This window comes from Larus michahellis, chromosome 9 (genome assembly GCF_964199755.1).
Source record: "Larus michahellis chromosome 9, bLarMic1.1, whole genome shotgun sequence".
In the NCBI taxonomy this organism is placed as follows: domain Eukaryota; kingdom Metazoa; phylum Chordata; class Aves; order Charadriiformes; family Laridae; genus Larus; species Larus michahellis.
The window spans coordinates 21,678,897-21,745,950 of NC_133904.1; the positions used below are offsets into that span (position 1 = coordinate 21,678,897).

Below are 67,054 nucleotides of genomic sequence, written 5' to 3' on the forward strand. Positions count from 1 at the left end.
AAGGCTCCCGTGGGTGACAGATCCTAATATTCTTAACGTACTAAGAAAGCTAGAGCTCCTAGCGCACAGAGCCGGTGCTAGAAGCCCTCGTCTGGGGAGCCTTGCAGCAGACATTGTGTTGGTGGAGTTTGTGACTTAACAGGCCACGTCTGCGCGGTCGGCCCTTGTGCTTCAGGCCCAACGCGTCAGCGAAGCGGCTGCCGTAAGGGAAGCAGCTGCAGTGCCCCGTGCCGGCCGGTGCCGTGCGCTGGGGGATGCTATGGCAGGGAGAGCACCCAGCCTGCCAGGAGAAGACACGTGATTCTATTTGCTACACAAAACCAAAGGCCCCATGGCATGGTAGGCAGGAGGAACCTCTCCACGGACAGGATCCACGCAGCATGCCGTGGCAAGATCCCCCCGGGGTCCGTCCCATGCTGCATGGCAGCAGGGTGCCCAGCATCTGAAGGGACGCAAGATTTACTTGCTATCTATATTCCTCTTCTTACCCGATCTTATTAAAACTGCTTTCTATTGGCCGGCTAACTCCCTTGGGCAAGGAGTCATAAGGCTCTTCTTTGAACATCTTTGAACACAGACTTGTTTTTCAGTAAACAGTAAACCCTCCGAGCTGAACTCATCTGCCCGGAGGGAAGAAGAAAAGCAGAGGTGAGGTGCTCTAGGAAGCACACCATCCACACCCAGGAGAGAAACAGCTGGACCTTCCTGATGAGAGTGTCCAGCTCAGCTCTTTGGCCTCCCCTTTGATGTAGGGCTGACGTCTGGATGACTTGGACAGAGGGTGAGCCACAAGGACTGCTGAACAGTGTCATCCCACAGGCTTCACTGAATGCATGTGTCCATAGGTGCACGTTCGTGCTGCACGCCCGGGGGGACACACAGAGCCCATTGTCTTTCTTGGAATCCAAGCCCAACCTAACCAAACCTGACCCAACTCAGCTGCCTCCAACACAGCTCAGTGCAACCCAACCCAGCGTTCCCCAACACAAACTCAAACACCGCCATTCCAAATTAAACGAGATGAAATCAAGACATTAAGACAAACTGCATCTCCCCTTCGTAACTCTTCGCTGGCAGGAGGTATTCTGCATTTTGATGTAAAACTGCCAGGGTTTGAGTCCTGGGCGAGCCTCTGCCTTCCCCTGGGCTGTACGTATCATGCCCCAGTAGAATTCTCAGTCTCGATGGTTTCAGGACACATGTAAAGGAGAGTCCAGACCCTCTACCTCAGAAAGGCAACTTTTGGCTGCTTATGGTGCTGGGTGTCTGGTCCTCTTCCAGACAGAGCAGTTGTGTGGGGTGAAACCTGGGTGTCTAGCCGGCTGTTGCCCGAATGTCTAACCATTGCTGCTAAGCGTGTGAGTCTCTGCTGTTCAGGCCAAGGCTCTGAGCTGGAACCAATGGCGAGGTGACTCCAGGTGCTGCATTCCTCAGTGCCTGAAGGGCAGTGTGCGGTGCGGAGGGGCGGTGGTAGCGGCTGCGCGCCAGGAATGTGCGTGGCCAGCAAGCCACTGAAGCATCTCTGTGAGCAGCTGAGAGGAGACGGAAAACAGCGTCCTGTGGCCTTAGGGAGCAGCGTAATGACTGCTGCGCCTCAAAGGGCCCATTTCAGTCTTGGGCACGTGTTGGATGGGAGCAAAACCTCTGAGATGAAAGGGGAAAAGGTGTAACCATCCAGGAGCGCGTTGCCAGCAAATAGTGGCAGTTAGCAAAGCGCTTCATGCGTAAAGAACGCTTCGGGTTCCCCGAGGCTTGGGGACAGGGTATAAAAGTCCGTGCATCCCCAGGCCTGCCATGCGCTGCCCTCGCTGCCGTCTCCTCAGTCAGCTGGGTAAGTCTGAACCCAGCCGGGTTCACTCTTTCTGCAGGCGCGCTTGTGGTTCTCACGCGTCCTCTCCCTGGGCGTCCGCCTCGTGCTCATGCCCTGCTCTGTGTTTCAGCCCTGTCTCCCTCGCCACAAGATGTCTTGCTCCAGACCCTGCCTGCCTTTCTCCTGCGGACCAGCCCCCCTTGCAAACAGCTGCAACGAGCCTTGTGTTCTGCGCTGCGCTGACTCCACCACCGTCATCGAGCCCTCCCCGGTGGTGGTGACCCTGCCGGGCCCCATCCTCACCTCTTTCCCCCAGAGCACAGCCGTGGGATCCTCTCTGTCGGCTGCTGTGGGGAGCTCCCTCAGCGCCGGGGGGGTCCCCGTCTCCTCTGGGGGCTCCCTTGGCCTTGGGAGGTTCACAGGCCTCGGGAGCGGTCTGTGCGGGCCCCTGCGTTCATGCAACGTGTGCTTGTAGGGCCAGGGCATGGCTCACGTTGGAGAGGACCACCAGGAACGGAGAAAGGACGTCTGGATCCAGGACCGGGGAGACGCCAGTGGTTTCCCAGTGCGTGGGACGCCTGCCTCTCCCCCTGAATGGAAGGGAACCGTGTGTCACCCCTTGACAGCGTGCCGCCTTGCTCTTATTCTTCCTGTGCTTTCCTTGCTACCGCCAGGTAGCCCCCTCATCCTCCCTCCCGTGCTTCGTAGCTTTTGCTGCTGACCGAGGCAACACACTTCACTCGCCCGTGCTGCAGATGGGAGAGGACTCTCACCGGCTGCAGCTGCAACGGGGAGAAAGGAGTGCCTTGCAGGCGCTTGGTATCCCACTGCGAGGGGCGACGTCCTCGTGCCCTGTGGAGCCCTCGACCTCTCACGCTCAGTGCTCTTCCCCCTCCTGTTCTCACTGAAGAAATGCGCACTTGCTCTTCTCATTAAAGAAATGCTGCATCCCAGCCCGAGTGCCCTCGTCTTCCTTTCTCCTGACACTGCAGCTGCCCCTGGGCCACGCGTGCTGTGGGGCTGCTGATTTTCTCTACGGGTCGATGCACAGACTCCTGCCCAGCCGTTCCACGCTGCCCTTGCCCAGTCCCTGGCCACGTGCAGGGCAGTCGCTTTGAGACGGGATTTCACTTGGTCTCCCGCCAAGCGTCCCTGGTGAGCGGAGCATGGAAGCGGCGAGGCCACTGGGGAAAGGCAGAGCGGGTTGTTTGGAGGCATGCTGATGGAGAGGGTGGCACCTCTGTCTCCGTCCACCCGCCCTGTGCCCAGCTCTGTGTTCACCGGGCACAGAACCCGTGCAGGCAGTTTTGATTGAGCCAGCAAAGGGACAGCCGGGCCCGGGAAACAGCCCATGTCAGCGATGCCGCCGTGACCGTCTGAGGAAGGTGATGCCCACTCACAAGTGTCTCTGTCACTGATCTGTCCCGAGAGCATCACGCAGGCTGCAGGCACACGGTGAGCTGAATGGCAGCTCATGCAATGCCCAGCAGGCTGCTCTGGGTCCTCCTGCCAGCTCGTACCTCTGCTGGACCTCGTTCCCTGTCCCCTCTCCTGTGGGAGGTCAGGGCTGAGCAAGGACTCGGCGTGTGTTTAATCCTAAGCAAGCGTGCACTGTTTCCTTCTGTCCACTTGAAATACGATTGTGCCGTTCTGCACCAGGCGGATGGGGGAGGGATGTGACAGAGAAAGAAATGGCGCAGGCTTCTTTTCTGGGCCTCAGGAAGAAAGGCCCAACAAGAAGCCGGCCAATAGAAAGCAGTTTTAATAAGATCGGGTAAGAAGAGGAATATAGATAGCAAGTAAATCTTGCGTCCCTTCAGATGCTGGGCACCCTGCTGCCATGCAGCATGGGACGGACCCCGGGGGGATCTTGCCACGGCATGCTGCGTGGATCCTGTCCGTGGAGAGGTTCCTCCTGCCTACCATGCCATGGGGCCTTTGGTTTTGTGTAGCAAATAGAATCACGTGTCTTCTCCTGGCAGGCTGGGTGCTCTCCCTGCCATAGCATCCCCCAGCGCACGGCACCGGCCGGCACGGGGCACTGCAGCTGCTTCCCTTACGGCAGCCGCTTCGCTGACGCGTTGGGCCTGAAGCACAAGGGCCGACCGCGCAGACGTGGCCTGTTAAGTCACAAACTCCACCAACACAATGTCTGCTGCAAGGCTCCCCAGACGAGGGCTTCTAGCACCGGCTCTGTGCGCTAGGAGCTCTAGCTTTCTTAGTACGTTAAGAATATTAGGATCTGTCACCCACGGGAGCCTTGAAAGCGAAGTCCGCATTCCAGGCGCGATTGCTATCAGCAACTGATAGCATACTGAAGTTGTACTGTAACGAAGGCTCCGCAGGAGCGCAAGTGAATGCAGAGCTGGTGAACGTCCCCACAGGCGGCACCTGCGCAGCATGCCCTGCCCTGACCCATGGCTGCACCGTCCTGGGCTTCCCAGCATCAGATGGGATGAAGGATTCTACGACTGGCTCTCACCGCTTCTGTGCTAGTCAGAAGAAAATTATCTCCCTTGAAAGCATTCAAGCCTTTCTCACCGGGCTCCCAAAAGAGCCAGCACTTTGTGTACGCGGAAGGCTGCTGGGTCAAACACCTCAGGGATTGTGTCCTCTTGCCAGTGGGGCTGGGAGGAGGTGAAGCGCTCTGCAGCTGTGTCTCATCCTCTCCAACAGAGAACTCGTTCGCGAAGGCCCAGTCCTCATTTCCGTCCCGAGTCTGGACACTGGCCCTGCTGCTTCTTCCTTCCTGCTTCCGTTGGCAGAAACACTTTCACCCCTGACAAAATGGGCCCGCGTTTCTGTCACTTGAAAGGTGTTCACGCACGGTGTGCCACTGATGAGGCTGCACAAGAACGTGAGAAAACGCGTGACTACCTGCGCTATCCCTTTCTCCTTCTTGTGCTATCCCCCATAACCGGTACTTTAACCAGGATCTTGCAGAGCCTGAGCGCCCTGGTTTCAGCTGGCATAGAGTTAATTTCCTTCCTGGTCGCTGGTATAGTGCTGTGTTTTGGATTTAGGGTGAGAATAATGCTGATAACAACTGATGTTTTAGTTGTTGCTAGCGGTGTTTACACTAAGTCAAGGACTCTTCAGCTTCTCGTGCTGCCTTGGCAGTGAGGAGGCGGGGGGTGCACGAGAAGCTGGGAGGAGACACAGACAGGCCAGCTGACCCAAACTGGCCCAAAAGATACTCCATACCATATGGCATCGCACACCAATAGAACTGGAGGGAGTTGTCTGGGGGGGTGCAGCGGCCGCTGCTTGGGAATTGGCTGGGCATTGGTCGGCGGATGGTGAGCAATTGCACTGTGCATCACTTGTTTTGTATGTTCTTTAATCATTATTATTATTGTTGTTGTTGTTATTATTGTTGTTGTTATTGTTATTATTGTTGCTGTTATTGTTTTTCCTTCCTTTTCTGTCCTACTAAGCTGTCGTTATCTCCGCCTACAACTTTTTACCTTTTTTTTCCAAGTCTTTCCCCCGTCCCGATGCGGGGCAGCGAGCGAACAGCTGTGTGGTGTTTAGCTGCCTGCCAGGTTAAACCACGACACCGAGAGCCTCTCTTAACCACATCCACAATGACCCCGCGCACTGATGCGTTACAAGGCTCTCACCACCCCTACTGTGAGGACATCCTGTATTAGCCATACACCGTCACACCCCCCAACCCTGCCCTGTGTCCTCAGAGGAAAGTCTCAAGGCCCACCACACAGGAGGCTCCAACAGCACTGGCTTTGGAGAGGCAGTAGCCAGCACGTCTTGGTGGGATGGCAGTGTTGGCTGCTCTCACATGCCTGAGAGGAAAACTGAGTTCCCCTCCAGAAGAGGGGCTCCCTTTGCCTGTAATTGTGATGCTGCCCTGGCAAGAGGTACTTCTTGGGCCTAGGCATTGGGGCCCTGACCCGGACATCAGGGCCTTCAAGGTGCCCTTGGTGGTGGGTGGTGTTTCAGTCTGTTGTGCTGAAGATCCTTCTTTAAGGCGCCTCAGACCTGTGCCCTCATTGTGGGTCCAGCCAGAGCAACCCTCAGCACGCTCTGCGCAGGGAGAAAGCTCTCAGGATTTGGGTCTCTCAGTTCTCAGCCTGAGTTCATTTTCCAGCAAGAGGAAAGGTCAGTTTCTGGGCAGGCAGGCAGGCTGGCCAGCCCTTTGGCTCCAAGGCAGGTGTGACTTGGATCCTGAGGCACCCGCGGCTTTCAAATCCCTTCTGTCAGCATTTAGTCCCAGTGCAGTGTGTGCAAGCAAAGCCCTGGGGCTCACGCATCTGCTGCACCAGCCCGGTCAGGTCCTGAGAGCTCGTGTTCTAGGGGGTTTGAGGTTCTTGTTCACAAAATGCTTGCAAAGCTTTGTGCTGCCACATCAGTCCCACTTCACTGCTTGCCCTGGAGAAGCTATCGAGTCCAGCAAAGGGCCAGCACACGTGCCTGTGCTCCTGGCTTCCTCTGAAAGGTGGTGCAGATGGCAAGATGTGCCCTGATCTTCCAGACTACGCACTATGTTTTTCATTCGGAGCTCAGCTGCTTACCGTTTGTGCTGACAACTGCCAATGTCTTGGCTGGGCCGCTGTGGAGCAGGGGATGCCTGCTTTCTCCTTTCCTTCAGCATGTGCGCAAAAGGTGTGCATGTGGGTTCAGGGAGTAGTACCTGACTTGTTACCACGTGTGTGTTTTGCTTCCATCTGGGTTTTGAAAAGTCCCTTCTGGGCAGTAAATGGAGTATCTGTCTCCCATTGAGTTTCCTTTAAGTATACTGAAGGCCAAATTCGTTCCTTATCCTGGTACATAACCTCCAGCTGTACGTGTTCCCCTAAGGGCCTGCAGTGCTGCAGTCTTTACGGCTGTCTTCTGCACGTGGTTCGGATGCGCATCGTGGTGCCCGAGCCACTCAGCTGGGAGAGTGTCAGCTCCTAAATGTGAACATTCAGGAGGCAGCTGGGCAGGGTGTAGGTGGCAGGAACCTTCTAAACCTCCCCCAACTCCACCCGCTGATGGGGGTCCCCGGGGAGCCGGCCGCTCTTCAGGGCTGCTGGTGCACAGACATTGCGTCACGCACACAGACAGGGCTGAGGGCGGGGGGAGATTCAGTGCTAGCGGACACAGGCTTCTGGGCAAGATGTATGCCTGGCCTGAGGCATAATGACAATGCCGAGCTCAGTCTGTGTAGAACAGGCAACTGGATAGAGAGATGTGCAGTCTGACATATTACCCCAGTGGCTTCCAAGAAGGGAACATGGAACCGCCACCCCAGGCGGTCAAGTCCAGCCATTTCATCTGACAAGGGGAAAACTCCATGTGCCCACACGTTCTGAGGGCACCTCCTTCCCCAGATGATCAAGTGGAATAAAGCAAGGAAATAAAGATACATGTTCTCATTTGCCTCTTCCACCAGACAAAGGCTCTATGCCTTTCCCCAGGGGCCTCGCCGCTTCCATGCTCCGCTCACCAGGGACGCTTGGCGGGAGACCAAGTGAAATCCCATCTCAAAGCGACTGCCCTGCACGTGGCCAGGGACGAGGCAAGGGCAGCGTGGAACGGCTGGGCAGGAGTCTGTGCATCGACCCGTAGAGAAAATCAGCAGCCCCACAGCGCGCGTGGCCCAGGGGCAGCTGCAGTGTCAGGAGAAAGGAAGACGAGGGCACTCGGGCTGGGATGCAGCATTTCTTTAATGAGAAGAGCAAGTGCGCATTTCTTCAGTGAGAACAGGAGGGGGAAGAGCACTGAGCGTGAGAGGTCGAGGGCTCCACAGGGCACGAGGACGTCGCCCCTCGCAGTGGGATACCAAGCGCCTGCAAGGCACTCCTTTCTCCCCGTTGCAGCTGCAGCCGGTGAGAGTCCTCTCCCATCTGCAGCACGGGCGAGTGAAGTGTGTTGCCTCGGTCAGCAGCAAAAGCTACGAAGCACGGGAGGGAGGATGAGGGGGCTACCTGGCGGTAGCAAGGAAAGCACAGGAAGAATAAGAGCAAGGCGGCACGCTGTCAAGGGGTGACACACGGTTCCCTTCCATTCAGGGGGAGAGGCAGGCGTCCCACGCACTGGGAAACCACTGGCGTCTCCCCGGTCCTGGATCCAGACATCCTTTCTCCGTTCCTGGTGGTCCTCTCCAACGTGAGCCATGCCCTGGCCCTACAAGCACACGTTGCATGAACGCAGGGGCCCGCACAGACCGCTCCCGAGGCCTGTGAACCTCCCAAGGCCAAGGGAGCCCCCAGAGGAGACGGGGACCCCCCCGGCGCTGAGGGAGCTCCCCACAGCAGCCGACAGAGAGGATCCCACGGCTGTGCTCTGGGGGAAAGAGGTGAGGATGGGGCCCGGCAGGGTCACCACCACCGGGGAGGGCTCGATGACGGTGGTGGAGTCAGCGCAGCGCAGAACACAAGGCTCGTTGCAGCTGTTTGCAAGGGGGGCTGGTCCGCAGGAGAAAGGCAGGCAGGGTCTGGAGCAAGACATCTTGTGGCGAGGGAGGCAGAGCTGAAACACAGAGCAGGGCATGAGCACGAGGCGGACGCCCAGGGAGAGGACGCGTGAGAACCACAAGCGCGCCTGCAGAAAGAGTGAACCCGGCTGGGTTCAGACTTACCCAGCTGACTGAGGAGACGGCAGCGAGGGCAGCGCATGGCAGGCCTGGGGATGCACGGACTTTTATACCCTGTCCCCAAGCCTCGGGGAACCCGAAGCGTTCTTTACGCATGAAGCGCTTTGCTAACTGCCACTATTTGCTGGCAACGCGCTCCTGGATGGTTACACCTTTTCCCCTTTCATCTCAGAGGTTTTGCTCCCATCCAACACGTGCCCAAGACTGAAATGGGCCCTTTGAGGCGCAGCAGTCATTACGCTGCTCCCTAAGGCCACAGGACGCTGTTTTCCGTCTCCTCTCAGCTGCTCACAGAGATGCTTCAGTGGCTTGCTGGCCACGCACATTCCTGGCGCGCAGCCGCTACCACCGCCCCTCCGCACCGCACACTGCCCTTCAGGCACTGAGGAATGCAGCACCTGGAGTCACCTCGCCATTGGTTCCAGCTCAGAGCCTTGGCCTGAACAGCAGAGACTCACACGCTTAGCAGCAATGGTTAGACATTCGGGCAACAGCCGGCTAGACACCCAGGTTTCACCCCACACAACTGCTCTGTCTGGAAGAGGACCAGACACCCAGCACCATAAGCAGCCAAAAGTTGCCTTTCTGAGGTAGAGGGTCTGGACTCTCCTTTACATGTGTCCTGAAACCATCGAGACTGAGAATTCTACTGGGGCATGATACGTACAGCCCAGGGGAAGGCAGAGGCTCGCCCAGGACTCAAACCCTGGCAGTTTTACATCAAAATGCAGAATACCTCCTGCCAGCGAAGAGTTACGAAGGGGAGATGCAGTTTGTCTTAATGTCTTGATTTCATCTCGTTTAATTTGGAATGGCGGTGTTTGAGTTTGTGTTGGGGAACGCTGGGTTGGGTTGCACTGAGCTGTGTTGGAGGCAGCTGAGTTGGGTCAGGTTTGGTTAGGTTGGGCTTGGATTCCAAGAAAGACAATGGGCTCTGTGTGTCCCCCCGGGCGTGCAGCACGAACGTGCACCTATGGACACATGCATTCAGTGAAGCCTGTGGGATGACACTGTTCAGCAGTCCTTGTGGCTCACCCTCTGTCCAAGTCATCCAGACGTCAGCCCTACATCAAAGGGGAGGCCAAAGAGCTGAGCTGGACACTCTCATCAGGAAGGTCCAGCTGTTTCTCTCCTGGGTGTGGATGGTGTGCTTCCTAGAGCACCTCACCTCTGCTTTTCTTCTTCCCTCCGGGCAGATGAGTTCAGCTCGGAGGGTTTACTGTTTACTGAAAAACAAGTCTGTGTTCAAAGATGTTCAAAGAAGAGCCTTATGACTCCTTGCCCAAGGGTGATCCAAGACAAAATGCATTTGTTTTTCTCCTCCTGCTCATCCTGGAGCCCAACAGCCTCTGTGGGACGTGGTAAAGGCAGGGAAGGAGAGCTCCCAGGTGCTTTGGTGGGATCAGGGTCAGAGTGAATTAGTTCCCTTCCTGGGTCCAGGAAAGTGGAGGACTGCAAGAGCTGGGCAGAGGAGGAGCCCAAAAGAGGTTTGCCAGCTGTTGCCCAAATGTCTAACCATTGCTGCTAAGCGTGTGAGTCTCTGCTGTTCAGGCCAAGGCTCTGAGCTGGAACCAATGGCGAGGTGACTCCAGGTGCTGCATTCCTCAGTGCCTGAAGGGCAGTGTGCGGTGCGGAGGGGCGGTGGTAGCGGCTGCGCGCCAGGAATGTGCGTGGCCAGCAAGCCACTGAAGCATCTCTGTGAGCAGCTGAGAGGAGACGGAAAACAGCGTCCTGTGGCCTTAGGGAGCAGCGTAATGACTGCTGCGCCTCAAAGGGCCCATTTCAGTCTTGGGCACGTGTTGGATGGGAGCAAAACCTCTGAGATGAAAGGGGAAAAGGTGTAACCATCCAGGAGCGCGTTGCCAGCAAATAGTGGCAGTTAGCAAAGCGCTTCATGCGTAAAGAACGCTTCGGGTTCCCCGAGGCTTGGGGACAGGGTATAAAAGTCCGTGCATCCCCAGGCCTGCCATGCGCTGCCCTCGCTGCCGTCTCCTCAGTCAGCTGGGTAAGTCTGAACCCAGCCGGGTTCACTCTTTCTGCAGGCGCGCTTGTGGTTCTCACGCGTCCTCTCCCTGGGCGTCCGCCTCGTGCTCATGCCCTGCTCTGTGTTTCAGCTCTGCCTCCCTCGGCACAAGATGTCTTGCTCCAGACCCTGCCTGCCTTTCTCCTGCGGACCAGCCCCCCTTGCAAACAGCTGCAACGAGCCTTGTGTTCTGCGCTGCGCTGACTCCACCACCGTCATCGAGCCCTCCCCGGTGGTGGTGACCCTGCCGGGCCCCATCCTCACCTCTTTCCCCCAGAGCACAGCCGTGGGATCCTCTCTGTCGGCTGCTGTGGGGAGCTCCCTCAGCGCCGGGGGGGTCCCCGTCTCCTCTGGGGGCTCCCTTGGCCTTGGGAGGTTCACAGGCCTCGGGAGCGGTCTGTGCGGGCCCCTGCGTTCATGCAACGTGTGCTTGTAGGGCCAGGGCATGGCTCACGTTGGAGAGGACCACCAGGAACGGAGAAAGGACGTCTGGATCCAGGACCGGGGAGACGCCAGTGGTTTCCCAGTGCGTGGGACGCCTGCCTCTCCCCCTGAATGGAAGGGAACCGTGTGTCACCCCTTGACAGCGTGCCGCCTTGCTCTTATTCTTCCTGTGCTTTCCTTGCTACCGCCAGGTAGCCCCCTCATCCTCCCTCCCGTGCTTCGTAGCTTTTGCTGCTGACCGAGGCAACACACTTCACTCGCCCGTGCTGCAGATGGGAGAGGACTCTCACCGGCTGCAGCTGCAACGGGGAGAAAGGAGTGCCTTGCAGGCGCTTGGTATCTCACTGCGAGGGGCGACGTCCTCGTGCCCTGTGGAGCCCTCGACCTCTCACGCTCAGTGCTCTTCCCCCTCCTGTTCTCACTGAAGAAATGCGCACTTGCTCTTCTCATTAAAGAAATGTTGCATCCCAGCCCGAGTGCCCTCGTCTTCCTTTCTCCTGACACTGCAGCTGCCCCTGGGCCACGCGCGCTGTGGGGCTGCTGATTTTCTCTACGGGTCGATGCACAGACTCCTGCCCAGCCGTTCCACGCTGCCCTTGCCTCGTCCCTGGCCACGTGCAGGGCAGTCGCTTTGAGACGGGATTTCACTTGGTCTCCCGCCAAGCGTCCCTGGTGAGCGGAGCATGGAAGCGGTGAGGCCCCTGGGGAAAGGCATAGAGCCTTTGTCTGGTGGAAGAGGCAAATGAGAACATGTATCTTTATTTCCTTGCTTTATTCCATTTGATCATCTGGGGAAGGAGGTGCCCTCAGAACGTGTGGGCACATGGAGTTTTCCCCTTGTCAGGTAAAACGGGTGGACTTGACCGTCTGGGGTGAGGCATGTTCCCTTCTTGGAAGCCACTGGGTAATGTGTCAGACCGCACATATGCAGTTGCCTGTTCTACACATACTGACCTCAGCATTGGTTGGGTTGCATTGTACAGCGCTGGGTTGGATGCAGTTGAGTTGGATTGTGTTGCGTTAAGTTTAACTTGGTGGGTTTGGGTTTTTTTCTGGGGGTGACAATTGCTCTCAGTGCTTTTCACAACATGGAGCTGGGTGGCATTGCCAGGAGCAACTGTGGCCAGCCCCCGCACCCAGCAAAGGCAGCCCTCAGGGAGTGCCAGCAAGCAGGAGAGCTTCAAACAGGGAGGCAAACAGGGCACAGTGCTTCCCGCAGAATGTGGCTCAGCAGTTTGTGTGGCAGACGGTGCAGCAGGACACACAGGGAGGGCCACCTTTGGAAAGCGGTCTGTCTTCTCCTAGGGGCTGAACGGAGACAGGTTCCTGCTGAAACAAAATGGTGTCCACCTGCCACAACTGCAAAGCTATGGCTGAAGCCGAGATGGAAGTGACAAAACCTCTCTATGTGGGCACCTACACCCAGAGTAACCTCCCTAGAACTGAGATAGCTGCTGAGACCCAAAGTCGCACAGAACTCCAGAACCTGGAAGTTCCACTAGGGTCTGAAGGCAGAGGTGGATGTCACGGGTGCAAGTGTGCCCAGCTGGATGAACTCTTCAAGCCAGTAGCCATGTTTCAAGAGGCACCTAACAGGCAGCACAGTATCAGCAACCTAAGTGAGAGACTGATGCGTCGTATTGTGCACTGCCACAAGCTGAGAGACAGCCCTGCCTTAAGACTTTGCAAAGGGAAGGTGAGCTTGCTTCCAACTCCAAGCTGACAGACTCAACAAACTCACAAGTCAAAGGAGACTGGACTCTGGTCTCTGCTTCGGGCAGGAGGAGGAATCTTCTCCTTCCCACTGAAGTGCATGGGGATCTTCTTCCTCAATACAGGACTATGTATTTCTCTTTAGTGAGTATCATGAGATTCCTGTCAGCTTATTTCTCCAGTCTGTCAAGGTCCTCTTGAATGGCATCACGACTGCCTGCTGTATAATAAAATCATAGAATCGTAGAATGGTTTGGGTTAGAAGGGACTGTCGAAGCTCATCTAGTTCGCCCCCCCTGCCATGACCAGGGGCATCTTTCACTAGGTCAGGTTACTCAAAGCCCCATCCATCATGGGGCATCCACAACTTCTCCGGATGACCTGTTCCGGTGTCTCACAACCCTCATCATAAAGCATTTCTTCCTTGTGTCCAATATAAACCCACACTCTTTCACTTTAAAACCATTGCCCCTTGTCCTGTCACTGCAGACCTTGGTAAAAAGTCTGTCTCCATCTTCCTTATAAGCCTCCTTTAAGTATTGGAGGGCCACAAGAAGGTCTCCCTGGAGACTTCTCTTCTCAAGGCTGAAAATCTTCCTGCTGGAAGTTATGATCTGAACGGGCACTGAGGTGAGACTGACTTGTTGGTAATTCCCAGGGTCCTCCTTATTACCCTTTTAAAAATTGGTGCAATATTCCCTTTTCTCCAGTCACTGGGAGCTTTGTTTGTCTGCTGTGGCTTTTCAAACATGATGGAGAGTGGCTTAGCAACTGCATCTGCCAGTTCCCTCAGGACCCTAATTCTTTTGAAAGGTGTGTTGTCTTTCTAATTCTAATGGAGATCTCAAGCTTCTGGGTAGGCTTGCACAGTCACCAGTTAGTTGGGGGGACCATCGAGGCTGCAGCCTAAGCCTGTGGGTGAGCTGAGCAGGCAGCAGCCCAGTACCCAGCACCCTTCCGCCTAAGTGTGGGCACTGCTCCCAACTGATGCGCTCCCTGTGTGCACACCCTGGTCACTGGTGCTCCCTAGGGGCCAGTTACATACGCCTTTGTGGGGCTCGAACTGGTCAGGAGGACAGCCAGCATTGCCCAGCTCTCTCCCCCTCCTCTCCTTCCAGGAGACCCCTTGTTTCCGACCTGTCCCTCCTGCACACACAACCCAAGGGTGTCAGGGGCCCAGAAACGCTCTCAGATACCCCCCCAGCTACCTCACAAGCCTCGTGTTCCTCTCAGTTAGCATCGTCTGTCTGCATTTTGAACTGTGTCACCCACTCCTCTAAGATTTGTATCATCTGTAAACTTGTTACGGATTCACTCTGCCCCATTGTCCAGGCCATTAATGGAAAATGTTAAACAGTATAGAATACAGTATCAGTCACCATTAGTGTACAGCTTGAGTGCCTGACCTCCAACTGGAGTTTGTGCCACTAATCAGAACCCTCTGGGCCTAGGACTTCAGCCAGTTTTCAGTCATAGCTCTGTCCACTTATCTGGTCCACACTTCATTAAAATTTTTCTGTGAGGCTATCATAGGGGTAAGCTGTGAAAGTCTTGTTCAAGTCCAGAAAATCAATATCATTTGATCTCCACTTGTCCCCAAGGTAGTCGTCTCTTCATTGAAGGTTTAGATATACACATCAGAGATGAATTCCCCATCATAAATCCATATCGACTACTCCAAATCACCTTTCTATGCTTCATGTGATTGGAAATGGTTTGTGGTATTATATGTTCGATCAGCTTTCCAGGGACTGAGGTGAGGTTACTTCAAGTTCCCTGAGTCCTCCTTCTAGCCCTTCTGGAAGACAGGAGTAGTGCTTGCTTTCCTCCAGCGCTCAGGAACCTCACCTGATTCCTACCACTGTTCAAAGACCATTGAGAGTGGCCTGGCACTGACACTGGTGAGCTCCCTCAGCATTCATGGATGCACCCCATGAGGTTCAAGAGACTTGGATATACCCACTATTTTAAAATGTTCCCCAATGTGATCTTCCTCTACCGAGGGTATGTCTTCATTGCTCCACACTTTCCCATTGTGCTTAGGAGCCTGTGTTTCCCTAAAGCAAAACTTAACAGTGAAGACTGAAGTGAAGAAGGCATTGAGTTCCCTGGTTTTTCTTATGTCCTCTGTTACCAGCCCCCGCCTCCCCCTCCCTTTGCGTTCAGCAATGGGCCCAAACCTTCTTTAGTCTTCCTTTTGCAGCAGGTGTTCTTGTAGAAACCTTTCTTATTGCCCCTCATCGCCAGTGCCAGATTCAGCTCAAGGGAGGAGCTCAGGTCAAGAAATTCTCCCTGAAGTTGAAGGCCACTGGTGATACGCATGGGGAGCATGAACCTTGCAGTGAGCAATGACAGAAATGAGGTAGTTTCTGATTGCCACATGAACAGCTCTTTCATGTGTCTTTCAGCATGGTGAGAGTTCAGGGGTTTCGGGATCCCTGGATCTATCAGCCCCTAGAGACTCCAGGCATTCCTGCTTCTGCCCTGATTGCTCCAGCCTGTCCCAGAACCACTGTGTCCGCCCAGGGGAGGGGATCACCACATGTCCTATCTGTCACAAGTGCTTCAGCCTTACCTCCCACAGGGAAATGAATGCCAGGTCCACCAGCCCCTTCACATACTACCTCCCCCGGCCACAATCCACCGGGCAGGGTTGCAGAGCCCAAAGGCTCAGCTAGGGCTCATTCTGGGACACTGATGCCTTGATCATAGATTTCCATTGGCACTGAAGAAGGAGAGAGCAGCAGCCAAAATTTCACCTGTCCCCAGGGAAGGTAAAACTTACCCTGTGCGTGCAGTAGTCACCAGAAAGCAGACGGAAAGTGTCAGGGGTGCAGGAACATTGAATGAGGAGAGCTAGGGTGTGAGAAGTCTCTACCAGAAGAAAGAAGACACCAGGGAAGGGAGTGATGAGCACAGGCCTCCGGCATCATCCTGTTCAGGGAGCAGTAGGCGATTCCCTGGGTGGGAGCCATGGGCAGCTCAGGTTCTTGCACCTTTCTTGCTGCCTGTCAGGACTCTGAGACTGCTTCTATGGGCACAGGTGGCAAACAGACCTGGGCCCACTCCCCAGGGACGTTTGTTTGCATTGGGGTTTCCTGGCATGGCACAAAGCCCCTCCAAGACTCCAGCAGGAGCATGGAGGACAGCACTGGACCTGCACACTCACACAGGACTGAAGGTGGGAGCTTCAGAACGGCCAGTGGGAAAAGAGACAAGCATGTCATTAATCTGGCATGCTCTGGAAATGCACTTCAGCCACTTCTTCCCCTAGCCATTCTCCTCCTCCTTCCCTTCCCTGCAATCACTGCAGTGCCGTCCTTTACTGAACAATGAAATGGTGCTTTGTGAGAGACGACAGAGGCATTCCCTGAAACCTCCCGGGACGTGGCGCAGCAAGGAGCCAGCAGAATTACTTTGGCTTGGGGCTTTCCTGGTCAGTGGTTGCAGGCTGAAACGGGAGTACCCCACAAGTCCGTGGGATGGCAGCAAAAGCACACCCGCGTGTTTCCTTTCGGTTCAGTCTCGCTCAGCTGTTCTCTCTCCAGCTGCTCTTCCACCGGCGGCTCAGCCTGAGAAGTGGTAACTTCCCCCCCCCAACCAAAGGAAACCTTAATCTCTGCCTTACGAGGCTTGCTAAACCTGCACAGCAAAAGGGGGAAATGGCAGGAGAAATAACAGGTGTGGGTGGTTGGGACGGGAAAAGAATTGGTAAGGGTGGAACTAGGTTGTACGAGGCATTTTCTCATCACCTGCAAAGGAGCTGTAATTGCACAGTGCATAGAAAAAAGAAAAAAAAACCCCACAGAACATGATTTCTGGTGCTGTATGAAAGTCCCCTCAATTCCCTTTTGAGTATGAAGTAACTAAAAGTGAAACAGCTTCATTTCTCTCTCAGCTTATGGCCTGTGGGCCGAGGGAAACACAAGGAGCCTCCCTCAACAGGACTCTCTACTGGAAGGTGGTGAAGCTTCCTAAGTTTCTGATTCCAGGGTTGCTTAAAGAAAAAAGTAGAGTTCTTTTCTGTGCTGACAGTCAAAAGCCAATCTGGATGGTTTGCTGTATGTGGGATTTGTGTTGGCACAGTATTTAAAGACTCCTACTCTGTCACAAGCAGTTGCACAAGTAGACGGAGTTAGGAAGACTGGGATCATGATTGTGTGTGCTCAGTTCCCTACTGGAATGCCACCCTAATCCCATCTTGCAGTCACACTGCCTACGTCCAGGCCCAAAAGCCAGCGCCTTCCTCCTTTCCATTCCATACCCATTCCCTGGAATTCATTCCCACAACACAATGAAAGAAAGAAGTCCCATGACTTGTTTGCATATGAAGTTTGTGACTAACGTTTAAGAGAGAAGTTAATTCAAAAGGTCTAAGTTAACATTGACATGTGAACAGATGTTGTCATCCACAATTCCTGTAGCCTCGTCCACCACTTGTGAAGGCCAAAGGACCCATGGCTCCACGTTTAACCACAGAACACCCTCTTTTGAATGGTGTCATGCAACAGTATGGGGATAGGCAGCCTCTTCAGGGATGCTTGGCAGAACGTTGTTAGGATCAAACGTGTGTCATCCTGAGTCTCCTGGGTGCCCAGGACCCCTTCAGAGGAGAACGGGGTACATGAACCACGGCTAAAGGCTGCCTGCCCAAAAAGGTGGCATACCAGGGGTTAGGAGTAGGAGGCTTCAGTCACAAAGGCAGGTGAGAACTGAAATTATTTTTACACTACGTATAAGAAACTTGTATAACTTTTTGTGTCTCCCACTATGCTCTTTTCCAACAAAGATGGGATGAGAAAATGAAGACTGGAGACTGAGGCAGCTTGTCCTGGGGCTTCATTGCCAGCTTTACCAGAGGTCTGATTTTAAGACAAGCCTCTGCCTGGGGATACTGGTGGCTTTGTCCTGGAGAGGCGGCCGCTGTCAGACCTGTACTTGGATCCCAAGCACAGCATCTGGCCTGGTCATAGCCCAGCGCCTTTTTATGACCCATATCTCAGGTCAACTGGGCTCCTGGTAGCCTGCAAGGCCAGAGGCACGTGACCGAGTCCTGAGGGAGCCAGAAGGCTGAGGTCCCACTGAGATTTGAACTCAGATTGCTGGATTCAGAGTCCAGAGCACACAGTATTACACCATGGGACCCCCTGGGTGAATATTAATTTTCCACTTTGCCCATCCTCGCTCGGCCATATCCTTCTGGCTGAGCCCGACAGTCTCTCCATCTCCCTGGCCATCACCACGTGCAGCCTTTCTCCAGGGCCACTGAGCACTCGCTAGTCACAGGGCCTTTCAAGGGAGTAGCAAAACTCTTTGCGCAAGCCTGGCATGCTTTCTCTTACAAGACCCAGGCTGGTAAACTAAGAATCTTGCTTTCACCTAATTAGACCTGATTATGAAGTTTCCAGTGGAGACTGGGTCTACGTTAAGATTTATCAGAGAAACACACACATCAGCTGTGTTTGAAGGGACCTTAACAGCTACTGGTAATTACCAATATGGTGGTAAACTGCAAGGCCCTGCTCAACTGGATCTGTGTTTCCTTGTTTAAAACGGTCACACCAGCTTCAGACACAAAATCACCTGTCACAGCAGAACTGAATGACCTAGATGAACTTCCTTTGCTCAAGTGTCAACAGTACAGTAACCTACAACCCCGCAAATAGACTTTGATGCTATTGAAGTGATTGATATCACCTCAGCCTGTCAATCGTTTTTGGCAATTGCAGCTTTGCTCTGGGATTTTGCATTTGGATTTATATTGTTACTGGCCATATACTAACTTGTAAGAATTATTCTATGGTATGGCCTTAGGTAATGAAGGCTTATGAGGAATATGTGGCTCTAAGACCCACAAGATACTCCTGTTAATTGGACTGGCATTGGTACATAAGGATGGGGTTTTTTCCTTTTTTTTTTTCCTTCTCTCCTATTTCAGCCTTACAGCTAGAGGTCGAACAAGAATCTTAGGTAGCCCTGCAAAACAGCGTGGTTTTAGACGATGTGCTTGTCGCTCAAGGAAGTGTATGTGTATTAGTTAACACCGCTTGTTGTACATGTGCAGACCAGGAGCAGAGAATATAGAAACGGACATATGTAAAACTCGAGGTAAACTGCAGATATGATATACTTGGAGAAAAAAAAACCTTTTGACTGGTGGGAATGATTCCCAAACACAGAAGGATGTTGAGGAAAAACTGCTTAAGATAGCATTGAAATATATTTTGTGGAGATTATTAATTCTGGTGGTTTTGTACATAATTGGTTCAGCTGATCTTATGTAGTAGCAAATTAGTGTGCAAAAGGCTAGAACAAGGCATGGCTCAAGCAGAGGCCAGAAAAATGATGCTGAATATATTAGAAGATAAGGAAGAAGAAAAGGAAGAAGTGCTTGGACTATAAATTATTACAAAATCTAAAGGCAAGAACGAATGATGGGACAGCACAGCTCACATGGTGAGATTGATCCTGGGCTCCCAGGAATCTGCAGCCCTTCTACCTATCTTTAAGAGAAAGATGGTATGAGACTACAAGTCTCAAAAAGTCTCATAGGCCCTTGCAGGCCTCAATAGCTAAAAAAAAAAAACCAAACATTTGCAGCTAATGGTCTGGTCAGTCAGCACAATTTACTTTAAAAAGTAGTGGATTATTTGTAAGAGGATGCACTGTCTGGAGCATCCTCTTCTGAAGGTACCTGAAAATGAGCTGTAAACAAAAGAAGGGAGCAAAGAGAAGTGAGGTGAAACAATTTTTTTTGGAAATGGAAATAAATAGGAAGCAAAAGGAGAAATTTTAATCACTTGCAATGATTTCTGTGAGTAATTACTACTCACTGGTAATTACTACTCACAAAATGGGGGGATGGTGGGTAAATTCAAATTGCAACTGCTCAGCAATGGTAAATTATGACCAATGAATGATCTGGCATGGAGGGCAAGAGGGCCTAACCGCAGAACTGGCTGGGTGCAGGAATGCCAGAGGCAGAAGGACTCCCTGTAAAGGGAGTGAAGGTTCCCTTGCTGATGAGATAAGAATTATGGCAATGTTGTCTTGTAGGAATCCTGTAATGCGAGCACTCGGGGGCCACCTTTGGTCAGCCAGGGGATGCACCCAACGCGAGGTTGAAGTGCCTGGTACCAACACTCCTATGATCTGTGCTGGTGCAACTGTATGTGAGGAAATGGCTTGTACTGCAGCTTTTGCAGATGTCATATAGAAACTCTTACCAAGGTAGGACACTGTCCAAAGCACTGCTCATTAAAGCTTTATATTTAAGTGCAAACATATATTTAATTCACCTCAAGGGGTGCAATAAAAATTCCCCTTCAACAGACAATGCCAGATGCACCACATCCACAGCGACTCCTTAATGCCATTTTCCACATACTCCTGCTACAGAGACAAAAGGGAATAGGGGCTACTGTCATCAAATGATGGAAATGATCATGTATGCAGATCATTTGTCTTTCTGGTTCCTGCTCAGGCATTGGACATCCCTTGCCACTGCTGGAAAAAGCTCAGAACATACCTATTCCACCAAGAGAAGCTCTCTCCTGTCTCCCTCTAGGTCACCTACACCTCCCATTTTTTCTCACTTTGCCTCTCCACTTTTCTCCTCAGCCAGGCTCGACCTTGCCCTTCCCACAGATCTCTCCCACTCTCCCAAACCGTTTTGCCTACACACGTACATCCTGCACGGCAGTTGTGGTCTCTGTTCAAGGGCTGACACCACCCTACGACCCCATGAGGCTGGAGGTGCTGCCAGGAGGTCACCACATGCCCTGCCATAGTGTCCTCCCTGTAGAGCTCCCAGCAGGCTTGGAGTGCCCCTCCGATACATTTGAGAGGCAAAGCAGGGTCTAATATCCCACCTCACCCTGTCTGTGTCCACTCAGCTGCCCTCCCTTCTTCCCTGGAAGCACATGAGATGCCATGTGGGGAGTGAAACCAACCCCCCGCCCCGTGTCAGGCTATCTCAGATGGGTGTCTGAGCAGAAGGCGTTGGGAGGTGGGGGTGTAGGTGCTGGTGTTGCGTCCCTGAAGGCCTGTGGAAGGCTGTGGCCAGGTGCCGTCCATGGTCAGTGCATGGCTTGGAGTGCAGGCTGTCGCTGAAAGTGTCAGGGAGGCGGGTGTCCTTGGAGAGGGCACGTGATGAGCAGGGCAGAGAGGGCTGGGGCAGGTAGTTGTGGCCGAGTGGTGAAGGCGATGGACTAGAAATCCATTGGGGTTTCCCCGCGCAGGTTTGAATCCTGCCAACTACGGGGTGCAGATGCATTTTGGGCTGCTGACAATTCACCCCGCTACAGCCACGGGACTCTGGGACACAGCAAAACCCCCTTGCAGTTCACACACCTTCCCAGAGAGATGCCTGGATACATGGAAAATCCTGCTCCCAGGTAAGGGAATGAGGGGAAGAGGAAGGCCCAGCACCGAATGTCAGCCATGAAAGAGGTCCTTCTGTGTACACACTGCCCTCATTGCCAATGATGCTGCCTGGGCGGTGCAGCATCTCGAGGAAAAAGGAAACCCAGATGACACCCTGTGGAGAGAGGCCAAAGAAAAAGAAGGTGATAAAAGCTCATTGCTAGCGCATGGTTTGTCCCCCACAGCCATGCCCCTGAGAGTGGGGGACATGAATGGGAAGACGCTAACTGTGTTACCTGAAATAAAAGCTCTCGAAACCAAAAGTAGTTTAGAGAGGAGGCATTGCTTTATTTGACATTGGGCGCTAGGGGGGAAACCCACAAATCTAGCACCCTTACTGGGAATATTCACCCATTATTTATACACAAAGTATTCTCATTATTCCGCCTACCTAATACATAACTCCACCTAGGCCTACATATTCATTAGGATGACCGAACAGCCTTTTTGCACATGCACATCAAATTTTGCTGCGTCGGCAAAACACTTCCGCGCAAGCGCGAGTGTCTCAGTGGTCATTTGGGTAAGGGGACCCTTCCTTGCATCGTCCTTTTAAGGTATCGAGTCATCTCAGGACAGTGAAAGTTTGCTGGAAGTTTGCCAACTTCTTGAGGATGATAAGGACGTTCCTTGAAGTAGCCACAGCTCAGTCCTAATTGGTATGGGAGTACATACTTGATGCATAAAAGAACCTTGAAGTGATTAACTACTTCTTGTTCTCCCGTCCTTGGTGATTAACTACTTCTGGCTGTCTCCTCATTAGCACTATCTGTAACATCAGCTCAGTGACTAACTATTTTCTCACACAGTAAGAAGGTCAGTAATTAGCTATTTTCTCACACAGATAAGAAGGTTAGTAGGAAACAAACAACATTTTAGTTAGCATAATGTTATAAAAAAAGCAGAGGGCTGTCTTTGGTAACAACTGCAATACATTTTGCTTAGAAGAACTAATGCTATGTGAGACTATGAACTTTTAATCTCAGAGCTGACATGGCCTGAAGACCCAATCTAAGTTGGCTCTCACCTCATGAGAACATGCAAATACTGACCATAAAAAGAATAGGAGATTTGCCTTAGGAAGCTAGGTTTATAAACATGGCTTTGGTGCAGAGTCAGTTTCCCCTGACCGGTTATGTATGCTTCCATCCGCACACCCAGCCCTCCCCATCCCGCTTTGGTTTTGTCTCCTCTGCCCGGCTTTGCCTGCTCTGACAGGCAGATGGGATAGAAAAACAGCAGACACAACGCACAAACACGCAGGCATCAGCACTGACACCTCATCCCTCGCCCTCACCGACAGGGTCTACCTGCTCAGCCTGCCCAGAGTGTTTCTGGCAGCATCAAAGGTTGGCCTCCACCCGGTCCATCTGGGCCAACCCTGTCCCGGGGAGACTGGGAGCCACCTCCACCCCCAGCAGTGCTGGGGCAATTCAGGCACAGAGAGGAGTGTTTCCCTGACTCCCTGGAAGGCTGCGTGATGAGAGGGGCAGCGCTCTGCTGTCACAAAGCAGCGAGGACAGGGCTGCGCCGGGAGGGAGGAGTTTATTTGATAGAGGAAGAGTTGTCAGGAGGACCCAGAGCAGCTAGCTACTGGTTGCACAAGCTGGACTGCCTTCCTCTGCTGGGACACTCCTGGCTGACTTCCAATCCTTTCTTCCAGGAAACACTAGCCCCTCCTGCTGCAAAGTGCCCTTTCCTGCAGTGGAAACGAGGTTTTTGTCTCCTGAGATGGCTCCAGACTGGTCCAGAGGCAGGTGAATTCCGCTGTTAGCCCAAGAGAGCTCTTCTGCGTGTCTTGGGACCACCTGGACCTGCATGCACACAGCCCCACCCATTTGCAAATATCCCTTCCACTGTAGTCTTCCATGCTGCTCCTCCCTGGGGGACACTGTGGAGGGGACACTTTGTGGCCCCTTTACTGGATTCACACAATCTTCGTAGTCCTCCTGAGTGGCCTGCCCCTTCTTCCATAGGACATAAACTTTCATCTTCTGAGTTCCAGCCAGAACTCTCGGTTTAGCAAGGCTGGTTTTCCTCCTCGCTGGCTTGTCTTACGGCGCATAGGGACAGCCAGCTCCTGCACCTTAAAGATTTCCTTCCTCAAGAATGTCCAGCCTTCCCGGACTCCTTTGCCCTTCAGGACTGCCTCCCAAGGGACTCTGTCAAACAGTCTCCTAAACAGGCTAAAGTCTACCCTCCAGAAGTCCAAGGTAGCAGTTCTGCTGAACCCCCTCCTTACTTCTCCAAGAATCAAACCCACTATCATTTTGTGATCCCTATGCCCAAGACAGCCTCCAATCTTCACATCACCCACGACTCCTCCTCTGTTCACAAACAGCAGCTCCAGCAGGGCACCTTCCCTGGTTGGCTGGCTCACCAGCTGTGTCAGGAAGTTACCTTCCACACACTCCAGGAACCTCCTAGACTGTTTCCTCTCTGCTGTCTTGTGTTCCCAGCAGATATCTGGCAAGCTGAATTCCCCCAAAGAGAACAAGTGGTAGTGATTGTGAGACTTCTCCCAGCTGCTTATCGAATATTTTGTCTGCCTCTTGATCCAGAGTGGGCATTCTACAACAGACTCCCGCCATGATATCTGCCTTTTTGGCCTTTCCCCTGATTCTTACCCATAAACACTCGACGCTATTGTCACCATCATTAAGTTCTCAACAATTAAAACACTCCTTAACATACAGGGCCACTCCCCTGCCCCTCCTTCCTTGCCTGTCCCTTCTGAGAGTTTATAGCCATCCAATGCAGAACTCCAGTTATGTGCATCATCCCACCATGTTCCTGTGATGGGGACCACATCGTATTTTCTTACTGCACAAAGGCTTCACCTCCTCCTCTTTCTTGCCCATGCTGGGTGCGTTGGTGTAGAGGAACTTCAGTTGGGCTATTGATCCCATCACCTTTTTGGGAGGAGACAGCAAATGCTGTAGACAAGAGGGCTTTACAGACTGTCTCCCTGGGCACCAGGTGCAGCATGGAGCTGAGTGCCGTGGCTGCAGCGGGGTGAATTGCCAGCAGCCCAAAATGCAGCTGCACCCCGTAGTTGGCAGGATTCGAACCTGCGCGGGGAAACCCCAATGGATTTCTAGTCCATCGCCTTCACCACTCGGCCACAACTACCTGCCCCAGCCCTCTCTGCCCTGCTCATCACGTGCCCTCTCCAAGGACACCCGCCTCCCTGACACTTTCAGCGACAGCCTGCACTCCAAGCCATGCACTGACCATGGACGGCACCTGGCCACAGCCTTCCACAGGCCTTCAGGGACGCAACACCAGCACCTATGCCCCCACCTCCCAACCCCGCCTCCTCAGGCACCCATCTGAGAGAAACTCAGCACCAAGGCCGCTTGCTCGGCCTTGCAGAGGTCTTGGCCAGATGAGGGGGCAGGAGAACAAAGCACCACCAGTCTCCAGCTGTGCTGCACAAAGGCTTTAATGAGAAGGAGCAAATGCAGTGGCACAGAACAGAGACCAAGAAAGAGGGCCGCGGGGCACGGCGGGGCAAAGAAGATGACACGCTTCCCAAGGACAGGCTCCACTCACAGCGCTTGCCTTTGCCCACTCTGCTCTGCCTGCTGGCAATCCCAGCCCAGCAAGAGCAGTCGCCAACTCCGGCAGCCTCTCCCCGTCAGCAGCAGATTGAGCAGAGCAGAAGAGAACGAGCCCTTTCTCAAGGAGCTCAGAGCAAAGCGGAGGCAGGGGAGGCACGGCGAGGCCTGCCGTGCAGCCAGGAGCAGCGGGCACAGGTCCCTCCTGCCTGGGGGGATGAGGACAGCCAGCCCATCTGCAAGCCGTGGCCACGCTCCTGCTGCAGAGTTCCCGTCGTCCTTCCCGCTCTGAGAGGGATGATGCGCCGGCTTCAGCAGTTGAGACTGCAGCGGGGAACGGGCAGACACAGCCCTGACCCCCCCAGACCAAGGGAGCCCCCAGAAGAGATGGGAACCCCACCGGCACTGAGGGAGCTCCCCACAGCAGCCGACAGAGAGGATCCCACGGCTGTGCTCTGGGGGAAAGAGGTGAGGATGGGGCCCGGCAGGGTCACCACCACCGGCGAGGCCTGGATGGCCACCGTTGAGTCAGCGCAGCGGGCCACGCAGGGCTCACTGCAGCTGCTGGCAAGCGGGGTTGGGCCAGAGGCTCCGCAGGGGCAAGGGACACAGGGTCTGAAGCAAGACATCTCTCGGTGAGAGAGGCACAGCTGAAACACAGAGCAAACACAGACTCCAACATCAGCCTGTCTATTCATTCCTCCACTCTCGCCCTAGATATACTTTGCTGCCATTCATCTCCATTTCCAACTCCACGTCGAGAAAGAACCTGCAGCTGATTTTGCTAATGTGCACGACACCTCAGGTCTAGACTTGAATGACTGGGAGCAAAGATGTGCCTCACTGACTGCTGATTCCACCAGGACCTCCTCCTGCATTTCCTGGTACAATAACACGGGTAAAGATTGATAAAATGGTCCCAGCAGAAATAGGCTGCATTGAACAGGAGCCTCAGAGATCACCTCTTAAAAGCACACGCTGTGCCTACAGCTCCCATGAAACTCACTCTGCCCTCCAAGCTGCAGGGCACAGGAAGGCTGACCCACCTGGGGATAGACCCAGCACAGTGGGTGCAAAGCCACTTTCCGTCCCCTGTGGAAAGACTGATCATAGCCCATCGCCAGAGCAAACTTTGCTGCACTGAAGGCGGCACTGGACGCACGTGGCCATTTGGCTGGGGACCATCTGCTAAAGGTGCAAGTTCTGGTGGGCAGAGCTCCCTGCAGCTGAGCCCCATTGATGCCCTTCTGCTTGGAAGAACCCCCTCTTCCCTGCTCTCCCCAGACACCTCCCACAACAGGGAAAGAGCCCACAGCCCTCAAACAGTTCTGTTGCAGGGCCAGCCTTCGGCAGCCCAAGCATCAGCTCGAGTAGCCACCACGACAGCAGCTCAGCCCACAGGGAGAGATGGAGCAGGCTCAGGCTTACCTCGTTCCTGGAGGACAGGGAGGCAAGAGAGGAGCATGTGGAGCCAGAAGCAGCGCAGGCTTTTATGCTGTGTCCCAGAGCCCTGGCGGGGTCACAAACATTCCTGGCTCCTGAAGCATCGAAACACCCAGCAGCTACCGCTGGCTGAAGCCTCCCTGGTGATTAAGCCCTTGCCTCTTTCTCCTGAAATGTTTTGCTCCCACTTCATAGCACCTAGAATCAAAGAATGAATCATTGAATGGTTTTGGGTTGGAAGGGACCTTCATGATCATCTACTTCCTACCCCTTTGCCATGGGTAGGGATACCTTCCATGAGATCAGGTTTCTCAAAGTACCATCCAACCTGTCCTTGAACACTTCCAGGTATGGGGCATCCACAAGGTCTCTGGACCACTTGTTCCGGTGTCTCACCACGCTCATAGGAAAGAATTTCTTCCCAGTATCTAATCTACATCTACCCTCTTTTGTTTTAAAAGCATTACCCCCTCATCCAATCCCTACACTCCCTGATAAATAGTCCGTGCCCATCTTTCTGGAAGGTCTCTCAGGACCTTCCTCTTCTCTAGGCTCAACAACCCCAACTCTCTAAGCCTGTCCTCCTAAGGGAGGGGCTCCTGCCTCCTCCTCATCTTTTTTTCTGCCCATGAGCCCAGGGAACAAGGGCAGGTTCGTAACGACGAAGAGCAGAGGCTCAGGTAGGTCTCTTTCTCCATGGGACCTCCATTGCCCTGTCCCTTGACGACTTGACCAGGCCCTCAGGCTTCTTCCAAGCAGGGGGCTGGGCTCAGCTTGGGAAGTGGGGAATCTGTTGGAAAGAAGCACATGAACGCGTAGGAGGGTGATCAAAGAGATGCCCTCATCCTTCCCTGAAGTAGACCCACACCCAAATTGACCAGTTTTGCTCAGCAGGGGCATCCCAGAGGCCAAAGCCCTGGATGGCCTGCTTTTGAGGAGAGGCTCAGAATAGGGAGCCAAAAGCTCATGGCTCTTTTTCCCGGGGCAGGAATTGGGTGGGCCATTCCATGCATTTCAAACTACAAAGGGAATTCCGATCAGTCTCCCAGAGCACCTGGGAGTCATTGTGATGTGGAAGAGTTGGGAAAATCCCAGAGCTCCAGGCAAACATGAGTCACCCTTCTGTCAACTTCACTGGACACGATGCCCCAGCCTCAGGCGTGCCAGGGATACCAGAGCTCATAGCCTCATTCCTCCCAAAGTGCTGCTTTCTTCAAGGGCATTTCCACACATTTTAGCACCTTAAACAACTGGTCCTCCTATGCAATCTCATGCTGCAGCTGCCACCCGAGGCATTGCCTTTTAGTGGCTGATCAGAGGCCCAAAAGACTCAGTGTACCCCAGAGCAACGAAGGTTAGAAGTGACCTCTGGAGGTCCTATGGGCTCACCTCCTGCTCTAAGCAGACCCAAATTCCCATATAACTCAGGAAGATCTGGGCCCTGCCCCATTGACCACTGAATACTGGTACTATCGTAGAGGCCCCCATCTCTTGGGCAACTCTTCCAGGGCTGCACTGTGGCCCTGTCACTTCTTTCTCCACAAAGACATCTGGTATTTCCCTTGTTGCAACTTGTTAGTGTTGATCTTGCCCTTTCAAAGTGCACCTCTCTGGAGAGTCTGTCTCTCTCTCTTACACAACCTTCTGTAGCTGTTGGGGAACTGCAGTTCTTCCCTTGCCTGGAATTGTCCTCTCGCTTGTCCATCTGTTACTCAGGTACCAGTGATCTTGCAATCAGCATCCAGGCCATGTGCTTCCTTCTGTCCTACCAGCTATTCAGGCACAAGTGGCCTCACAAGTACTAGTGCTGCCATGAGCCTACCCCGGCCCATCAGCTGCAGAGACAGAAGTGACCTTAAGTTCAAAATGCAAACCACATGCCTGCTGCTGACCTAGCAGGCAATGAGGTAGAAGGCAACTCACAAGCACATAGCCCAAAACGCGCATGCTGCTGCTTATCAGCAACACAAGTGCCTAGCACAAGCAATGTCCCTGCAGATGGCCTGCAGAGCCAGACGTGACCTCACAGTCAATATCCAAGCCATGTTCTGGCTTCTGGCCAGTAAGGGACTCAGGTAGCAGGGAGGTGACCTGCAGATACCCATGCCATCTTCCTGCTGCCAGCTCAGACAAGGAGGACTTCTGGAAGAGGAAACTCTGGATTGTCTTTGAAAGGTGACAGCATCTGGAAGAGGTTCCTGAGGCCTGGAAGAAGTCAACTGCACTCCCATCTTCCAGAAGGGCACAAAGGAGGACCTGGGGAACTGCAGGCTCCAAGGCCACCCTCACCTCGTTCCCTAGGAAGGGGAAGGGGCAACTCATCCTGCAAACCCTTTCCAGACAAATAAAGAACAAGAAGGTGATTCTAATTTCCATTACACTATTCCTGACCCATTTCTGTGCAACTGTGGTCTCCTCTTTTTGTGGAGGGGTGTGTGTGTGTGTGTGTGTGTAAGGTGTTAGCTGGGAAACTTCAGCTTGCTTCACAAAAACACACACAAAGAGAACATTAGGTCTCAGGCTCTATTTATGGTTTGGATGGGGTTTATTTGAATCAAAGGGGTTTATTTAAAACAGCAACAGCTGCAAAGAATGATGCAGTTTTAGGAAACATCAGTTGGAAGGCAGCTTGCAGGTGTGTAGACTATCCTCCAGCTCAGTGCAGGGCTAACTGCAAAGACAGTGGAGGATCCTCAGTACCTTGTCCAGCTGACTTTTGTCCATGAAGGGACTGCCTCTCTCTTTTCTACAAACCATGCTTCTGTGGTGTTGCAGTTCCCCCCCTGCCCAGCCTCTCAGGCCACGTGGTGCTTCGCATGATCTCCCTCCCAGCCTGGGCCGCAGAACAACACAATGGAGCAGAACGTAACACAGTGGTCTAACATAAAAGAAAGAAAAGGTAGAGAGCCACAGACCAAGAACACAATAGTGTGCCTAGTCCCCATGGCTCCTACCCCTTGAAGATAATAACTATAATTGATCACTCCTGACACCATATTGATCATGGTCATGGGGGGGATACCAGGACCCCAAGATCTAGCAAGCTCTGGGGTTGCGTTACTGTCATCTCACTTGGCCCTAAGTGGAAAAGTATCTGATGAAAGTCAATTATCTTGGATCCTATAAGTAGCGATTCTAGTAAAGACCCTTTGAACTCTTCTGGATCGCAGTGGGCTGTGGCCAGTAACTCCACTGAGTTGAGACACCTCTCAGGCTCTTACCTTGAGGCCAGGGCAGGAGAAGACCTTCTCACACCTGTCTCCAGACCTCATCCCAAAACCCTGGGACCTTCTCACCGATGCTGGCACCCTCACTCTCATCCCCTGGTGGCCCGCTTGTGGTGACAGGAGGCTCAGCTGTGAGAGCTCTTGGCTGGTAGGGTGGGGACCAGGCCTCAAGCCCCCTGCTCAGGTGAAAGCATACCTGTTTGGTGGATACGTGGTCGGAGTGCATGATCTCAAAAGCTACTTTCCAATACAAGGTCAGTGATGAAAGCTGAGGGGAAGGATCGTTGCCCTTTTCTGGCAATGCAGAGACCTAATCTGAATTGGCACTTTGGGGCTATGAGCGCTGGTATCCATGGCACGCCTGACACTAGGGCACTGTGTCCACTGAAGTCCACAGTACGAGACTCACGTCTGCCTGGAGCTCCGGGTTTTTCCCAACTCTTCCACATCACGATGACTCCCAGGTGCTCTGGGACAATGATGCCATGTCCCTTGGAAATTTGAAATGCATGGAATGGGCCACCCCATCCCTAACCCAGGAAAAAGAGCCATGAGCTTTTGGCTCCCTGCCCCGCGCCTCTCCTCAAAAAAAGGCCATCCAGGCCTCTGGCCTCTGGGCTGAACTCGCTGAGCAAAACAGGTCAAATTGGGGGTGGGTCTCTTACAGAGGCATCTCTTTGATCACAAAAGCAGGCCATGGTAGAGCCTGATGAGCATAAGCGAGGTCCTTGTGGCTGTCACTCCTGTCCACAGTGGGCTTGTCTCCAGCCCGCAATGCTCTTTCCTTGCCTTTGAGCTTTTCCACGTCCCTGGAGAGGTACCTCTGTTTTCCTATATGGGATTTCAAGGTCTTGACCTTCTGCCTGAACCTACCAACAGTCTCCTGTGTGTCTATGATGACTTGCAGGGAGGAACACCTCTCAGGGTTAGCTTGAGTGCCTCCACTGAAAGCCCTTGAGAGCTGACTTGAGATGCCATTCATGGTTGACAGTTGGACTCAATGATCTTAAAGCTCCCTTCCAAACTAGAAGATTCTATGTTTCTATGAGGAGGGCAAAGTGACAAAGGCAATCCGTATAACGCAAACCCACTTAAAATCTCTGCATGCCTAGCCTGAGACCTCTGAGTTAATTGGTCTCATGAAGCTGGGACACAGATGAATCATTTTGATGTTCCGTGGAAAGAAAAGGGAATAATATATTTCAGGTGAAAGAGGCAAGGGCCCAAGTAACAGGTGCCAGGACAAGAGGAAACATTTTGAGTTGCACTAGGGGAGGTTTAGATGAGAGCTTAGAAAATTTTTACTGAGAGGGTTATCAAGCATTGGATCAGGCTGCCCGGGGAAGTGGTGGAATCGTCATCCCTGGAGGTATTTAAAAGACGGGTAAATGTAGAGCTTCGCAATTGGGTTTAGTGATGGGTTTTGTCAGTGTTAGCTTGATGGTTGGACTCCCTGATCTGAAAGATCCCTTCCAACCTGGGCAATTCTAGGATTCTATGACATTTGGTGCTATGACGTGGGAGCAAAACATTTCAGGAGAAAGAGGCAAGGGCTTAATCACCAGGGAGGCTTCAGCCAGCGGTAGCTGCTGGGTGTTTCGATGCTTCAGGAGCCAGGAATGTTTGTGACCCCGCCAGGGCTCTGGGACACAGCATAAAAGCCTGCGCTGCTTCTGGCTCCACATGCTCCTCTCTTGCCTCCCTGTCCTCCAGGAACGAGGTAAGCCTGAGCCTGCTCCATCTCTCCCTGTGGGCTGAGCTGCTGTCGTGGTGGCTACTCGAGCTGATGCTTGGGCTGCTGAAGGCTGGCCCTGCAACAGAACTGTTTGAGGGCTGTCAGCTCTTTCCCTGTTGTGGGAGGTGTCTGGGGAGAGCAGGGAAGAGGGGGTTCTTCCAAGCAGAAGGGCATCAATGGGGCTCAGCTGCAGGGAGCTCTGCCCACCAGAACTTGCACCTTTAGCAGATGGTCCCCAGCCAAATGGCCACGTGCGTCCAGTGCCGCCTTCAGTGCAGCAAAGTTTGCTCTGGCGATGGGCTATGATCAGTCTTTCCACAGGGGACGGAAAGTGGCTTTGCACCCACTGTGCTGGGTCTATCCCCAGGTGGGTCAGCCTTCCTGTGCCCTGCAGCTTGGAGGGCAGAGTGAGTTTCATGGGAGCTGTAGGCACAGCGTGTGCTTTTAAGAGGTGATCTCTGAGGCTCCTGTTCAATGCAGCCTATTTCTGCTGGGACCATTTTATCAATCTTTACCCGTGTTATTGTACCAGGAAATGCAGGAGGAGGTCCTGGTGGAATCAGCAGTCAGTGAGGCACATCTTTGCTCCCAGTCATTCAAGTCTAGACCTGAGGTGTCGTGCACATTAGCAAAATCAGCTGCAGGTTCTTTCTCGACGTGGAGTTGGAAATGGAGATGAATGGCAGCAAAGTATATCTAGGGCGAGAGTGGAGGAATGAATAGACAGGCTGATGTTGGAGTCTGTGTTTGCTCTGTGTTTCAGCTGTGCCTCTCTCACCGAGAGATGTCTTGCTTCAGACCCTGTGTCCCTTGCCCCTGCGGAGCCTCTGGCCCAACCCCGCTCGCCAGCAGCTGCAGTGAGCCCTGCGTGGCCCGCTGCGCTGACTCAACGGTGGCCATCCAGGCCTCGCCGGTGGTGGTGACCCTGCCGGGCCCCATCCTCACCTCTTTCCCCCAGAGCACAGCCGTGGGATCCTCTCTGTCGGCTGCTGTGGGGAGCTCCCTCAGTGCCGGTGGGGTTCCCATCTCTTCTGGGGGCTCCCTTGGTCTGGGGGGGTCAGGGCTGTGTCTGCCCATTCCCCGCTGCAGTCTCAACTGCTGAAGCCGGCGCATCATCCCTCTCAGAGCGGGAAGGACGACGGGAACTCTGCAGCAGGAGCGTGGCCACGGCTTGCAGATGGGCTGGCTGTCCTCATCCCCCCAGGCAGGAGGGACCTGTGCCCGCTGCTCCTGGCTGCACGGCAGGCCTCGCCGTGCCTCCCCTGCCTCCGCTTTGCTCTGAGCTCCTTGAGAAAGGGCTCGTTCTCTTCTGCTCTGCTCAATCTGCTGCTGACGGGGAGAGGCTGCCGGAGTTGGCGACTGCTCTTGCTGGGCTGGGATTGCCAGCAGGCAGAGCAGAGTGGGCAAAGGCAAGCGCTGTGAGTGGAGCCTGTCCTTGGGAAGCGTGTCATCTTCTTTGCCCCGCCGTGCCCCGCGGCCCTCTTTCTTGGTCTCTGTTCTGTGCCACTGCATTTGCTCCTTCTCATTAAAGCCTTTGTGCAGCACAGCTGGAGACTGGTGGTGCTTTGTTCTCCTGCCCCCTCATCTGGCCAAGACCTCTGCAAGGCCGAGCAAGCGGCCTTGGTGCTGAGTTTCTCTCAGATGGGTGCCTGAGGAGGCGGGGTTGGGAGGTGGGGGCATAGGTGCTGGTGTTGCGTCCCTGAAGGCCTGTGGAAGGCTGTGGCCATGTGCCGTCCATGGTCAGTGCATGGCTTGGAGTGCAGGCTGTCGCTGAAAGTGTCAGGGAGGCGGGTGTCCTTGGAGAGGGCACGTGATGAGCAGGGCAGAGAGGGCTGGGGCAGGTAGTTGTGGCCGAGTGGTGAAGGCGATGGACTAGAAATCCATTGGGGTTTCCCTGCGCAGGTTCGAATCCTGCCAACTACGGGGCACAGCTGCATTTTGGGCTGCTGGCAATTCACCCCGCTGCAGCCACGGCACTCAGCTCCTCTCCCCGGAGATCCTCAGTAGGAATGAAGAAAGGAAGGGGCAATGGAGAGGGCACCTGGAGCTGAGCCACGGACCTCTTGATCTGCAGGGGAATACTTTCCCCTGAGCAAGAGGGCCCTGCGGCAGAGCGGCTGGGGCCACGCTCCCATCGGTGCCCACATCCCAGCCGCCACGGACCTCTTGATCTGCAGGGGAATACTTTCCGCTGAGCAAGAGGGCCCTGCGGCAGAGCGGCTGGGGCCACGCTCCCATCGGCGCCCACATCCCAGCCCTCCCCGTCCTGCTGTTGCTTTTTGAGGATGGGACGGGGAAGCAGGAAACACAAGCCCCAGAAGGGAGGCTTCAGCACTGCCCCCTTGTCCCTCGTCCCTCGTCCCTCGCCCTCCCAAAGAGGGTCTCCCAGCTCAGGCTGCCCAGAGCCTTCTGGGGATGTCTTGGAGCATTGAAGAGTGTCCGTCATGCAGTCGCGGGGTTTGCTGTGTGTCCTGCAGAGGCCCAGAGTCGGGCGGTGAAAGAGCAAGTGCCCCTGCAGGGCGAGGGGCAGGAGGCGCGGGGAGAAGGGCAAAGCAAGGCCCTTGAGGTAGGCATGCCAGGCGCGAAAGAGGTGAACTTTGGAGGGAGAGAGTTTCCCGCGCGGGCGAGGGCAGGGCGAAGAGGCAGGGAAGGAGGCAGGAGCGCTGGTGCTGTCCGGGAGCATCCTCAGGGCTGTGGCAGGTGCCAAAGAAGGCCCCACGGGGAGCAGAGTGGCGCAGCGGAAGCGTGCTGGGCCCATAACCCAGAGGTCGATGGATCGAAACCATCCTCTGCTATGGCAATTTCCTTTTGCCCTGCTCCTCACGCTTGCTGCCTCTCCCACCAACTTTGAACCGCCACTGCTCTACCTCTCTGGGCACCCATGCCCAGAGCGGCTCTCCCGCTCCCTCACACCCCTCTCTCTGCCCTCACGCCGCCTTCCTCCTTTGTCTCCTCGGCAGCCAGCGCTCCCAAAGCCACCCTCAGCAGGGCAGACGCAGGCTGAGGAGCAGCGGGCACAGCACAGCACACACCTCCCCGACCAGGTGGTGCCTCTTCTGGGGACACAGCTCTTTCTCCTTCCCATCACGCAGCTCAAGAGCAACTTCTCAGCCGTGAGCGGGTCCCTCCGGGGCTCTGCAGGTGGGCAGGAGGACAAGGCTGGGGCTGGTCTGGCAAAGACCGGTGGGGTCACCTTGGCCACGCGGGCTTTTTCTCCACCCGTGTCTCTCTGCTGCCATGCCCACTGGCAGGTCCGGCCGGCAGCAGGGCCGCGCAGGGATTCCCAGCGGGCACCGGATTGGCTCTGTGTGGGCTGGCTGTTGGCAGTGGAGGGGAGCGGGGGTGCTGCAGGGTGGCCTCTGTGAGGAGAGGCAAGGGGCTGCCCCGTGCCGCACACAGACGGTTCCATCTGCCTCCACTGTTGGCAAATTATTCTTTCCCCCAGCGAAGCCCCATTTGCCCGCAACAGTCTTTGCTAAGGCAGGTGCTTCTGCTTGTCTTGAGCCATGAGGTTTGTCCTCCCGTTCTGCATGCTCTGCGTCGCCCTGAGGGTGGGGAAAGGAGTGCGCAGCCGGGTGGGAGCTTGTCTGCGCTTAAAGCACGGCAGGTGCGTACACAGCGCGCAGGTTGGCTTGCAGAGCCCAGGCACGGGTGGGAGGCGTCTGAGCGCAGGTGGGGAGCGTCATCACTGGCAGCACCTGGAGTTTGCCTGGCCAAGATGTGAGGCGGAGAGAAGCAGAGGAGCAGGCTGAGGTGGTGCCCGTGTGCGGGGGTGCGTAAGGAGGAGTGGGCGCAGGGTGAGGAGCGTAGGATGAGGAGGCAGGTGGTTGTGTGCTGTGTCGGAGGGGAAGGCAGGTGGGGTTGGTCAGTGGAGGAGCAGGAGGGAGCGGAGGCTGTGGGGCTCAGGAGCAGAGGCAGCAGTGGCACAGCCAGATGCGTTGGTGGTATAGTGGTGAGCATAGCTGCCTTCCAAGCAGTTGACCCGGGTTCGATTCCTGGCCAACGCAGAGCCCTTTTCTTCAGCCAGCGGGCTCCCCAGTGCCTTGCCTCTGCTGCTCCCCGACAGCCCAGCTTTGCCCGCGGTGCTCAAGCCGTTCGTTGCCCTTCACTCCCCTGCAGCCTGCGGGCACGGCCAGCCCTCTGAGCACCTCCTAGCCCAGCAGACGCACGCCTGGCCTTTAGCGAGGCCCACCTTGCCCACAGCAGCCTCGGGGGGCTGCTCTGCACCATTCAGAGCTCCTTGGGCAGCGGCGAAGCCCTGGAGCAGGTGCCCAGAGCGCTTTGGCACTCCCTACGCCTGGGTGTCACGCTCGGCTTCCAAAGGGGCTCAGGCACGCAGCCGCCTGCTCCAGCTTTGGGGCTGGCCCTGCTTTCAGCAGGCGTTTGGATCACTAGTGACCGCTGAGGTGCCTTGCAGCCTGGCTCCTTGCGTGCTAGATGGAGGATGCTGACGCAGCCGTGCTTTTTCAGCCCGGGGAATGTAAGGTGTGAGGGCACCAGGCTGCAGTTTGTACCCTGGTGTGGGTACGGCGTGCGTTGTGAGGTGTGTGGAGGAGCTGCGGTGTCCCGTCAGCAGCCCTTGTTGGGAGCTGGGGCAGGAGGCAGGTGTCCCCCCAGCGGGGGCAGGAGGGGGCTGGCTGAGCTGGGCCGGCTCTGGCCGCTGCAGGGCCGGCAGCGGCGGCAGCAGCAGAGGGTCAGGATGGCCGAGCGGTCGAAGGCGCTGCATTCAGGTTGCAGTCTCCCTGGGAGGCGTGGGTTCGAGTCCCACTCCTGACAGCCCCCTCGCCTTGGGTGGCCTCCTTTATGGCCTCTCTCTCTCTTGGCCGGCACCCCTCTCTTAAGCGGAGCCTCCTGGCTCTTCTGGGGGCTCTGCTCAGCCTGCTGCACGTCCCAGCTCCTGATGAAGGAAAAATGGGCACCAACTCCCTAGGCTTACAACACACGCATGACCGAGAGCCCCGGCCTCTTCCGTTTCCGACCACCACCTCTCCCCCTCCAGCCATCGAGTTGCCTCCTTGTAGGCCCCGGGAAGCTCCTCTTAGACCCCACAAAGCCTTTTCTTCTCTCAGCTAAGCAAGCCTTGCGCCCTCAGCCTCTCCTCACAAGGCCAGAGTCCCCCTCTGCTGAACTTGCTCCACTTCATCAAGGCCTTTCCTTGCTTCCCCACCTTTCCTTGCTTCTTCCGCTTTTTTGGAGACGAGGCAACTTTTCCCTCTCCTTAGTCATCGGGGAGCTCCTCTGCCCTCTGCTCCCGAAGCTGGAGAGCCCCTGAGGTGCCTCCTTGCCTCTGCGACGCCCAGTGGCACGTTCGATAGGTGCCAAGCCAGGATGTGGCCTTGCGCAGCAGGATTTCAACGGGGAAAGTTCCCCTGAAGTGTCAGTTCGTCACCAGCAAAGACGGGCAGCGTCAGGGGGAAGAGGGTGAGGCAGGAGTCAGGTCCCCCGTGTCAGAGGGCACCGGGGGCATTGGAGGCCGTGTGTCGTTTCTCTGCAGCCCTGTGAGAGGGCAGAGCCATCCTGAGGCAATGTCATCAGAGGGTGCGGGAGCAGGGTGTGCGATTTTCGAAGGAGGGGAGTGAGGAAGTCTGAGGCCCAGGAGAGGGGCGGTGTTGCGCCGCTGTGTGAAAAGGTGGCGTGGGTGTAGAGGTCTGCGTCGCCCTGTAGGAAGGCTGCAGCTGGGGATGGGCAGGGAGCTGGGGAGAGTGCCAGAGTGGTCCAGGAGGCATTGGGTGAGGCAGGGCAGGGAGAGGGGAAAGAAGAGAGGAGTCTGGGAGGTCCCATGGTGTAATGGTGAGCACTCTGGACTCTGAATCCAGTGATCTGAGTTCAAATCTCAGTGGGACCTGAGCCCTTTTGCTGCCCTGCCGTGCTCACACCTTCTTCCCTTGCCTCCCTCTTGCCTCAACTCTTCAATGCACTCCCACCTTCCTTCCTTTCCTGGGCTCCCAGCCCTGGCACCCCCAGCAGAGACCCCTCTCCTGCCCTGCGCCCGCCACAGCTCTCCAGCTTTCCTGAGCACCTCGGCTGCACGGCACATTCATTCGACGGCTTTCTCTAGTTGCGTATTGGACGTCTCCAAAGGGGCACAATCTACAGCCTCCCCGGGCAACCGTTTCCCGTCTTTGACTGCCACGCTTTCTGCCATGACTTGCGTTTCCAGCTCTGCCCAGTGCTTCTGCCTCTCCCCGTCTCTCTGAGGCTTTGCTGTCTTTCTCGTGCCTACTCGCTTCTTTTTGGTGCTCTGCTTCCGGGAGCGCCCCCCACAACTGGCAGTGCCCCACGCATGGGCACAGTCTCACTCTCATGGGGAGAGCAGCTTCTCCCTCGGCCTTGCAGAGGTCTTGGCCAGATGAGGGGGCAGGAGAACAAAGCACCACCAGTCTCCAGCTGTGCTGCACAAGGTCTTTAATGAGAAGGAGCAAATGCAGTGGCACAGAACAGAGACCAAGAAAGACGGCCGCGGGGCACGGCGGGGCAAAGAAGATGACACGCTTCCCAAGGACAAGCTCCACTCACAGCGCTTGCCTTTGCCCACTCTGCTCTGCCTGCTGGCAATCCCAGCCCAGCAAGAGCAGTCGCCAACTCCGGCAGCCTCTCCCCGTCAGCAGCAGACTGAGCAGAGCAGAAGAGAACGAGCCCTTTCTCAAGGAGCTCAGAGCAAAGCGGAGGCAGGGGAGGCACGGCGAGGCCTGCCGTGCAGCCAGGAGCAGCGGGCACAGGTCCCTCCTGCCTGGGGGGATGAGGACAGCCAGCCCATCTGCAAGCCGTGGCCACGCTCCTGCTGCAGAGTTCCCGTCGTCCTTCCCGCTCCGAGAGGGATGATGCGCCGGCTTCAGCAGTTGAGACTGCAGCGGGGAACGGGCAGACACAGCCCTGACCCCCCCAGACCAAGGGAGCCCCCAGAAGAGATGGGAACCCCCCCGGCACTGAGGGAGCTCCCCACAGCAGCCGACAGAGAGGATCCCACGGCTGTGCTCTGGGGGAAAGAGGTGAGGATGGGGCCCGGCAGGGTCACCACCACCGGCGAGGCCTGGATGGCCACCGTCGAGTCAGCGCAGCGGGCCACGCAGGGCTCACTGCAGCTGCTGGCGAGCGGGGTTGGGCCAGAGGCTCCGCAGGGGCGAGGGAGACAGGGTCTGAAGCAAGACATCTCTCGGTGAGGGAGGCACAGCTGAAACACAGAGCAGAGAGCCAACGCGGACCTCAGTTTCAGTCTGTCTTTCTGCTCCTCAGCTCTCTCCATGGACACCCTTTCTTTCAAAAACACACGCTGTGCCTTCATCTCCCACTGCCCTCCTCGTGCCCTCCGAGCTGCAGGGCACAGGAAGGCTGACCCGGTTTTGGATAGGACCCCGCACGCTGGGTTTCAATCAATTGGGACGGACTGATCATAGCCCGTCGCCAGAGCAAACTTTGCTGCACTGAAGGCGGCACTGGACGCACGTGGCCATTTGGCTGGGAACCATCTGCTAAAGGTGCAAGTTCTGGTGGGCAGAGCTCCCTGCAGCTGAGCCCCATTGATGCCCTTCTGCTTGGAAGAACCCCCTCTTCCCTGCTCTCCCCAGACACCTCCCACAACAGGGAAAGAGCCCACAGCCCTCAAACAGTTCTGTTGCAGGGCCAGCCTTCGGCAGCCCAAGCATCAGCTCGAGTAGCCACCACGACAGCAGCTCAGCCCACAGGGAGAGATGGAGCAGGCTCAGGCTTACCTCGTTCCTGGAGGACAGGGAGGCAAGAGAGGAGCATGTGGAGCCAGAAGCAGCGCAGGCTTTTATGCTGTGTCCCAGAGCCCTGGCGGGGTCACAAACATTCCTGGCTCCTGAAGCATCGAAACACCCAGCAGCTACCGCTGGCTGAAGCCTCCCTGGTGATTAAGCCCTTGCCTCTTTCTCCTGAAATGTTTTGCTCCCACTTCATAGCACCTAGAATCAAAGAATGAATTATTGAATGGTTTTGGGTTGGAAGGGACCTTCATGATCATCTACTTCCTACCCCTTTGCCATGGGTAGGGATACCTTCCATGAGATCAGGTTTCTCAAAGTGCCATCCAACCTGTCCTTGAACACTTCCAGGTATGGGGCATCCACAAGGTCTCTGGACCACTTGTTCCGGTGTCTCACCACGCTCATAGGAAAGAATTTCTTCCCAGTATCTAATCTACATCTACCCTCTTTTGTTTTAAAAGCATTACCCCCTCATCCAATCCCTACACTCCCTGATAAATAGTCCGTGCCCATCTTTCTGGAAGGTCTCTCAGGACCTTCCTCTTCTCTAGGCTCAACAACCCCAACTCTCTAAGCCTGTCCTCCTAAGGGAGGGGCTCCTGCCTCCTCCTCATCTTTTTTTCTGCCCATGAGCCCAGGGAACAAGGGCAGGTTCGTAACGACGAAGAGCAGAGGCTCGGGTAGGTGTCTTTCAAGTGACTTCTCCATGGGACCTCCATTGCCCTGTCCCTTGACGACTTGACCAGGCCCTCAGGCTTCTTCCAAGCAGGGGGCTGGGCTCAGCTTGGGAAGTGGGGAATCTGTTGGAAAGAAGCACATGAACGCGTAGGAGGGTGATCAAAGAGATGCCCTCATCCTTCCCTGAAGTAGACCCACACCCAAATTGGCCAGTTTTGCTGAGCAAGTTCATCCCAGAGGCCAAAGCCCTGGGTGTCCTGCTTTTGAGGAGAGCCTCAGGGCAGGGAGCCAAAAGCTCACGGCTCTTTTTTCTGGGTCAGAGATCAGGTGGCCCATTCCATGCATTTCAAATTTCCAAGGGACATGGCATCAGTCTCCCAGAGCGCCTGGGAGTCATCGTGATGTGGAAGAGTTGGGGAAAAACCCTGAGCTCCATGACAACTTGAGTCACCCTTCTGTCAACTTCACTGGACATGGTGGCCCGGCCTCAGACGTGCCAGGGATACCACACTTCAGAGCCTCTTTCCTCCCAAAGTGCTGCTTTCCTCAAACACTTTCTAGCACCATTCCTGAATCAGTTGGTGCTTCTATCCAATCCTGTGCTGCAGCTGTCCATACCACCCAACGGTGGCACCATGGGATGCAGCTCTGTCCCAGCTTCATAAGGAAAACCAACTCGGAGGTCTCAGGCTAGTGTACTAGGAGGGTTTAAGTGGGCTTCCGTAATACATGTTGCTTTTGTCACTGCCCTCTTCGTGGTCAGCATGGCCACCAGTCACGGTCAAATTCAGCTATGAGGGACACCTCAGGTCAGCTCTCAAGGGCTTTCAGTGCAGGCACTCGGGCTAATCCTGAGAGACGTTTCTCCCCGGGGGTCACCTTAGACGCACAGGAGACTCTGGGTAAAGTCAGGCAGAACATCAAGACTGCACAGTGTCATAAGGGAGAAGAGACTCATTAACCAGGGACGAGGCAAAGCTCAACGGCAAGAAAAGTCCATTGTGGGCTGGAAGGATGTCCTCGGTGGGCCAGAGTGATGGCCACGAGGACCTTGCTTATGCTCATCAGGCTCTGCCACGGCCTGCTTTTGTGGTCAAAGAGATGCCCGCGTCCTTCCCTGGAAGAGACCCACCCCCAAATTGACCTGTTTTGCTCAGCGAGTTCAGCCCAGAGGCCGAAGCCCGGGGTGGCCTGCTTTTGAGGTGAGGCCTGGGGGAGGCAGCCAAAAGCTCATGGCACTTTTACCTGGGTCAGGGATGGGGTGGCCCATTCCATGCATTTCAAGTTTCAAAGGGACATGGCATCAGTCTCCCAGAGCGCCTGGGAGTCATCGTGATGTGGAAGAGTTGGGAAAAACCCGGAGCTCCAGGCAGACGTGAGTCATCGTGCTGTGGACTTCAGTGGACACAGTGCCCTAGTCTCAGGCGTTCCAGGGATACCAGAGCTTACCGCTCTCTACAGCTACCTGAAAGGAGGTTGTAGAGAGCTGGGGTTGCTTTCTTCTCCAAAGTAACAGGCGACAGGACAAGAGGAAACCGCCTCAAGTTGCGCTAGGGGAGGTTTAGATGAGAGGTTAGAAAATTTTTACACTGAGAGGGTTATCAAGCATTGGATCAGGCTGCCCAGGGAAGTGGTGGAATCGTCATCCCTGGAGGTATTTAAAAGACGGGTAAACGTAGAGCTTCGCAATTGGGTTTAGTGATGGGTTTTGTCAGTGTTAGCTTGATGGTTGGACTCCCTGATCTGAAAGATCCCTTCCAACCTGGGCAATTCTAGGATTCTATGACGTTTGGTGCTATGACGTGGGAGCAAAACACTTCAGGAGAAAGAGGCAAGGGCTTAATCACCAGGGAGGCTTCAGCCAGCGGTAGCTGCTGGGTGTTTCGATGCTTCAGGAGCCAGGAATGTTTGTGACCCCGCCAGGGCTCTGGGACACAGCATAAAAGCCTGCGCTGCTTCTGGCTCCACATGCTCCTCTCTTGCCTCCCTGTCCTCCAGGAACGAGGTAAGCCTGAGCCTGCTCCATCTCTCCCTGTGGGCTGAGCTGCTGTCGTGGTGGCTACTCGAGCTGATGCTTGGGCTGCCGAAGGCTGGCCCTGCAACAGAACTGTTTGAGGGCTGTGGGCTCTTTCCCTGTTGTGGGAGGTGTCTGGGGAGAGCAGGGAAGAGGGGGTTCTTCCAAGCAGAAGGGCATCAATGGGGCTCAGCTGCAGGGAGCTCTGCCCACCAGAACTTGCACCTTTAGCAGATGGTCCCCAGCCAAATGGCCACGTGCGTCCAGTGCCGCCTTCAGTGCAGCAAAGTTTGCTCTGGCGACGGGCTATGATCAGTCCGTCCCGATTGATTGAAACCCAGCGTGCTGGGTCCTATCCAAAACCGGGTCAGCCTTCCTGTGCCCTGCAGCTCGGAGGGCACGAGGAGGGCAGTGGGAGATGAAGGCACAGCGTGTGTTTTTAAAAGAAAGGGTGTCCATGGAGAGAGCTGAGGAGCAGAAAGACAGACTGATACTGAGGTCCGCGTTGGCTCTCTGCTCTGTGTTTCAGCTGTGCCTCCCTCACCGAGAGATGTCTTGCTTCAGACCCTGTCTCCCTCGCCCCTGCGGAGCCTCTGGCCCAACCCCGCTCGCCAGCAGCTGCAGTGAGCCCTGCGTGGCCCGCTGCGCTGACTCGACGGTGGCCATCGAGGCCTCGCCGGTGGTGGTGACCCTGCCGGGCCCCATCCTCACCTCTTTCCCCCAGAGCACAGCCGTGGGATCCTCTCTGTCGGCTGCTGTGGGGAGCTCCCTCAGTGCCGGTGGGGTTCCCATCTCTTCTGGGGGCTCCCTTGGTCTGGGGGGGTCAGGGCTGTGTCTGCCCGTTCCCCGCTGCAGTCTCAACTGCTGAAGCCGGCGCATCATCCCTCTCGGAGCGGGAAGGACGACGGGAACTCTGCAGCAGGAGCGTGGCCACGGCTTGCAGATGGGCTGGCTGTCCTCATCCCCCCAGGCAGGAGGGACCTGTGCCCGCTGCTCCTGGCTGCACGGCAGGCCTCGCCGTGCCTCCCCTGCCTCCGCTTTGCTCTGAGCTCCTTGAGAAAGGGCTCGTTCTCTTCTGCTCTGCTCAGTCTGCTGCTGACGGGGAGAGGCTGCCGGAGTTGGCGACTGCTCTTGCTGGGCTGGGATTGCCAGCAGGCAGAGCAGAGTGGGCAAAGGCAAGCGCTGTGAGTGGAGCTTGTCCTTGGGAAGCGTGTCATTCTCTTTGCCCCGCCGTGCCCCGCGGCTGTCTTTCTTGGTCTCTGTTCTGTGCCACTGCATTTGCTCCTTCTCATTAAAGACCTTGTGCAGCACAGCTGGAGACTGGTGGTGCTTTGTTCTCCTGCCCCCTCATCTGGCCAAGACCTCTGCAAGGCCGAGGGAGAAGCTGCTCTCCCCATGAGAGTGAGACTGTGCCCATGCGTGGGGCACTGCCAGTTGTGGGGGGCGCTCCCGGAAGCAGAGCACCAAAAAGAAGCGAGTAGGCACGAGAAAGACAGCAAAGCCTCAGAGAGACGGGGAGAGGCAGAAGCACTGGGCAGAGCTGGAAACGCAAGTCATGGCAGAAAGCGTGGCAGTCAAAGACGGGAAACGGTTGCCCGGGGAGGCTGTAGATTGTGCCCCTTTGGAGACGTCCAATACGCAACTAGAGAAAGCCGTCGAATGTGCCGTGCAGCCGAGGTGCTCAGGAAAGCTGGAGAGCTGTGGCGGGCGCAGGGCAGGAGAGGGGTCTCTGCTGGGGGTGCCAGGGCTGGGAGCCCAGGAAAGGAAGGAAGGTGGGAGTGCATTGAAGAGTTGAGGCAAGGGAAGAAGGTGTGAGCACGGCAGGGCAGCAAAAGGGCTCAGGTCCCACTGAGATTTGAACTCAGATCGCTGGATTCAGAGTCCAGAGTGCTCACCATTACACCATGGGACCTCCCAGACTCCTCTCTTCTTTCCCCTCTCCCTGCCCTGCCTCACCCAATGCCTCCTGGACCACTCTGGCACTCTCCCCAGCTCCCTGCCCATCCCCAGCTGCAGCCTTCCTACAGGGCGACGCAGACCTCTACACCCACGCCACCTTTTCACACAGCGGCGCAACACCGCCCCTCTCCTGGGCCTCAGACTTCCTCACTCCCCTCCTTCGAAAATCGCACACCCTGCTCCCGCACCCTCTGATGACATTGCCTCAGGATGGCTCTGCCCTCTCACAGGGCTGCAGAGAAACGACACACGGCCTCCAATGCCCCCGGTGCCCTCTGACACGGGGGACCTGACTCCTGCCTCACCCTCTTCCCCCTGACGCTGCCCGTCTTTGCTGGTGACGAACTGACACTTCAGGGGAACTTTCCCCGTTGAAATCCTGCTGCGCAAGGCCACATCCTGGCTTGGCACCTATCGAACGTGCCACTGGGCGTCGCAGAGGCAAGGAGGCACCTCAGGGGCTCTCCAGCTTCGGGAGCAGAGGGCAGAGGAGCTCCCCGATGACTAAGGAGAGGGAAAAGTTGCCTCGTCTCCAAAAAAGCGGAAGAAGCAAGGAAAGGTGGGGAAGCAAGGAAAGGCCTTGATGAAGTGGAGCAAGTTCAGCAGAGGGGGACTCTGGCCTTGTGAGGAGAGGCTGAGGGCGCAAGGCTTGCTTAGCTGAGAGAAGAAAAGGCTTTGTGGGGTCTAAGAGGAGCTTCCCGGGGCCTACAAGGAGGCAACTCGATGGCTGGAGGGGGAGAGGTGGTGGTCGGAAACGGAAGAGGCCGGGGCTCTCGGTCATGCGTGTGTTGTAAGCCTAGGGAGTTGGTGCCCATTTTTCCTTCATCAGGAGCTGGGACGTGCAGCAGGCTGAGCAGAGCCCCCAGAAGAGCCAGGAGGCTCCGCTTAAGAGAGGGGTGCCGGCCAAGAGAGAGAGAGGCCATAAAGGAGGCCACCCAAGGCGAGGGGGCTGTCAGGAGTGGGACTCGAACCCACGCCTCCCAGGGAGACTGCAACCTGAATGCAGCGCCTTCGACCGCTCGGCCATCCTGACCCTCTGCTGCTGCCGCCGCTGCCGGCCCTGCAGCGGCCAGAGCCGGCCCAGCTCAGCCAGCCCCCTCCTGCCCCCGCTGGGGGGACACCTGCCTCCTGCCCCAGCTCCCAACAAGGGCTGCTGACGGGACACCGCAGCTCCTCCACACACCTCACAACGCACGCCGTACCCACACCAGGGTACAAACTGCAGCCTGGTGCCCTCACACCTTACATTCCCCGGGCTGAAAAAGCACGGCTGCGTCAGCATCCTCCATCTAGCACGCAAGGAGCCAGGCTGCAAGGCACCTCAGCGGTCACTAGTGATCCAAACGCCTGCTGAAAGCAGGGCCAGCCCCAAAGCTGGAGCAGGCGGCTGCGTGCCTGAGCCCCTTTGGAAGCCGAGCGTGACACCCAGGCGTAGGGAGTGCCAAAGCGCTCTGGGCACCTGCTCCAGGGCTTCGCCGCTGCCCAAGGAGCTCTGAATGGTGCAGAGCAGCCCCCCGAGGCTGCTGTGGGCAAGGTGGGCCTCGCTAAAGGCCAGGCGTGCGTCTGCTGGGCTAGGAGGTGCTCAGAGGGCTGGCCGTGCCCGCAGGCTGCAGGGGAGTGAAGGGCAACGAACGGCTTGAGCACCGCGGGCAAAGCTGGGCTGTCGGGGAGCAGCAGAGGCAAGGCACTGGGGAGCCCGCTGGCTGAAGAAAAGGGCTCTGCGTTGGCCAGGAATCGAACCCGGGTCAACTGCTTGGAAGGCAGCTATGCTCACCACTATACCACCAACGCATCTGGCTGTGCCACTGCTGCCTCTGCTCCTGAGCCCCACAGCCTCCGCTCCCTCCTGCTCCTCCACTGACCAACCCCACCTGCCTTCCCCTCCGACACAGCACACAACCACCTGCCTCCTCATCCTACGCTCCTCACCCTGTGCCCACTCCTCCTTACGCACCCCCGCACACGGGCACCACCTCAGCCTGCTCCTCTGCTTCTCTCCGCCTCACATCTTGGCCAGGCAAACTCCAGGTGCTGCCAGTGATGATGCTCCCCACCTGCGCTCAGACGCCTCCCACCCGTGCCTGGGCTCTGCAAGCCAACCTGCGCGCTGTGTACGCACCTGCCGTGCTTTAAGCGCAGACAAGCTCCCACCCGGCTGCGCACTCCTTTCCCCACCCTCAGGGCGACGCAGAGCATGCAGAACGGGAGGACAAACCTCATGGCTCAAGACAAGCAGAAGCACCTGCCTTAGCAAAGACTGTTGCGGGCAAATGGGGCTTCGCTGGGGGAAAGAATAATTTGCCAACAGTGGAGGCAGATGGAACCGTCTGTGTGCGGCACGGGGCAGCCCCTTGCCTCTCCTCACAGAGGCCACCCTGCAGCACCCCCGCTCCCCTCCACTGCCAACAGCCAGCCCACACAGAGCCAATCCGGTGCCCGCTGGGAATCCCTGCGCGGCCCTGCTGCCGGCCGGACCTGCCAGTGGGCATGGCAGCAGAGAGACACGGGTGGAGAAAAAGCCCGCGTGGCCAAGGTGACCCCACCGGTCTTTGCCAGACCAGCCCCAGCCTTGTCCTCCTGCCCACCTGCAGAGCCCCGGAGGGACCCGCTCACGGCTGAGAAGTTGCTCTTGAGCTGCGTGATGGGAAGGAGAAAGAGCTGTGTCCCCAGAAGAGGCACCACCTGGTCGGGGAGGTGTGTGCTGTGCTGTGCCCGCTGCTCCTCAGCCTGCGTCTGCCCTGCTGAGGGTGGCTTTGGGAGCGCTGGCTGCCGAGGAGACAAAGGAGGAAGGCGGCGTGAGGGCAGAGAGAGGGGTGTGAGGGAGCGGGAGAGCCGCTCTGGGCATGGGTGCCCAGAGAGGTAGAGCAGTGGCGGTTCAAAGTTGGTGGGAGAGGCAGCAAGCGTGAGGAGCAGGGCAAAAGGAAATTGCCATAGCAGAGGATGGTTTCGATCCATCGACCTCTGGGTTATGGGCCCAGCACGCTTCCGCTGCGCCACTCTGCTCCCCGTGGGGCCTTCTTTGGCACCTGCCACAGCCCTGAGGATGCTCCCGGACAGCACCAGCGCTCCTGCCTCCTTCCCTGCCTCTTCGCCCTGCCCTCGCCCGCGCGGGAAACTCTCTCCCTCCAAAGTTCACCTCTTTCGCGCCTGGCATGCCTACCTCAAGGGCCTTGCTTTGCCCTTCTCCCCGCGCCTCCTGCCCCTCGCCCTGCAGGGGCACTTGCTCTTTCACCGCCCGACTCTGGGCCTCTGCAGGACACACAGCAAACCCCGCGACTGCATGACGGACACTCTTCAATGCTCCAAGACATCCCCAGAAGGCTCTGGGCAGCCTGAGCTGGGAGACCCTCTTTGGGAGGGCGAGGGACGAGGGACGAGGGACAAGGGGGCAGTGCTGAAGCCTCCCTTCTGGGGCTTGTGTTTCCTGCTTCCCCGTCCCATCCTCAAAAAGCAACAGCAGGACGGGGAGGGCTGGGATGTGGGCGCCGATGGGAGCGTGGCCCCAGCCGCTCTGCCGCAGGGCCCTCTTGCTCAGGGGAAAGTATTCCCCTGCAGATCAAGAGGTCCGTGGCTCAGCTCCAGGTGCCCTCTCCATTGCCCCTTCCCTTCTTCATTCCTACTGAGGATCTCCGGGGAGAGGAGCTGAGTGCCGTGGCTGCAGCGGGGTGAATTGCCAGCAGCCCAAAATGCAGCTGCGCCCCGTAGTTGGCAGGATTCGAACCTGCGCGGGGAAACCCCAATGGATTTCTAGTCCATCGCCTTCACCACTCGGCCACAACTACCTGCCCCAGCCCTCTCTGCCCTGCTCATCACGTGCCCTCTCCAAGGACACCCGCCTCCCTGACACTTTCAGCGACAGCCTGCACTCCAAGCCATGCACTGACCATGGACGGCACATGGCCACAGCCTTCCACAGGCCTTCAGGGACGCAACACCAGCACCTATGCCCCCACCTCCCAACCCCGCCTCCTCAGGCACCCATCTGAGAGAAACTCAGCACCAAGGCCACTTGCTCGGCCTTGCAGAGCTCTTGGCCAGATGAGGGGGCAGGAGAACAAAGCACCACCAGTCTCCAGCTGTGCTGCACAAGGTCTTTAATGAGAAGGAGCAAATGCAGTGGCACAGAACAGAGACCAAGAAAGACAGCCGCGGGGCGTGGCGGGGCAAAGAAGATGACACGCTTCCCAAGGACAAGCTCCACTCACAGCGCTTGCCTTTGCCCACTCTGCTCTGCCTGCTGGCAATCCCAGCCCAGCAAGAGCAGTCGCCAACTCCGGCAGCCTCTCCCCGTCAGCAGCAGATTGAGCAGAGCAGAAGAGAACGAGCCCTTTCTCAAGGAGCTCAGAGCAAAGCGGAGGCAGGGGAGGCACGGCGAGGCCTGCCGTGCAGCCAGGAGCAGCGGGCACAGGTCCCTCCTGCCTGGGGGGATGAGGACAGCCAGCCCATCTGCAAGCCGTGGCCACGCTCCTGCTGCAGAGTTCCCGTCGTCCTTCCCGCTCCGAGAGGGATGATGCGCCGGCTTCAGCAGTTGAGACTGCAGCGGGGAACGGGCAGACACAGCCCTGACCCCCCCAGACCAAGGGAGCCCCCAGAAGAGATGGGAACCCCCCCGGCACTGAGGGAGCTCCCCACAGCAGCCGACAGAGAGGATCCCACGGCTGTGCTCTGGGGGAAAGAGGTGAGGATGGGGCCCGGCAGGGTCACCACCACCGGCGAGGCCTCGATGGCCACCGTCGAGTCAGCGCAGCGGGCCACGCAGGGCTCACTGCAGCTGCTGGCGAGCGGGGTTGGGCCAGAGGCTCCGCAGGGGCGAGGGAGACAGGGTCTGAAGCAAGACATCTCTCGGTGAGGGAGGCACAGCTGAAACACAGAGCAGAGAGCCAACGCGGACCTCAGTATCAGTCTGTCTTTCTGCTCCTCAGCTCTCTCCATGGACACCCTTTCTTTTAAAAACACACGCTGTGCCTTCATCTCCCACTGCCCTCCTCGTGCCCTCCGAGCTGCAGGGCACAGGAAGGCTGACCCGGTTTTGGATAGGACCCAGCACGCTGGGTTTCAATCAATTGGGACGGACTGATCATAGCCCGTCGCCAGAGCAAACTTTGCTGCACTGAAGGCGGCACTGGACGCACGTGGCCATTTGGCTGGGGACCATCTGCTAAAGGTGCAAGTTCTGGTGGGCAGAGCTCCCTGCAGCTGAGCCCCATTGATGCCCTTCTGCTTGGAAGAACCCCCTCTTCCCTGCTCTCCCCAGACACCTCCCACAACAGGGAAAGAGCCCACAGCCCTCAAACAGTTCTGTTGCAGGGCCAGCCTTCGGCAGCCCAAGCATCAGCTCGAGTAGCCACCACGACAGCAGCTCAGCCCACAGGGAGAGATGGAGCAGGCTCAGGCTTACCTCGTTCCTGGAGGACAGGGAGGCAAGAGAGGAGCATGTGGAGCCAGAAGCAGCGCAGGCTTTTATGCTGTGTCCCAGAGCCCTGGCGGGGTCACAAACATTCCTGGCTCCTGAAGCATCGAAACACCCAGCAGCTACCGCTGGCTGAAGCCTCCCTGGTGATTAAGCCCTTGCCTCTTTCTCCTGAAGTGTTTTGCTCCCACGTCATAGCACCAAACGTCATAGAATCCTAGAATTGCCCAGGTTGGAAGGGATCTTTCAGATCAGGGAGTCCAACCATCAAGCTAACACTGACAAAACCCATCACTAAACCCAATTGCGAAGCTCTACGTTTACCCGTCTTTTAAATACCTCCAGGGATGACGATTCCACCACTTCCCTGGGCAGCCTGATCCAATGCTTGATAACCCTCTCAGTGTAAAAATTTTCTAACCTCTCATCTAAACCTCCCCTAGCGCAACTTGAGGCGGTTTCCTCTTGTCCTGTCGCCTGTTACTTGGGAGAAGAAAGCAACCCCAGCTCTCTACAACCTCCTTTCAGGTAGCTGTAGAGAGCGGTAAGCTCTGGTATCCCTGGAACGCCTGAGACTAGGGCACTGTGTCCACTGAAGTCCACAGCACGATGACTCACGTCTGCCTGGAGCTCCGGGTTTTTCCCAACTCTTCCACATCACGATGACTCCCAGGCGCTCTGGGAGACTGATGCCATGTCCCTTTGAAACTTGAAATGCATGGAATGGGCCACCCCATCCCTGACCCAGGTAAAAGTGCCATGAGCTTTTGGCTGCCTCCCCCAGGCCTCACCTCAAAAGCAGGCCACCCCGGGCTTCGGCCTCTGGGCTGAACTCGCTGAGCAAAACAGGTCAATTTGGGGGTGGGTCTCTTCCAGGGAAGGACGCGGGCATCTCTTTGACCACAAAAGCAGGCCGTGGCAGAGCCTGATGAGCATAAGCAAGGTCCTCGTGGCCATCACTCTGGCCCACCGAGGACATCCTTCCAGCCCACAATGGACTTTTCTTGCCGTTGAGCTTTGCCTCGTCCCTGGTTAATGAGTCTCTTCTCCCTTATGACACTGTGCAGTCTTGATGTTCTGCCTGACTTTACCCAGAGTCTCCTGTGCGTCTAAGGTGACCCCCGGGGAGAAACGTCTCTCAGGATTAGCCCGAGTGCCTGCACTGAAAGCCCTTGAGAGCTGACCTGAGGCGTCCCTCATAGCTGAATTTGACCGTGACTGGTGGCCATGCTGACCACGAAGAGGGCAGTGACAAAAGCAACGTGTATTACAGAAGCCCACTTAAACCCTCCTAGTACACTAGCCTGAGACCTCCGAGTTGGTTTTCCTTATGAAGCTGGGACAGGGATGCATCCCATGGTGCCACCGTTGGGTGGTATGGACAGCTGCAGCACAGGATTGGATAGAAGCACCAACTGATTCAGGAATGGTGCTAGAAAGTGTTTGAGGAAAGCAGCACTTTGGGAGGAAAGAGGCTCTGAAGTGTGGTATCCCTGGCACGTCTGAGGCCGGGCCACCATGTCCAGTGAAGTTGACAGAAGGGTGACTCAAGTTGTCATGGAGCTCAGGGTTTTTCCCCAACTCTTCCACATCACGATGACTCCCAGGCGCTCTGGGAGACTGATGCCATGTCCCTTGGAAATTTGAAATGCATGGAACGGGCCACCTGATCTCTGACCCAGAAAAAAGAGCCGTGAGCTTTTGGCTCCCTGCCCTGAGGCTCTCCTCAAAAGCAGGACACCCAGGGCTTTGGCCTCTGGGATGAACTTGCTCAGCAAAACTGGCCAATTTGGGTGTGGGTCTACTTCAGGGAAGGATGAGGGCATCTCTTTGATCACCCTCCTACGCGTTCATGTGCTTCTTTCCAACAGATTCCCCACTTCCCAAGCTGAGCCCAGCCCCCTGCTTGGAAGAAGCCTGAGGGCCTGGTCAAGTCGTCAAGGGACAGGGCAATGGAGGTCCCATGGAGAAGTCACTTGAAAGAGACCTACCCGAGCCTCTGCTCTTCGTCATTACGAACCTGCCCTTGTTCCCTGGGCTCATGGGCAGAAAAAAAGATGAGGAGGAGGCAGGAGCCCCTCCCTTAGGAGGACAGGCTTAGAGAGTTGGGGTTGTTGAGCCTAGAGAAGAGGAAGGTCCTGAGAGACCTTCCAGAAAGATGGGCACGGACTATTTATCAGGGAGTGTAGGGATTGGATGAGGGGGTAATGCTTTTAAAACAAAAGAGGGTAGATGTAGATTAGATACTGGGAAGAAATTCTTTCCTATGAGCGTGGTGAGACACCGGAACAAGTGGTCCAGAGACCTTGTGGATGCCCCATACCTGGAAGTGTTCAAGGACAGGTTGGATGGCACTTTGAGAAACCTGATCTCATGGAAGGTATCCCTACCCATGGCAAAGGGGTAGGAAGTAGATGATCATGAAGGTCCCTTCCAACCCAAAACCATTCAATAATTCATTCTTTGATTCTAGGTGCTATGAAGTGGGAGCAAAACACTTCAGGAGAAAGAGGCAAGGGCTTAATCACCAGGGAGGCTTCAGCCAGCGGTAGCTGCTGGGTGTTTCGATGCTTCAGGAGCCAGGAATGTTTGTGACCCCGCCAGGGCTCTGGGACACAGCATAAAAGCCTGCGCTGCTTCTGGCTCCACATGCTCCTCTCTTGCCTCCCTGTCCTCCAGGAACGAGGTAAGCCTGAGCCTGCTCCATCTCTCCCTGTGGGCTGAGCTGCTGTCGTGGTGGCTACTCGAGCTGATGCTTGGGCTGCCGAAGGCTGGCCCTGCAACAGAACTGTTTGAGGGCTGTGGGCTCTTTCCCTGTTGTGGGAGGTGTCTGGGGAGAGCAGGGAAGAGGGGGTTCTTCCAAGCAGAAGGGCATCAATGGGGCTCAGCTGCAGGGAGCTCTGCCCACCAGAACTTGCACCTTTAGCAGATGGTCCCCAGCCAAATGGCCACGTGCGTCCAGTGCCGCCTTCAGTGCAGCAAAGTTTGCTCTGGCGACGGGCTATGATCAGTCCGTCCCAATTGATTGAAACCCAGCGTGCGGGGTCCTATCCAAAACCGGGTCAGCCTTCCTGTGCCCTGCAGCTCGGAGGGCACGAGGAGGGCAGTGGGAGATGAAGGCACAGCGTGTGTTTTTAAAAGAAAGGGTGTCCATGGAGAGAGCTGAGGAGCAGAAAGACAGACTGATACTGAGGTCCACGTTGGCTCTCTGCTCTGTGTTTCAGCTGTGCCTCCCTCACCGAGAGATGTCTTGCTTCAGACCCTGTCTCCCTCGCCCCTGCGGAGCCTCTGGCCCAACCCCGCTCGCCAGCAGCTGCAGTGAGCCCTGCGTGGCCCGCTGTGCTGACTCGACGGTGGCCATCGAGGCCTCGCCGGTGGTGGTGACCCTGCCGGGCCCCATCCTCACCTCTTTCCCCCAGAGCACAGCCGTGGGATCCTCTCTGTCGGCTGCTGTGGGGAGCTCCCTCAGTGCCGGGGGGGTTCCCATCTCTTCTGGGGGCTCCCTTGGTCTGGGGGGGTCAGGGCTGTGTCTGCCCGTTCCCCGCTGCAGTCTCAACTGCTGAAGCCGGCGCATCATCCCTCTCGGAGCGGGAAGGACGACGGGAACTCTGCAGCAGGAGCGTGGCCACGGCTTGCAGATGGGCTGGCTGTCCTCATCCCCCCAGGCAGGAGGGACCTGTGCCCGCTGCTCCTGGCTGCACGGCAGGCCTCGCCGTGCCTCCCCTGCCTCCGCTTTGCTCTGAGCTCCTTGAGAAAGGGCTCGTTCTCTTCTGCTCTGCTCAATCTGCTGCTGACGGGGAGAGGCTGCCGGAGTTGGCGACTGCTCTTGCTGGGCTGGGATTGCCAGCAGGCAGAGCAGAGTGGGCAAAGGCAAGCGCTGTGAGTGGAGCTTGTCCTTGGGAAGCGTGTCATTCTCTTTGCCCCGCCGTGCCCCGCGGCCGTCTTTCTTGGTCTCTGTTCTGTGCCACTGCATTTGCTCCTTCTCATTAAAGACCTTGTGCAGCACAGCTGGAGACTGGTGGTGCTTTGTTCTCCTGCCCCCTCATCTGGCCAAGACCTCTGCAAGGCCGAGGGAGAAGCTGCTCTCCCCATGAGAGTGAGACTGTGCCCATGCGTGGGGCACTGCCAGTTGTGGGGGGCGCTCCCGGAAGCAGAGCACCAAAAAGAAGCGAGTAGGCACGAGAAAGACAGCAAAGCCTCAGAGAGACGGGGAGAGGCAGAAGCACTGGGCAGAGCTGGAAACGCAAGTCATGGCAGAAAGCGTGGCAGTCAAAGACGGGAAACGGTTGCCCGGGGAGGCTGTAGATTGTGCCCCTTTGGAGACGTCCAATACGCAACTAGAGAAAGCCGTCGAATGTGCCGTGCAGCCAAGGTGCTCAGGAAAGCTGGAGAGCTGTGGCGGGCGCAGGGCAGGAGAGGGGTCTCTGCTGGGGGTGCCAGGGCTGGGAGCCCAGGAAAGGAAGGAAGGTGGGAGTGCATTGAAGAGTTGAGGCAAGAGGGAGGCAAGGGAAGAAGGTGTGAGCACGGCAGGGCAGCAAAAGGGCTCAGGTCCCACTGAGATTTGAACTCAGATCGCTGGATTCAGAGTCCAGAGTGCTCACCATTACACCATGGGACCTCCCAGACTCCTCTCTTCTTTCCCCTCTCCCTGCCCTGCCTCACCCAATGCCTCCTGGACCACTCTGGCACTCTCCCCAGCTCCCTGCCCATCCCCAGCTGCAGCCTTCCTACAGGGCGACGCAGACCTCTACACCCACGCCACCTTTTCACACAGCGGCGCAACACCGCCCCTCTCCTGGGCCTCAGACTTCCTCACTCCCCTCCTTCGAAAATCGCACACCCTGCTCCCGCACCCTCTGATGACATTGCCTCAGGATGGCTCTGCCCTCTCACAGGGCTGCAGAGAAACGACACACGGCCTCCAATGCCCCCGGTGCCCTCTGACACGGGGGACCTGACTCCTGCCTCACCCTCTTCCCCCTGACGCTGCCCGTCTTTGCTGGTGACGAACTGACACTTCAGGGGAACTTTCCCCGTTGAAATCCTGCTGCGCAAGGCCACATCCTGGCTTGGCACCTATCGAACGTGCCACTGGGCGTCGCAGAGGCAAGGAGGCACCTCAGGGGCTCTCCAGCTTCGGGAGCAGAGGGCAGAGGAGCTCCCCGATGACTAAGGAGAGGGAAAAGTTGCCTCGTCTCCAAAAAAGCGGAAGAAGCAAGGAAAGGTGGGGAAGCAAGGAAAGGCCTTGATGAAGTGGAGCAAGTTCAGCAGAGGGGGACTCTGGCCTTGTGAGGAGAGGCTGAGGGCGCAAGGCTTGCTTAGCTGAGAGAAGAAAAGGCTTTGTGGGGTCTAAGAGGAGCTTCCCGGGGCCTACAAGGAGGCAACTCGATGGCTGGAGGGGGAGAGGTGGTGGTCGGAAATGGAAGAGGCCGGGGCTCTCGGTCATGCGTGTGTTGTAAGCCTAGGGAGTTGGTGCCCATTTTTCCTTCATCAGGAGCTGGGACGTGCAGCAGGCTGAGCAGAGCCCCCAGAAGAGCCAGGAGGCTCCGCTTAAGAGAGGGGTGCCGGCCAAGAGAGAGAGAGGCCATAAAGGAGGCCACCCAAGGCGAGGGGGCTGTCAGGAGTGGGACTCGAACCCACGCCTCCCAGGGAGACTGCAACCTGAATGCAGCGCCTTCGACCGCTCGGCCATCCTGACCCTCTGCTGCTGCCGCCGCTGCCGGCCCTGCAGCGGCCAGAGCCGGCCCAGCTCAGCCAGCCCCCTCCTGCCCCCGCTGGGGGGACACCTGCCTCCTGCCCCAGCTCCCAACAAGGGCTGCTGACGGGACACCGCAGCTCCTCCACACACCTCACAACGCACGCCGTACCCACACCAGGGTACAAACTGCAGCCTGGTGCCCTCACACCTTACATTCCCCGGGCTGAAAAAGCACGGCTGCGTCAGCATCCTCCATCTAGCACGCAAGGAGCCAGGCTGCAAGGCACCTCAGCGGTCACTAGTGATCCAAACGCCTGCTGAAAGCAGGGCCAGCCCCAAAGCTGGAGCAGGCGGCTGCGTGCCTGAGCCCCTTTGGAAGCCGAGCGTGACACCCAGGCGTAGGGAGTGCCAAAGCGCTCTGGGCACCTGCTCCAGGGCTTCGCCGCTGCCCAAGGAGCTCTGAATGGTGCAGAGCAGCCCCCCGAGGCTGCTGTGGGCAAGGTGGGCCTCGCTAAAGGCCAGGCGTGCGTCTGCTGGGCTAGGAGGTGCTCAGAGGGCTGGCCGTGCCCGCAGGCTGCAGGGGAGTGAAGGGCAACGAACGGCTTGAGCACCGCGGGCAAAGCTGGGCTGTCGGGGAGCAGCAGAGGCAAGGCACTGGGGAGCCCGCTGGCTGAAGAAAAGGGCTCTGCGTTGGCCAGGAATCGAACCCGGGTCAACTGCTTGGAAGGCAGCTATGCTCACCACTATACCACCAACGCATCTGGCTGTGCCACTGCTGCCTCTGCTCCTGAGCCCCACAGCCTCCGCTCCCTCCTGCTCCTCCACTGACCAACCCCACCTGCCTTCCCCTCCGACACAGCACACAACCACCTGCCTCCTCATCCTACGCTCCTCACCCTGCGCCCACTCCTCCTTACGCACCCCCGCACACGGGCACCACCTCAGCCTGCTCCTCTGCTTCTCTCCGCCTCACATCTTGGCCAGGCAAACTCCAGGTGCTGCCAGTGATGACGCTCCCCACCTGCGCTCAGACGCCTCCCACCCGTGCCTGGGCTCTGCAAGCCAACCTGCGCGCTGTGTACGCACCTGCCGTGCTTTAAGCGCAGACAAGCTCCCACCCGGCTGCGCACTCCTTTCCCCACCCTCAGGGCGACGCAGAGCATGCAGAACGGGAGGACAAACCTCATGGCTCAAGACAAGCAGAAGCACCTGCCTTAGCAAAGACTGTTGCGGGCAAATGGGGCTTCGCTGGGGGAAAGAATAATTTGCCAACAGTGGAGGCAGATGGAACCGTCTGTGTGCGGCACGGGGCAGCCCCTTGCCTCTCCTCACAGAGGCCACCCTGCAGCACCCCCGCTCCCCTCCACTGCCAACAGCCAGCCCACACAGAGCCAATCCGGTGCCCGCTGGGAATCCCTGCGCGGCCCTGCTGCTGGCCGGACCTGCCAGTGGGCATGGCAGCAGAGAGACACGGGTGGAGAAAAAGCCCGCGTGGCCAAGGTGACCCCACCGGTCTTTGCCAGACCAGCCCCAGCCTTGTCCTCCTGCCCACCTGCAGAGCCCCGGAGGGACCCGCTCACGGCTGAGAAGTTGCTCTTGAGCTGCGTGATGGGAAGGAGAAAGAGCTGTGTCCCCAGAAGAGGCACCACCTGGTCGGGGAGGTGTGTGCTGTGCTGTGCCCGCTGCTCCTCAGCCTGCGTCTGCCCTGCTGAGGGTGGCTTTGGGAGCGCTGGCTGCCGAGGAGACAAAGGAGGAAGGCGGCGTGAGGGCAGAGAGAGGGGTGTGAGGGAGCGGGAGAGCCGCTCTGGGCATGGGTGCCCAGAGAGGTAGAGCAGTGGCGGTTCAAAGTTGGTGGGAGAGGCAGCAAGCGTGAGGAGCAGGGCAAAAGGAAATTGCCATAGCAGAGGATGGTTTTGATCCATCGACCTCTGGGTTATGGGCCCAGCACGCTTCCGCTGCGCCACTCTGCTCCCCGTGGGGCCTTCTTTGGCACCTGCCACAGCCCTGAGGATGCTCCCGGACAGCACCAGCGCTCCTGCCTCCTTCCCTGCCTCTTCGCCCTGCCCTCGCCCGCGCGGGAAACTCTCTCCCTCCAAAGTTCACCTCTTTCGCGCCTGGCATGCCTACCTCAAGGGCCTTGCTTTGCCCTTCTCCCCGCGCCTCCTGCCCCTCGCCCTGCAGGGGCACTTGCTCTTTCACCGCCCGACTCTGGGCCTCTGCAGGACACACAGCAAACCCCGCGACTGCATGACGGACACTCTTCAATGCTCCAAGACATCCCCAGAAGGCTCTGGGCAGCCTGAGCTGGGAGACCCTCTTTGGGAGGGCGAGGGACGAGGGACGAGGGACAAGGGGGCAGTGCTGAAGCCTCCCTTCTGGGGCTTGTGTTTCCTGCTTCCCCGTCCCATCCTCAAAAAGCAACAGCAGGACGGGGAGGGCTGGGATGTGGGCGCCGATGGGAGCGTGGCCCCAGCCGCTCTGCCGCAGGGCCCTCTTGCTCAGGGGAAAGTATTCCCCTGCAGATCAAGAGGTCCGTGGCTCAGCTCCAGGTGCCCTCTCCATTGCCCCTTCCCTTCTTCATTCCTACTGAGGATCTCCGGGGAGAGGAGCTGAGTGCCGTGGCTGCAGCGGGGTGAATTGCCAGCAGCCCAAAATGCAGCTGCGCCCCGTAGTTGGCAGGATTCGAACCTGCGCGGGGAAACCCCAATGGATTTCTAGTCCATCGCCTTCACCACTCGGCCACAACTACCTGCCCCAGCCCTCTCTGCCCTGCTCATCACGTGCCCTCTCCAAGGACACCCGCCTCCCTGACACTTTCAGCGACAGCCTGCACTCCAAGCCATGCACTGACCATGGACGGCACATGGCCACAGCCTTCCACAGGCCTTCAGGGACGCAACACCAGCACCTATGCCCCCACCTCCCAACCCCGCCTCCTCAGGCACCCATCTGAGAGAAACTCAGCACCAAGGCCGCTTGCTCGGCCTTGCAGAGCTCTTGGCCAGATGAGGGGGCAGGAGAACAAAGCATCACCAGTCTCCAGCTGTGCTGCACAAGGTCTTTAATGAGAAGGAGCAAATGCAGTGGCACAGAACAGAGACCAAGAAAGACAGCCGCGGGGCGTGGCGGGGCAAAGAAGATGACACGCTTCCCAAGGACAAGCTCCACTCACAGCGCTTGCCTTTGCCCACTCTGCTCTGCCTGCTGGCAATCCCAGCCCAGCAAGAGCAGTCGCCAACTCCGGCAGCCTCTCCCCGTCAGCAGCAGATTGAGCAGAGCAGAAGAGAACGAGCCCTTTCTCAAGGAGCTCAGAGCAAAGCGGAGGCAGGGGAGGCACGGCGAGGCCTGCCGTGCAGCCAGGAGCAGCGGGCACAGGTCCCTCCTGCCTGGGGGGATGAGGACAGCCAGCCCATCTGCAAGCCGTGGCCACGCTCCTGCTGCAGAGTTCCCGTCGTCCTTCCCGCTCCGAGAGGGATGATGCGCCGGCTTCAGCAGTTGAGACTGCAGCGGGGAACGGGCAGACACAGCCCTGACCCCCCCAGACCAAGGGAGCCCCCAGAAGAGATGGGAACCCCACCGGCACTGAGGGAGCTCCCCACAGCAGCCGACAGAGAGGATCCCACGGCTGTGCTCTGGGGGAAAGAGGTGAGGATGGGGCCCGGCAGGGTCACCACCACCGGCGAGGCCTGGATGGCCACCGTCGAGTCAGCGCAGCGGGCCACGCAGGGCTCACTGCAGCTGCTGGCGAGCGGGGTTGGGCCAGAGGCTCCGCAGGGGTGAGGGAGACAGGGTCTGAAGCAAGACATCTCTCGGTGAGGGAGGCACAGCTGAAACACAGAGCAGAGAGCCAACGCGGACCTCAGTATCAGTCTGTCTTTCTGCTCCTCAGCTCTCTCCATGGACACCCTTTCTTTTAAAAACACACGCTGTGCCTTCATCTCCCACTGCCCTCCTCGTGCCCTCCGAGCTGCAGGGCACAGGAAGGCTGACCCGGTTTTGGATAGGACCCAGCACGCTGGGTTTCAATCAATCGGGACGGACTGATCATAGCCCGTCGCCAGAGCAAACTTTGCTGCACTGAAGGCGGCACTGGACGCACGTGGCCATTTGGCTGGGGACCATCTGCTAAAGGTGCAAGTTCTGGTGGGCAGAGCTCCCTGCAGCTGAGCCCCATTGATGCCCTTCTGCTTGGAAGAACCCCCTCTTCCCTGCTCTCCCCAGACACCTCCCACAACAGGGAAAGAGCCCACAGCCCTCAAACAGTTCTGTTGCAGGGCCAGCCTTCGGCAGCCCAAGCATCAGCTCGAGTAGCCACCACGACAGCAGCTCAGCCCACAGGGAGAGATGGAGCAGGCTCAGGCTTACCTCGTTCCTGGAGGACAGGGAGGCAAGAGAGGAGCATGTGGAGCCAGAAGCAGCGCAGGCTTTTATGCTGTGTCCCAGAGCCCTGGCGGGGTCACAAACATTCCTGGCTCCTGAAGCATCGAAACACCCAGCAGCTACCGCTGGCTGAAGCCTCCCTGGTGATTAAGCCCTTGCCTCTTTCTCCTGAAGTGTTTTGCTCCCACGTCATAGCACCAAACGTCATAGAATCCTAGAATTGCCCAGGTTGGAAGGGATCTTTCAGATCAGGGAGTCCAACCATCAAGCTAACACTGACAAAACCCATCACTAAACCCAATTGCGAAGCTCTACGTTTACCCGTCTTTTAAATACCTCCAGGGATGACGATTCCACCACTTCCCTGGGCAGCCTGATCCAATGCTTGATAACCCTCTCAGTGTAAAAATTTTCTAACCTCTCATCTAAACCTCCCCTAGCGCAACTTGAGGCGGTTTCCTCTTGTCCTGTCGCCTGTTACTTGGGAGAAGAAAGCAACCCCAGCTCTCTACAACCTCCTTTCAGGTAGCTGTAGAGAGCGGTAAGCTCTGGTATCCCTGGAACGCCTGAGACTAGGGCACTGTGTCCACTGAAGTCCACAGCACGATGACTCACGTCTGCCTGGAGCTCCGGGTTTTTCCCAACTCTTCCACATCACGATGACTCCCAGGCGCTCTGGGAGACTGATGCCATGTCCCTTTGAAACTTGAAATGCATGGAATGGGCCACCCCATCCCTGACCCAGGTAAAAGTGCCATGAGCTTTTGGCTGCCTCCCCCAGGCCTCACCTCAAAAGCAGGCCACCCCGGGCTTCGGCCTCTGGGCTGAACTCGCTGAGCAAAACAGGTCAATTTGGGGGTGGGTCTCTTCCAGGGAAGGACGCGGGCATCTCTTTGACCACAAAAGCAGGCCGTGGCAGAGCCTGATGAGCATAAGCAAGGTCCTCGTGGCCATCACTCTGGCCCACCGAGGACATCCTTCCAGCCCACAATGGACTTTTCTTGCCGTTGAGCTTTGCCTCGTCCCTGGTTAATGAGTCTCTTCTCCCTTATGGCACTGTGCAGTCTTGATGTTCTGCCTGACTTTACCCAGAGTCTCCTGTGCGTCTAAGGTGACCCCCGGGGAGAAACGTCTCTCAGGATTAGCCCGAGTGCCTGCACTGAAAGCCCTTGAGAGCTGACCTGAGGCGTCCCTCATAGCTGAATTTGACCGTGACTGGTGGCCATGCTGACCACGAAGAGGGCAGTGACAAAAGCAACGTGTATTACGGAAGCCCACTTAAACCCTCCTAGTACACTAGCCTGAGACCTCCGAGTTGGTTTTCCTTATGAAGCTGGGACAGGGATGCATCCCATGGTGCCACCGTTGGGTGGTATGGACAGCTGCAGCACAGGATTGGATAGAAGCACCAACTGATTCAGGAATGGTGCTAGAAAGTGTTTGAGGAAAGCAGCACTTTGGGAGGAAAGAGGCTCTGAAGTGTGGTATCCCTGGCACGTCTGAGGCCGGGCCACCATGTCCAGTGAAGTTGACAGAAGGGTGACTCAAGTTGTCATGGAGCTCAGGGTTTTTCCCCAACTCTTCCACATCACGATGACTCCCAGGCGCTCTGGGAGACTGATGCCATGTCCCTTGGAAATTTGAAATGCATGGAACGGGCCACCTGATCTCTGACCCAGAAAAAAGAGCCGTGAGCTTTTGGCTCCCTGCCCTGAGGCTCTCCTCAAAAGCAGGACACCCAGGGCTTTTGCCTCTGGGATGAACTTGCTCAGCAAAACTGGCCAATTTGGGTGTGGGTCTACTTCAGGGAAGGATGAGGGCATCTCTTTGATCACCCTCCTACGCATTCATGTGCTTCTTTCCAACAGATTCCCCACTTCCCAAGCTGAGCCCAGCCCCCTGCTTGGAAGAAGCCTGAGGGCCTGGTCAAGTCGTCAAGGGACAGGGCAATGGAGGTCCCATGGAGAAGTCACTTGAAAGACACCTACCCGAGCCTCTGCTCTTCGTCGTTACGAACCTGCCCTTGTTCCCTGGGCTCATGGGCAGAAAAAAAGATGAGGAGGAGGCAGGAGCCCCTCCCTTAGGAGGACAGGCTTAGAGAGTTGGGGTTGTTGAGCCTAGAGAAGAGGAAGGTCCTGAGAGACCTTCCAGAAAGATGGGCACGGACTATTTATCAGGGAGTGTAGGGATTGGATGAGGGGGTAATGCTTTTAAAACAAAAGAGGGTAGATGTAGATTAGATACTGGGAAGAAATTCTTTCCTATGAGCGTGGTGAGACACCAGAACAAGTGGTCCAGAGACCTTGTGGATGCCCCATACCTGGAAGTGTTCAAGGACAGGTTGGATGGCACTTTGAGAAACCTGATCTCATGGAAGGTATCCCTACCCATGGCAAAGGGGTAGGAAGTAGATGATCATGAAGGTCCCTTCCAACCCAAAACCATTCAATGATTCATTCTTTGATTCTAGGTGCTATGACGTGGGAGCAAAACATTTCAGGAGAAAGAGGCAAGGGCTTAATCACCAGGGAGGCTTCAGCCAGCGGTAGCTGCTGGGTGTTTCGATGCTTCAGGAGCCAGGAATGTTTGTGACCCCGCCAGGGCTCTGGGACACAGCATAAAAGCCTGCGCTGCTTCTGGCTCCACATGCTCCTCTCTTGCCTCCCTGTCCTCCAGGAACGAGGTAAGCCTGAGCCTGCTCCATCTCTCCCTGTGGGCTGAGCTGCTGTCGTGGTGGCTACTCGAGCTGATGCTTGGGCTGCCGAAGGCTGGCCCTGCAACAGAACTGTTTGAGGGCTGTGGGCTCTTTCCCTGTTGTGGGAGGTGTCTGGGGAGAGCAGGGAAGAGGGGGTTCTTCCAAGCAGAAGGGCATCAATGGGGCTCAGCTGCAGGGAGCTCTGCCCACCAGAACTTGCACCTTTAGCAGATGGTCCCCAGCCAAATGGCCACGTGCGTCCAGTGCCGCCTTCAGTGCAGCAAAGTTTGCTCTGGCGACGGGCTATGATCAGTCCGTCCCAATTGATTGAAACCCAGCGTGCTGGGTCCTATCCAAAACCGGGTCAGCCTTCCTGTGCCCTGCAGCTCGGAGGGCACGAGGAGGGCAGTGGGAGATGAAGGCACAGCGTGTGTTTTTAAAAGAAAGGGTGTCCATGGAGAGAGCTGAGGAGCAGAAAGACAGACTGATACTGAGGTCCGCGTTGGCTCTCTGCTCTGTGTTTCAGCTGTGCCTCCCTCACCGAGAGATGTCTTGCTTCAGACCCTGTCTCCCTCACCCCTGCGGAGCCTCTGGCCCAACCCCGCTCGCCAGCAGCTGCAGTGAGCCCTGCGTGGCCCGCTGCGCTGACTCGACGGTGGCCATCGAGGCCTCGCCGGTGGTGGTGACCCTGCCGGGCCCCATCCTCACCTCTTTCCCCCAGAGCACAGCTGTGGGATCCTCTCTGTCGGCTGCTGTGGGGAGCTCCCTCAGTGCCGGTGGGGTTCCCATCTCTTCTGGGGGCTCCCTTGGTCTGGGGGGGTCAGGGCTGTGTCTGCCCGTTCCCCGCTGCAGTCTCAACTGCTGAAGCCGGCGCATCATCCCTCTCGGAGCGGGAAGGACGACGGGAACTCTGCAGCAGGAGCGTGGCCACGGCTTGCAGATGGGCTGGCTGTCCTCATCCCCCCAGGCAGGAGGGACCTGTGCCCGCTGCTCCTGGCTGCACGGCAGGCCTCGCCGTGCCTCCCCTGCCTCCGCTTTGCTCTGAGCTCCTTGAGAAAGGGCTCGTTCTCTTCTGCTCTGCTCAGTCTGCTGCTGACGGGGAGAGGCTGCCGGAGTTGGCGACTGCTCTTGCTGGGCTGGGATTGCCAGCAGGCAGAGCAGAGTGGGCAAAGGCAAGCGCTGTGAGTGGAGCTTGTCCTTGGGAAGCGTGTCATTCTCTTTGCCCCGCCGTGCCCCGCGGCTGTCTTTCTTGGTCTCTGTTCTGTGCCACTGCATTTGCTCCTTCTCATTAAAGACCTTGTGCAGCACAGCTGGAGACTGGTGATGCTTTGTTCTCCTGCCCCCTCATCTGGCCAAGACCTCTGCAAGGCCGAGGGAGAAGCTGCTCTCCCCATGAGAGTGAGACTGTGCCCATGCGTGGGGCACTGCCAGTTGTGGGGGGCGCTCCCGGAAGCAGAGCACCAAAAAGAAGCGAGTAGGCACGAGAAAGACAGCAAAGCCTCAGAGAGACGGGGAGAGGCAGAAGCACTGGGCAGAGCTGGAAACGCAAGTCATGGCAGAAAGCGTGGCAGTCAAAGACGGGAAACGGTTGCCCGGGGAGGCTGTAGATTGTGCCCCTTTGGAGACGTCCAATACGCAACTAGAGAAAGCCATCGAATGAATGTGCCGTGCAGCCGAGGTGCTCAGGAAAGCTGGAGAGCTGTGGCGGGCGCAGGGCAGGAGAGGGGTCTCTGCTGGGGGTGCCAGGGCTGGGAGCCCAGGAAAGGAAGGAAGGTGGGAGTGCATTGAAGAGTTGAGGCAAGGGAAGAAAGCGTGAGCACGGCAGGGCAGCAAAAGGGCTCAGGTCCCACTGAGATTTGAACTCAGATCGCTGGATTCAGAGTCCAGAGTGCTCACCATTATACCATGGGACCTCCCAGACTCCTCTCTTCTTTCCCCTCTCCCTGCCCTGCCTCACCCAATGCCTCCTGGACCACTCTGGCACTCTCCCCAGCTCCCTGCCCATCCCCAGCTGCAGCCTTCCTACAGGGCGACGCAGACCTCTACACCCACGCCACCTTTTCACACAGCGGCGCAACACCGCCCCTCTCCTGGGCCTCAGACTTCCTCACTCCCCTCCTTCGAAAATCGCACACCCTGCTCCCGCACCCTCTGATGACATTGCCTCAGGATGGCTCTGCCCTCTCACAGGGCTGCAGAGAAACGACACACGGCCTCCAATGCCCCCGGTGCCCTCTGACACGGGGGACCTGACTCCTGCCTCACCCTCTTCCCCCTGACGCTGCCCGTCTTTGCTGGTGACGAACTGACACTTCAGGGGAACTTTCCCCGTTGAAATCCTGCTGCGCAAGGCCACATCCTGGCTTGGCACCTATCGAACGTGCCACTGGGCGTCGCAGAGGCAAGGAGGCACCTCAGGGGCTCTCCAGCTTCGGGAGCAGAGGGCAGAGGAGCTCCCCGATGACTAAGGAGAGGGAAAAGTTGCCTCGTCTCCAAAAAAGCGGAAGAAGCAAGGAAAGGTGGGGAAGCAAGGAAAGGCCTTGATGAAGTGGAGCAAGTTCAGCAGAGGGGGACTCTGGCCTTGTGAGGAGAGGCTGAGGGCGCAAGGCTTGCTTAGCTGAGAGAAGAAAAGGCTTTGTGGGGTCTAAGAGGAGCTTCCCGGGGCCTACAAGGAGGCAACTCGATGGCTGGAGGGGGAGAGGTGGTGGTCGGAAACGGAAGAGGCCGGGGCTCTCCGTCATGCGTGTGTTGTAAGCCTAGGGAGTTGGTGCCCATTTTTCCTTCATCAGGAGCTGGGACGTGCAGCAGGCTGAGCAGAGCCCCCAGAAGAGCCAGGAGGCTCCGCTTAAGAGAGGGGTGCCGGCCAAGAGAGAGAGAGGCCATAAAGGAGGCCACCCAAGGCGAGGGGGCTGTCAGGAGTGGGACTCGAACCCACGCCTCCCAGGGAGACTGCAACCTGAATGCAGCGCCTTCGACCGCTCGGCCATCCTGACCCTCTGCTGCTGCCGCCGCTGCCGGCCCTGCAGCGGCCAGAGCCGGCCCAGCTCAGCCAGCCCCCTCCTGCCCCCGCTGGGGGGACACCTGCCTCCTGCCCCAGCTCCCAACAAGGGCTGCTGACGGGACACCGCAGCTCCTCCACACACCTCACAACGCACGCCGTACCCACACCAGGGTACAAACTGCAGCCTGGTGCCCTCACACCTTACATTCCCCGGGCTGAAAAAGCACGGCTGCGTCAGCATCCTCCATCTAGCACGCAAGGAGCCAGGCTGCAAGGCACCTCAGCGGTCACTAGTGATCCAAACGCCTGCTGAAAGCAGGGCCAGCCCCAAAGCTGGAGCAGGCGGCTGCGTGCCTGAGCCCCTTTGGAAGCCGAGCGTGACACCCAGGCGTAGGGAGTGCCAAAGCGCTCTGGGCACCTGCTCCAGGGCTTCGCCGCTGCCCAAGGAGCTCTGAATGGTGCAGAGCAGCCCCCCGAGGCTGCTGTGGGCAAGGTGGGCCTCGCTAAAGGCCAGGCGTGCGTCTGCTGGGCTAGGAGGTGCTCAGAGGGCTGGCCGTGCCCGCAGGCTGCAGGGGAGTGAAGGGCAACGAACGGCTTGAGCACCGCGGGCAAAGCTGGGCTGTCGGGGAGCAGCAGAGGCAAGGCACTGGGGAGCCCGCTGGCTGAAGAAAAGGGCTCTGCGTTGGCCAGGAATCGAACCCGGGTCAACTGCTTGGAAGGCAGCTATGCTCACCACTATACCACCAACGCATCTGGCTGTGCCACTGCTGCCTCTGCTCCTGAGCCCCACAGCCTCCGCTCCCTCCTGCTCCTCCACTGACCAACCCCACCTGCCTTCCCCTCCGACACAGCACACAACCACCTGCCTCCTCATCCTACGCTCCTCACCCTGCGCCCACTCCTCCTTACGCACCCCCGCACACGGGCACCACCTCAGCCTGCTCCTCTGCTTCTCTCCGCCTCACATCTTGGCCAGGCAAACTCCAGGTGCTGCCAGTGATGACGCTCCCCACCTGCGCTCAGACGCCTCCCACCCGTGCCTGGGCTCTGCAAGCCAACCTGCGCGCTGTGTACGCACCTGCCGTGCTTTAAGCGCAGACAAGCTCCCACCCGGCTGCGCACTCCTTTCCCCACCCTCAGGGCGACGCAGAGCATGCAGAACGGGAGGACAAACCTCATGGCTCAAGACAAGCAGAAGCACCTGCCTTAGCAAAGACTGTTGCGGGCAAATGGGGCTTCGCTGGGGGAAAGAATAATTTGCCAACAGTGGAGGCAGATGGAACCGTCTGTGTGCGGCACGGGGCAGCCCCTTGCCTCTCCTCACAGAGGCCACCCTGCAGCACCCCCGCTCCCCTCCACTGCCAACAGCCAGCCCACACAGAGCCAATCCGGTGCCCGCTGGGAATCCCTGCGCGGCCCTGCTGCTGGCCGGACCTGCCAGTGGGCATGGCAGCAGAGAGACACGGGTGGAGAAAAAGCCCGCGTGGCCAAGGTGACCCCACCGGTCTTTGCCAGACCAGCCCCAGCCTTGTCCTCCTGCCCACCTGCAGAGCCCCGGAGGGACCCGCTCACGGCTGAGAAGTTGCTCTTGAGCTGCGTGATGGGAAGGAGAAAGAGCTGTGTCCCCAGAAGAGGCACCACCTGGTCGGGGAGGTGTGTGCTGTGCTGTGCCCGCTGCTCCTCAGCCTGCGTCTGCCCTGCTGAGGGTGGCTTTGGGAGCGCTGGCTGCCGAGGAGACAAAGGAGGAAGGCGGCGTGAGGGCAGAGAGAGGGGTGTGAGGGAGCGGGAGAGCCGCTCTGGGCATGGGTGCCCAGAGAGGTAGAGCAGTGGCGGTTCAAAGTTGGTGGGAGAGGCAGCAAGCGTGAGGAGCAGGGCAAAAGGAAATTGCCATAGCAGAGGATGGTTTCGATCCATCGACCTCTGGGTTATGGGCCCAGCACGCTTCCGCTGCGCCACTCTGCTCCCCGTGGGGCCTTCTTTGGCACCTGCCACAGCCCTGAGGATGCTCCCGGACAGCACCAGCGCTCCTGCCTCCTTCCCTGCCTCTTCGCCCTGCCCTCGCCCGCGCGGGAAACTCTCTCCCTCCAAAGTTCACCTCTTTCGCGCCTGGCATGCCTACCTCAAGGGCCTTGCTTTGCCCTTCTCCCCGCGCCTCCTGCCCCTCGCCCTGCAGGGGCACTTGCTCTTTCACCGCCCGACTCTGGGCCTCTGCAGGACACACAGCAAACCCCGCGACTGCATGACGGACACTCTTCAATGCTCCAAGACATCCCCAGAAGGCTCTGGGCAGCCTGAGCTGGGAGACCCTCTTTGGGAGGGCGAGGGACGAGGGACGAGGGACAAGGGGGCAGTGCTGAAGCCTCCCTTCTGGGGCTTGTGTTTCCTGCTTCCCCGTCCCATCCTCAAAAAGCAACAGCAGGACGGGGAGGGCTGGGATGTGGGCGCCGATGGGAGCGTGGCCCCAGCCGCTCTGCCGCAGGGCCCTCTTGCTCAGGGGAAAGTATTCCCCTGCAGATCA

The 67,054-nt window shown here is 57.2% G+C and overlaps 21 non-coding genes across 21 annotated transcripts; 6 read left to right on the forward strand and 15 right to left on the reverse strand.

The window, feature by feature from the left end:
* The first annotated feature begins 20,767 nt into the window (after window positions 1–20,767).
* On the forward strand, window positions 20,768–20,849 carry TRNAS-AGA (transfer RNA serine (anticodon AGA)). The gene has a single exon. It is a non-coding gene; the product is annotated as a tRNA-Ser (tRNA).
* A 3,213-nt stretch (window positions 20,850–24,062) lies between these two features.
* Window positions 24,063–24,144, reverse strand: TRNAS-AGA (transfer RNA serine (anticodon AGA)). The gene has a single exon. It is a non-coding gene; the product is annotated as a tRNA-Ser (tRNA).
* Window positions 24,145–32,818: 8,674 nt separating this feature from the next.
* On the forward strand, window positions 32,819–32,900 carry TRNAS-AGA (transfer RNA serine (anticodon AGA)). The gene has a single exon. It is a non-coding gene; the product is annotated as a tRNA-Ser (tRNA).
* An 800-nt stretch (window positions 32,901–33,700) lies between these two features.
* On the forward strand, window positions 33,701–33,772 carry TRNAM-CAU (transfer RNA methionine (anticodon CAU)). The gene has a single exon. It is a non-coding gene; the product is annotated as a tRNA-Met (tRNA).
* A 1,140-nt stretch (window positions 33,773–34,912) lies between these two features.
* On the forward strand, window positions 34,913–34,984 carry TRNAG-UCC (transfer RNA glycine (anticodon UCC)). The gene has a single exon. It is a non-coding gene; the product is annotated as a tRNA-Gly (tRNA).
* A 686-nt stretch (window positions 34,985–35,670) lies between these two features.
* On the forward strand, window positions 35,671–35,753 carry TRNAL-CAG (transfer RNA leucine (anticodon CAG)). Its single transcript has one exon. It is a non-coding gene; the product is annotated as a tRNA-Leu (tRNA).
* A 997-nt stretch (window positions 35,754–36,750) lies between these two features.
* TRNAQ-CUG (transfer RNA glutamine (anticodon CUG)) lies at window positions 36,751–36,822 on the forward strand. The gene has a single exon. It is a non-coding gene; the product is annotated as a tRNA-Gln (tRNA).
* A 6,411-nt stretch (window positions 36,823–43,233) lies between these two features.
* TRNAQ-CUG (transfer RNA glutamine (anticodon CUG)) lies at window positions 43,234–43,305 on the reverse strand. The gene has a single exon. It is a non-coding gene; the product is annotated as a tRNA-Gln (tRNA).
* A 997-nt stretch (window positions 43,306–44,302) lies between these two features.
* Window positions 44,303–44,385, reverse strand: TRNAL-CAG (transfer RNA leucine (anticodon CAG)). The gene has a single exon. It is a non-coding gene; the product is annotated as a tRNA-Leu (tRNA).
* A 686-nt stretch (window positions 44,386–45,071) lies between these two features.
* Window positions 45,072–45,143, reverse strand: TRNAG-UCC (transfer RNA glycine (anticodon UCC)). The gene has a single exon. It is a non-coding gene; the product is annotated as a tRNA-Gly (tRNA).
* A 1,140-nt stretch (window positions 45,144–46,283) lies between these two features.
* On the reverse strand, window positions 46,284–46,355 carry TRNAM-CAU (transfer RNA methionine (anticodon CAU)). Its single transcript has one exon. It is a non-coding gene; the product is annotated as a tRNA-Met (tRNA).
* Window positions 46,356–47,052: 697 nt separating this feature from the next.
* Window positions 47,053–47,134, reverse strand: TRNAS-AGA (transfer RNA serine (anticodon AGA)). Its single transcript has one exon. It is a non-coding gene; the product is annotated as a tRNA-Ser (tRNA).
* A 6,174-nt stretch (window positions 47,135–53,308) lies between these two features.
* TRNAQ-CUG (transfer RNA glutamine (anticodon CUG)) lies at window positions 53,309–53,380 on the reverse strand. Its single transcript has one exon. It is a non-coding gene; the product is annotated as a tRNA-Gln (tRNA).
* Window positions 53,381–54,377: 997 nt separating this feature from the next.
* TRNAL-CAG (transfer RNA leucine (anticodon CAG)) lies at window positions 54,378–54,460 on the reverse strand. The gene has a single exon. It is a non-coding gene; the product is annotated as a tRNA-Leu (tRNA).
* Window positions 54,461–55,146: 686 nt separating this feature from the next.
* Window positions 55,147–55,218, reverse strand: TRNAG-UCC (transfer RNA glycine (anticodon UCC)). Its single transcript has one exon. It is a non-coding gene; the product is annotated as a tRNA-Gly (tRNA).
* Window positions 55,219–56,358: 1,140 nt separating this feature from the next.
* On the reverse strand, window positions 56,359–56,430 carry TRNAM-CAU (transfer RNA methionine (anticodon CAU)). Its single transcript has one exon. It is a non-coding gene; the product is annotated as a tRNA-Met (tRNA).
* A 697-nt stretch (window positions 56,431–57,127) lies between these two features.
* On the reverse strand, window positions 57,128–57,209 carry TRNAS-AGA (transfer RNA serine (anticodon AGA)). Its single transcript has one exon. It is a non-coding gene; the product is annotated as a tRNA-Ser (tRNA).
* A 6,167-nt stretch (window positions 57,210–63,376) lies between these two features.
* On the reverse strand, window positions 63,377–63,448 carry TRNAQ-CUG (transfer RNA glutamine (anticodon CUG)). Its single transcript has one exon. It is a non-coding gene; the product is annotated as a tRNA-Gln (tRNA).
* Window positions 63,449–64,445: 997 nt separating this feature from the next.
* Window positions 64,446–64,528, reverse strand: TRNAL-CAG (transfer RNA leucine (anticodon CAG)). Its single transcript has one exon. It is a non-coding gene; the product is annotated as a tRNA-Leu (tRNA).
* A 686-nt stretch (window positions 64,529–65,214) lies between these two features.
* On the reverse strand, window positions 65,215–65,286 carry TRNAG-UCC (transfer RNA glycine (anticodon UCC)). The gene has a single exon. It is a non-coding gene; the product is annotated as a tRNA-Gly (tRNA).
* A 1,140-nt stretch (window positions 65,287–66,426) lies between these two features.
* TRNAM-CAU (transfer RNA methionine (anticodon CAU)) lies at window positions 66,427–66,498 on the reverse strand. The gene has a single exon. It is a non-coding gene; the product is annotated as a tRNA-Met (tRNA).
* Window positions 66,499–67,054: the final 556 nt, after the last annotated feature.